General features: G+C 42.3%; 4 protein-coding genes across 4 annotated transcripts; 1 reads left to right on the plus strand and 3 right to left on the minus strand.

Annotated features, from left to right (window-relative positions):
* Positions 1-207: 207 nt before the first annotated feature.
* ch25hl3 (cholesterol 25-hydroxylase like 3) lies at positions 208-4,624 on the minus strand. Its single transcript, XM_058636946.1, has 2 exons — positions 3,869-4,624; positions 208-1,783 (listed from the first exon to the last, which is right to left on the minus strand). Exons 1-2 carry the CDS (start codon positions 4,306-4,308, stop codon positions 1,432-1,434), a joined length of 792 nt encoding a protein of 263 aa, XP_058492929.1. The 5' UTR covers positions 4,309-4,624; the 3' UTR covers positions 208-1,431.
* A 5,516-nt stretch (positions 4,625-10,140) lies between these two features.
* On the minus strand, positions 10,141-24,827 carry erlin2 (ER lipid raft associated 2). Its single transcript, XM_058636944.1, has 12 exons — positions 24,725-24,827; positions 23,626-23,733; positions 21,501-21,582; positions 19,561-19,607; positions 18,265-18,326; positions 17,918-18,043; positions 17,492-17,565; positions 15,189-15,247; positions 12,109-12,200; positions 11,924-12,013; positions 10,629-10,708; positions 10,141-10,520 (listed from the first exon to the last, which is right to left on the minus strand). The coding sequence occupies exons 2-12, from the start codon at positions 23,730-23,732 to the stop codon at positions 10,341-10,343; spliced, it is 999 nt and encodes a 332-aa protein (XP_058492927.1). The 5' UTR covers position 23,733; positions 24,725-24,827; the 3' UTR covers positions 10,141-10,340.
* Positions 24,828-40,969: 16,142 nt separating this feature from the next.
* LOC131464465 (tripartite motif-containing protein 16-like) lies at positions 40,970-42,739 on the plus strand. Its single transcript, XM_058636943.1, has one exon. It carries the CDS (start codon positions 40,970-40,972, stop codon positions 42,734-42,736), a length of 1,767 nt encoding a protein of 588 aa, XP_058492926.1. The 3' UTR covers positions 42,737-42,739.
* A 3,385-nt stretch (positions 42,740-46,124) lies between these two features.
* Positions 46,125-49,646, minus strand: znf703 (zinc finger protein 703). Its single transcript, XM_058636939.1, has 2 exons — positions 48,911-49,646; positions 46,125-48,437 (listed from the first exon to the last, which is right to left on the minus strand). The coding sequence occupies exons 1-2, from the start codon at positions 49,166-49,168 to the stop codon at positions 46,968-46,970; spliced, it is 1,728 nt and encodes a 575-aa protein (XP_058492922.1). The 5' UTR covers positions 49,169-49,646; the 3' UTR covers positions 46,125-46,967.
* Between the last annotated feature and the right edge of the window lie 22,443 nt (positions 49,647-72,089).

Genomic DNA, 72,089 nt, shown 5'->3' on the forward strand with positions numbered 1-72,089 from the left:
AACTGTAAGGTCACAAAGGTCTTTACTAGTCCAAGTCCCTGGAGATAATGTAAGTTGTGAATTTCTTTCAATAAAAATACAATTTGATTTGACTTTCATGGATTTTTACTGCTAAGATTTTGTTTAGAAAGGTTTAGAGTCACAAAAACAACTCCACATATCGATCATGAACATGCAGTGAATATTCAGAGTCTTGACGAAAGACACTCAAAATTAACAGTGAATATATTTTCATTGTAAGACGTAACATTTCATCACAAATTATACACTGATAAGCATTCACAGCTATATCTTAGCATAAAGTCGGGTTGCTAAGTTAGGCTCTTGAAAAACGACCCTACCTTTAACTTCATTTGATGTTTTATCCGTGTTGTATTTATCTTTAGGTAGGGACTGCAGATGTAATGCATCAAATGGTGACATTTATGTTTTTAATTGCACATGGTCCCTTTCAAATAAATCAAAATCAATCAATCAATCTGCATGTTCTGTAGAACAATTCCAAAAGCAATGACTGCACTCACACTCTCATTGCACTGCTAAAAGACATTAACAAGGAAATTGGCCACATGGTGGACGAGTGGCTTGCAATTTAGCGTTTTGGCAAAAAAGACCCAAGTTCAACCAAGTGCCTTTTTGTGTGAAGCTGGAATGTGTTAAAGCGGTTTAGGCAGTCGCTCGTGTCCGAGCAGTAGTTCCACATCAGGGCCTCAATTGCTGTTGTTCAGGGGGTGACGGTATCTGATGATGTGTCTGTTCAAGCCCAGAGCAGAGTGGAAGAGAAGTTAAGGCTTGTTGGTTCTGGCACGAATAGCCTTTCATGTGAGTTTGTTTACAGTGGAGCGCACGTTGCGAGCCTGAGAACCACGCACTTTGGGCACCTGCCTTCTCCAGCGGCACCATTTGGGATGGAGACGTGCTGGGTCTGGTTGGAGTGCTTGCCGTGAGCTGCCGGAAGACTTGATTTACAGTCAAGGTCTGCCTTAATATATAAGGCGCTGCTCTCATCTGCCGTTGGAGACTTGAAGGTTCCAAACCCTAGTAACCCCAGCTCAGTTTTGTGGCACCGACCGCACTCGCCAGTCACAGAGTGAGTAGTCACGGTCACCTGTGAGCTTTTATAGGTTTTCAGGTTGCACTGATCCCACGCATGACCTCCCCACTCTGCCTGGATGCAGTTTAGTGTCATACCCAGGACGTTAAAAGCACTAGACAATGAATAAATGAAAGAATGTTGAATACAGTCTTGTTTGAAGTAGTAATATAGTACAGTGTCTTCAGATACAGTCTGCAAATTGTGCCATAATATGTCTAAAAATGTTCTCTGTTAGTTGTGCGTTTGAAAAGCTGCTCCATCTGAATCCTGAATCCTTCACAGTAAATGGCTGCATGTAGCAGTGTCATCTCTCTCTCTGCTTGTGTATACAGCATTCACATGTGGTATGTGCCAAAGAGGTGGTCCCAGTGGGTGAAGTAGGGGGCGTAGTTACCCCTGTGCAGCCTGTGGTGGGCTTGGTGGAAGGGGGCTCCTCCCAGACAAGGCAGCACTCTGTGCAGAGCCCAGGGCAGATTGTAGCCGCAGTGGTCTTCCACTGCCATCCAGCTGTTGAGGAGGTGAAAGAGGACTTCGCTCAGAGGGTGACAGCCCACCAGCCACGCACTGCTCAGAGCCAGCAGCAGCAGAGACAGCAGCTCGGCCGAGCTGGCATCCTGGGCTGCCAGAGCGAAGGGCACGTGGTGCTGGTGGTGCGGCTGATGGATGTTGCGATAGAGCCAGGGAAACCTGAGAAGGCACACACACACACAAAAACTCAAGTTTATAGTCGTGTCAGCATTTATCCACAAGTCCTGCTTCTTCTACATGCACAGACATGACTTACAGATTTGTGTTTTTTTTTACCTAAATAAACATAAACTCTTGCAGATGTGAAATAGGCCTAAACACAGTAGTTTGTAAGAAAGAAAATGCCTTCGGTCTTGCAGAGATTACAACTAAAATTGAACTGTTGGTTTTTGTTACACGCTTTTAATTAAGAATTTATGCTAGGACAAAAGAGCACCACCTGGTGTTGGGAAATGAGCATGAATGAACTGGTTTCTGACATCATGACAATAAAACATGTGTTAGTTTATTGCACTTCTGTGTGTCTGGAGGTTCAGACACTTTGTCTTTTTTCTATTATCACTGGTCGAGACTCATTACTGCTGCTTTATTCTTATTTATTGCCCCGACCTTTCGGGAAATCCACTTCTAAATCAATGGATAATTCTTTTTAAAAGTGCACGTCAAACTCAATGATGATTATGCAATAAGGGAGTATATAATTACAGCAGTCTGTGAGCAACTGTTCTCTTGCCCTCTCACATGGAGATGAACAAACTCAGATCCTTTTAAGTAAAAGTTAAAACACCATCGTGGTTATTATACTCCAATTAAAGTATAAGCCCAGACAGTAAAAGTATGTTGTTTTTAACGACCTCTGAATGGATATTAAAGTTAATTACTAGCAGAATTATTCCTTCCATTTCCATTTTTAATGTCTGTTATATAACTGCATCATTGCAGATGCTCTCACGTCTGCGGGGACAATAGAGAAAATTTGTTTTGTGATTTGCTGCTGTGGTTTGAGTTTCATTAGAAGCGTTGCTCCCCCGCAGGGGGAGTAATCCTCCCGATAAAATGGAGCAAGCTAAATGGAATGCAGCCCCCGTGAATTTAATGACGCACACCTGCGATTGTACTACTGTGATCTGTCAAAGTGTTTCTCGTTAAAGAAAAGACCAATGGCTGCATAAAATATTTACAACATTCCCAAATGTAAACAATAAAATAGTATTAAAGGCCTAAAAGTAAATCCAATATACGACCCATACATGTTTGTATGAGTGTATAATCATTTAAAATAGAAAAAAATGTTTGTATATAAACATATATATATATATATATATATAAATATATATAAAAGTTTGTATATAAATATATATAAAAGTTTGTCAAACCGTGCGCGCTTTAGGGATAAGTGACATCTTAAGGCCCATTTATACTCCATTTTACATCCGTCCATCCCAAACATTTCCTCCTTCACTGCCCTACATGTGTCACTTTTCTCGAGGGAAATGTCGAGTACCATGTTGCAGACATCAACAAACATGGCGACCACTGAGGTTCTTTGTAAAGCCATTTTTAAAGGCCTGTGTACGGTGCTTCTCCATTATACCACTACCGGCACCGGGATTTTAAATTGTGGGTGGGCCTCCAGGAAACTGGATGGGCCACTTAAAATAAGCCAAAAAAACTGACAGCTGAGACTGGCGCCAGCATCATGTGTTCTCTCGCCCCTTCCATTTCCAAAATGCATCATTGAAAAGATTGCAGCCTCAATACAAACTTGCCTAATTTACATATAAAGAGGTTCATTCCAAGGCTACAAACTAATTATTTTAAAGCGATGGTACACAAATGAATTATCAACTACTTTGGGAATGGCTTCATCAGTTTGAGTCTTTATTCCAATAATTACAATAAGGTTTCTGAACACTTTCTGTTTTCAATATGACAAATACATCGTTAAACTGATTAAGTTTTGGTTTGTGGACCAAAGTGCTCAATTAATCAAGACAATAATTGACAGATTAATCGATTTTGAAAATAATCGTTGGCTCTAAACACATGTATGGATCACATATTCAATCTCTGGCAATAAAGCCTCCTAAATGTTACATGCTGGACCTTTAATGGGTCAACATTAGACTAAAGGTCATATACAGTCATATATATACAGAGCATATATATATATATATATATACATATACATATACATATGTGTATGTATATATATATATATGATAAGAGGACTTGTGTGCTCACCAGTGCAGAGAGAAGTGCCATATGAAGAAGAGCGTGTCAAAAAGCAGCAAACACGCGTAGACTTCCACGAACAGCTGCCAGCAGGATGGAGCCAGCAGCGGCAGCGTGGGGGAGCGCAGACTCTGGAAGATCGCGGTGACCGGGAGGACGACGGTCAGGTATCGGAAGAGCACACTCCAAAAGCAGCCAAACCAGCGGCTGACAGGCGGCGGCCGCTGCGAGCCTGCGGGGATCCTCCAGGAGCGGACGCGCACACAGAAGATGGACAGCGCGTCCAGCGCCAGGAAAGGTGCGCAGAAGAGAACGTGCGTCAGGAAGGCGAAGGACGCGGGCAGGTACGGAGAGAGCAGGATCTCCTCCTGTCCTGCTTTCACATGCTCCCACAGAGGCTGCAGGACACGCGTGGATGCCTCCTCTTGCTCTGTGGACGGCGCGTACATCGCGGCTTTAATTCCACCTCCTGTATCCTCTTACATCACCGCACGTGCCAGACTTTCTCTGCGCTTCTTCCAAAAAAATAGCGTCGACTTTCAACCACAACGACACAGATAAACAAATAATACAATAAATACACGTCTTCACTAAACTTGTTTGTTCTGAAAAGTTCTTCCTTGGACACTTTCTTTCTCTCTCCCGCTACACGACAGTGAAGTCTGACTTTCCTTTGCTGCTGCCTCGACTCGTAGTAATTACCCACGCTGCATGAAAGTTCCCCTCGCACTGTAATAGAGGAGGAGGAGGAGCCGCGATGAAGGTCATTTAGTACAAGGACAATTAAAAGTATTCATATCACATATCAGCCTGCAGTAAAACTCCCGCTGACGCCGCTGGGAAAGTGCGGGGAATTCTGTGAGAGCAGTGATAAAACACAGCTGAAGAGAACAAGCTAACGCTTTATATAGAAGATTTGGAATATGATGTATCTTTAATAGATTATAGCGGTCCTTATACGATACATATGTACGTGAATGTGATAACATGCATGTTAATGTATGAAGGTTGTAGGAAAGTAACCTTCAGAGAATGTTCTGGAAACCAGAAGTGAATAAATGTGCTGGAACGTTGTAGGACCCAAAAGAGAACGTTCTCTGAAGGTTGTATGCAGAAAAGTAACGTTCTGGGAACCAAACGTGCAACCAAAAACTAACGTTAGGGAAACTTTCCATCTCAACCACAGGATAACCTACAGAAGAGGAACCTTCAGGGAACGTTCCGCAGGCAAAAGCTAACGATCCCAGAAAGATTGTTAGCTGGGATCCTGCCCTACGGAACCGTCTGGTGACATGGGTGGAAAAAAAAAACGACTTGCTTAAATGCGTGGGAACGAGATCCCATTCCGTGGCCGCGACTTGTTTAATGCGTGGGAACGAGATCCCATTCCGTGGCCACGACTTGCTTAAATGCGTGGGAACGAGATCCCATTCCGTGGCCACGATTTGTTTAATGCGTGGGAACGAGATCCCATTCCGTGGCCACGATTTGTTTAATGCGTGGGAACGAGATCTTATTCCGTGGCCACGACTTGTTTAATGCGTGGGAACGAGATCCTATTCCGTGGCCACGACTTGTTTAATGCGTGGGAACGAGATCCTATTCCGTGGCCACGACTTGTTTAGTACGTGGGAACGAGATCCCATTCCGTGGCCACGACTTGTTTAATGCGTGGGAACGAGATCCTATTCCGTGGCCACGACTTGTTTAATGCGTGGCAACGAGATCCCATTCCGTGGCCACGACTTGTTTAACGCGTGGGAACGAGATCCCATTCCGTGGCCACGACTTGTTTAATGCGTGGGAACGAGATCCCATTCCGTGGCCGCGACTTGTTTAATGCGTGGGAACGAGATCCCATTCCGTGGCCACGACTTGTTTAACGCGTGGGAACGAGATCCCATTCCGTGGCCACGACTTGTTTAATGCGTGGCAACGAGATCCCATTCCGTGGCCACCCGTGGCCGCGACTTGTTTAATGCGTGGGAACGAGATCCCATTCCGTGGCCACGACTTGTTTAACACGTGGGAACGAGATCCCATTCCGTGGCCACGACTTGTTTAATGCGTGGGAACGAGATCCCATTCCGTGGCCACGACTTGTTTTATGCGTGGGAACGAGATGATTATTAGGTGGCCACGGAATTTTTTTTTTTCCACCCATGTCACCAGACGGGCTCCGTACCTGCCTGTTATTCTATATTCAGAATTATGGATCCAATCTGTGTCATTTACAATCTGTGCAATATTTCCACTGCACTTATACTTAAGTGAAATGTGTACAAAAAATCTTAATATGTTATATGTATTACTCATTTTCCTCCTCTGACACTTCTTAATCTTCCCCAGTGTGAACAATAAAATAAAATCAAATGCATCTAAATCTAATGTAATCTTAATCTAATCTAATAAATATTGACAAGCAGAAACTTCTCTACAGTTGAGTATTAGATAATCTTATTTGGTTTTTTTTTTTAAAGCCAACATGATCCTTAAGAATCTTTATTTCATTTTTCCTCACCAATAATTTCCTCCACAGTAAATATTGTTTTACATTTTAGACACAAATTATAAATATATATACTGATCAATCGGCCAGATTACATTATACGACCTGTTGTTAGTGAGAATGATGACGCGGCAGAATGCACCTGGTGTAAGAAAGACTTCTTTAATTTTTGGGGACATTCCTCAGAACCATGGATGAAATTGTATGAGGGGAAATATAAAGTGAAATATTAATCATTTTTCTTCAATAAACAATAAATCTATCCTGCAGTCAATACTTAAGGAGTCAAAATGTGGCATGAAATCAAGATCTGGAAAATATCATGATGATTATTAATAAAGTATTGCACATGGACACAAACAAGCCTGATAAAGTGCTGTAAGGAATAAAGCAGCAGAATTATAAGAACTGTTTCAACACTCAGTATTTTATTGTATTTAAAAACGCAATCATTTTCTTTCAAACATTTTTATGCAGGAGAATTAATGTCCTATAATCACAGTGCACTTTCAGTGTAAATACAAATCTATTAGGGATGCATGATATTATCAGCCCAGCATCTGTTTCGGCAGATAAACGTCTTTAAACTTAAGATTTACGGGAGCTGTCGATTAGGATTAATGACTGCAACAGGAGGCTAAATAGGCTGTAACCGCCTCGACCACATGACAATCTTGTGATTGTTGCAAAATGTTGATTTGAAATAACTTTCGCATGAAACATGCAGTGAAACTCCACACATTCCCTGTATGTGAAGCAGCAGTGAGCAGGACTGCGTGTCACATGACCACAGGTGGGTTTACGTGATCACATGACCTCTCACGAGCATCCTCCCCGCCACATATGCTAATAGGGAGGAGACATGGAGACTGCAGCCTCCACAAATAGTTGAATTACTTGCTCAGTTCAGTTAGAAGTCTATGAATTTTTACTTGAATGGACGAGTTTAAAGGAAAAAGATTTCCAGTGATATAATCTGTAATTAAAATCGAAATTTCAAACAAAATCGACTAATTATTGCTATCAGCAAATTATTAATTTATTATATGTTTTTTTTAAATGAGTATGAAAAATATGATGTTCATTTCACTACAGAAGAGACTAAATAACCTCTGCAGTTGTGCGCATGGGAAAGTCTATTTATATTGGTATCAGATATCGGCATAAAGTCCAATATCGTGCATCCCTTAAATCAACAATATATAACTTGCACATTGACAATGAAAAACAATGCAAAATCCTTAATTATTCTGAGAACTAAAAATAAAAACAGAGAAAATGTCACTGAGGATTTACTGGACCCACTTTTTGTCACAATGAGGAGTAGGTGGAACAAAGCCTCACAACTGCAATGTTTGACTGCATTTCCAGGAAAAAAAAGCCTCGATTTGAATGAAATATTTACTCAATGTGGGAATAAAAAGTTTCCCTTAATCACTGACTCAGCATAAACCAAACGTCTGCTCTCATCTTACTCAGCTCCCAAGTGAAATGCATCAGACAGAGAAGTAGATCACATCATTTAGTCACCCACTCGGCAGCTACGCGTCCGGTGCAACCACGCAGATCATTCCACAAAACTTTATCGAGTGCTGACAGAAACAACATCTTGTCAGCAGATGCAAAAACACCGCCCGTGAGGTTTTATTTTTGGTCCTAATCAACTCAAGATTTCAACAAAGTTCCCACATTCTTTTTCTCCTGTGGAACCACACAGTTACTTGCTGCTGTAGAAGTCTGGCACAGATTCTTACAGGACACACATGCAACACTTTTATCAAAGTATTCATAAAAGTAATAGCCAATGTCACATCTGGTTTGTTTATTAGCGCTGGTTTGTTTATTAGCGCTTTAAACTAATGAGCGGTCATCGAGGTTAAAATAGTTATAATAGTTTTGGGTTTTCAGTAGTTTTAGTTTTGACTTCTTGTTTTGAAAATGACTTTGTTTCAAATAGTTTTATTTTTTATTTTTTTGTAAATGCTTAGTTTGTATTAGTTTTCTGGTACATTTTCATTACAATTTTAGTTTTATTTTGACACCACAGTTATTTTTTTTATTTTAACTCTAGTTTTTATTTTTATTTCAGTATACGAAATTTTTTTTTTTTTAAATTAGCTTTATCTTTTGTCATTTCTTTAGTTTGCGTTAACTGTAATTACCTTGACACTCAAAACCACATTATTATCACCGACAAAACCAATTAATGTTACAGCAGCTTGATTAGTGCTTTGACTCAATGACTTAATGACAGTTAGCGAATCAGCTAGTTCAAGAGTAATGTTGAGCTGAAGTCTCAAAACCCAGTGATGAACTCCGCATTTCCGCGAAAGTGTCATTCGAAGTCAGAGCTTCCGTTTGATTTAACAACCACTGGAGTCAGCAGGGGGCGCTGTTGCTCAGCAAAAGTTACAGAGGCTGTTTTTCTGTGTCTCACCTGAACATGGTCGTGGATTGAAATAAAAAAAAAAACGATATAACAAACGGTGCTGCAAAAATAGTCTTCACTAAAGGTTCACTGTGAAAAACAATGTTGTTTATACACAAACAGCAGAAATGTGGTAAAAATGTGAACAATATTCCGTACGCCCTCTGTGCTGAAAAGAATTTACAAAAACAAATTCATCTCTTCACGTCAAAGTCATGAGGAGATGATGTTACATCAGATACATTCATTTCCCTGCGATTTGTCTACAGTGCCATTATCTGGCGAGGGCCAGTCTTTTTCAAAGTCTTCAGAATCATCGACCTCAGTGTGGAACACAACTGCTTCTCCTTTGAGACAAAATAACAATATTTGAATGTACTTCTTGAATTATTTTATAATCTCTGCTCTACCATTCCAAAATGTGTACGTGGTAATATAGAAGGAGTCGTCATCTGCGTATAAACAAGTCAAAAGAGCCGTGTCTTATTAAACGCCTTTTAAAATAAAAGAGCAAAAAAGGGTTAGAAATAGATCAAATTGGTTAGAATGTCAGATGATAGTAATCCTGTTTAATTTCAGGGTCTGGAGTGACCTTTAAAGTTTACCATAAAATAAATATAAAGGAGGCTGCTTTTTTGTCTAACTCTAAAATCAAGAACCCATTGTTTAGGAAAATTACTACAAATTTCTGCGTTTAAAATGTCCACCTGTGCAAGAACAGAGAGCTTTCAGTAAGAAAAGTGTAGTAAGTGTATTTTTTTCAACTTATTTGATATTTCAAAAACACAATGCTCCATTTATGCGTCATATGAATCCTATTAGGGTTTCGTAGTTATCTGAATTGTGGACTATCTGCTCGTTTTGATCGTTTAAAAATTGTGCATACACATAGAAATGGGGGAATGCAAGGCATCGCGATGCATCCACGGAATCAAGTGATAATCATGGTCAAAATCAACTAGTAACTTTGAGGGAAGAGGCTTCCGTTTAGTACAAGTGACAAGGGTTAGGGTGAGGGTTAAGGAATAAGACTGTTTACACTTAAAGCCGCCGTGTGTAACATTTAAAAATAAACAAACGTCTGCGCTTTGTTTTCCTGTCGACCGGCGACGTTACCACGCTGCGCACAGGGTGAGGCGTTTTAGGTCACGACTGATAGATAAAGGGACGGCGGCGGCTACGCTTGTACGCTAGCAGTGTTTTGTTGACAGAAGTTACACACTGGAGCTTTAAGGTAAACAGCAGAGCCAATTGTTTTTGAAGGAGCTTGGCAAATCGAAACAAACAGAGCAGAAGACCAGATATCTTTGAGCCTTCTTATCCTTCTGAGGTAGAAAAATGTGACTTCCTGTTCAAACTTTCAAGGTGATTTTTTTTCTTTTTTTTTTTTCTTAGCAGTGATTCTGAGAGGGTTGAGAAACACAGGCCCTGGTCACGGAGCTTTTCTGGGCCCAGAAGGGGGGAACCTGCCAGTCAACCGACCAAGCTATTGCCCCTTCAGACCGTAGTCCGCCACCTGTGGGTGGCCCTGTTCATCCCACAACTTAATCCATATCCATGATCTGCTCACCCACAATGTCAATGGCTGCAGAGGCCTTGATGGAACTCCCAGCAGAGCCAGAGTCTACAAACATGTGGGGTATTTCACTTCCAAAGTAGATTTTGCTGTTGGCTGCGATGGCCTTGTGCTTCATAAGCTGCAGGTACTCTGGTGTTAACTTCATCTGTGAGAGGAGCAACAGAGTTGAAATCACAGGAAAAACCAAACAAAAACAAACAAAAAAACCTGTCTCGACTTTATCGCGGGTTGTGTGCTCGTGTCATCTCTTTACCTTGTTGGCCTCGGCAAGTCTCTGTGCCGTGTAGAACTCTGCGTCTGCCCTGGCTCTCTCCCGTGCCAGGTAAGCACCATCTATAAATCGCAAACACCGTCAGTCAACAGAGGCAGCGGGACACTTTAAATGTCCACAGTGATCTACAGCTCAGAAAGCGGGGAGGTGTTACACCACCACAAGTTCTGCTTTAACAGCTGGTTCCCTTATATACTATACAGTACTGTGGCAGTGGGGCTTGGTTAGAGCGACGGCTGCTGGAGGAAAGGAGGGAGTGGCTCAGCCGGTGATCAGACAGCTGGACAGAATCAGGTAATTAGTCAGCTATATAAGCATGTTTGTAACCTGGTTCTGATCTCTTGCAGTAGGCTGGGTCCTGACGCGGACACACAGAGAGAGAGAGAGAGAGAGAGAGAGAGAGAGACGCAGAGACAGAGAGAGACACAGAGAGTGAGGGCAGCGCAGCGCAGCAGAGCGCTGACATCACAGCCAGCCACAGCTGACTGCTTTTGTTTGATTAATTGTTTTCAGTTCACAATAAACTGGTATATTTGCTCCCTCAACGCCGCCTCCTCGTCCTTCCCGAACCCCAGTGAGTGGGAAAAGCTCACAGTGGCACCTGAACAGGGACACATGGAAGGACGAGGAGGCGGCGTTGAGGGAGCAAATATACCAGTTTATTGTGAACTGAAAACAATTAATCAAACAAAAGCAGTCAGCTGTGGCTGGCTGTGATGTCAGCGCTCTGCTGCGCTGCGCTGCCCTCACTCTCTGTGTCTCTCTCTGTCTCTGCGTCTCTCTCTCTCTCTCTCTCTCTCTCTCTCTGTGTGTCCGCGTCAGGACCCAGCCTACTGCAAGAGATCAGAACCAGGTTACAAACATGCTTATATAGCTGACTAATTACCTGATTCTGTCCAGCTGTCTGATCACCGGCTGAGCCACTCCCTCCTTTCCTCCAGCAGCCGTCGCTCTAACCAAGCCCCACTGCCACAAGTACATATATATGTATATGTCTGAAGGGGCCCGTGTATGTTTGTAGGAGACTTAGTTCATACCCAGTGCAATCATTCAAGTACAACTTTCCAGAAATGGCATTTAAGTGGATTTCCTACGACCACATGAGATTGCATCACTTCCTACAGCGTATTAAAATACACACTAATGCCATGCCAGGTCTGAAGACGCATTTAGACCCGTACCTAGCGTGTGACTGGATTACTCAACACGGATGTATGCGTGTTAGGTCTGAATGGGGTTGAAACATGATCGAGAGCAACAAAAATCTGGCTACAAACCTTCAATTTCTGAAATCTTTTTCTCGGTTTCCTTCTCCATGACTTTCTGTCCATACTTGATCTGTGCAACTTGCGCCACTTTCTCAGCCTCTGCAAAGTAACGCATCACAACGCGTCTGTCAGCCAACAGCACGTTTCACAGACTGTACCCATCATTGTTTTCATTCTTTTCTCGCGCGTCTCACCGATGACAGCCTTGATCCTTTCAGTCTCCGCCTCCTTCTCCACAACCTTCTGTGTCTGTTGGGTGATCAGCAGCTTTGTCTTCTCACTCTCCCTGCAAATATCAATTCATACTTTACTGAAAGGCTCTCCACAGACGTTGGTGTTATTGTTGATTTCTCTAAATCCTCAGGACTGTGTGAACATGTACAGAACAAAGCTTGACGGGACTCCTCCCCCTTCTCCTGCTGACAAAGTGAGGGCAAGACAATGCACACTTTCTTCAGCCCATTGGCACGTTGAGTTATGTTGAGTGACATTATTCCTAATACAATATTTTATGGTAAACCTAAACCTTCAATTTAGGTCTAAATACCAGTTTGTCTTTGTTAGGTTATTAGGCACATCAAGTTGGATAAATTATTCTTAACAATGGCGCAGTGTTTGAAAACCAGGGGAATTATAGAATGAGGTTGAGATCTATTATTTGGGTTAGGGTTAATTGTGACATACAAGACGTAAGTGTGGTGTTCAGACAGGTGTGTGTGTGTGTGTGTGTGTAACAGTGGTTAGCCGTGTCATCATCAGTCAATCATCAGCCGTGTGCACACTCACCAAAATGCCTGACTGAAGATTATTGGTTGATGCGTTTGAGGTTTTCACCTAGGAATGGAACAACCGGTACGGAATGGAACAACCGGTACGGAATGGAACAACCGGTACGGAATGAAACAACCGGTACGGAATGAAACAACCGGTACGGAATGAAACAACCGGTACGGAATGAAACAACCGGTACATGGCTACGTGGTCGGTCGCTAACAGATTATTAAAAATTAAGCCAAAAAGGTCTGGAAATAAATGAAAATGAGTTGTTGGATAAAGGTTATCCTGAAAGTGTGGACTGAATGTAGACTTTCTACCTTCCAACATGGATGCTGACTTTAAGAGATGGGCTGAAAAAGGACTTATAATGATAGATAAACTTTTCGAGGGAGGAGTTCTGAAATCCTTTGACCAACTCCAAAAGGAAATTTGATCTTCACGTACATGATTTCTACAGATTAAGACATTACATAAAGATTGGGACACATTAAAGGAAGGGCCATCAAATATAGAATGTTTCTTCATATTGACGATAGAAGGCCTGATTTAAAAAGAAGATTATATCACACATTTATAAAATGTGGTATTCGTAGTAGTCACTATCAACTGACTACTTTGTGAATAATAATAAAAAGTTCAAAAAAATGAAAAATAAAATGTGCCACTTAGCCTCTGTCAAATTTAGGCTGAGTCCCATTTCAACCCTCGCCCCCATCACTCAGCCCTTAGTGTGTCTTGATACTTGTAAAAGTAGAGGGGGAGGGGGAAGTGTAAGGACTAACTAGTCCTTCTAACTGAGATTTTAATGAGATATTCTCCAGATTAACCAAATCCATGTAAATACCACCATGAAGCTGATGCTGGTTAGCTTGCAGTCTATACCATACACTGGGCCACTTGTGATCCCAGACGTTTAGGACACGTTCTGTCATAGTGGAGCTGAATCAGCAAATGGCAATGGCTGTGATGCAATAGACGTTCATTTATATGTATACTTTAAAGCTTTAAGGCTAATTTTACTTCTACTCAAGTTATAAGAAACGCCCGGAATGTTGCAGTTCAGTGATGAACCCAGGGTAACGGGGTGTTTCGGGTCTTAGATCATCAGACCAGGGTTGATCAGACCCCGGACTTGTGTCCAAGCAGCACACTACACATGTATCGCCCCTCTCGATCCACAGCCACCTTGAGGCTTTCTCTGCAGCCTCACTGATGTTTTTGAGTGTCCAGCGCAGACTGGACCTCCAACCATTCAACATACCAAGTAAAGATGCTTAAAGTAGCAATACTCTTACTTGAGTACACATACTGAAGCACTCTTTCCACAACTGCAAGCCTCAGTGAAAGACATTAAAGGGCTGTTCAACCCTCTGACAATCCTTCAGAAGACAAACACTGACTATTTCAAAGGACCATTTCTTTTACATTGTTTGGATCAAATTTCAACTGCTGGAAAGGACTGACTTCCTTTCCCGGAGGCTTGTGTAAACACAATCAATGTCCAGACTATCACACAGACTGTTAAAAACAGAAGAGAGTTCACATACACTCTGAAACCAGGGATGAGAAAACGAAACAGAAAGCTCAAATAAAGTCCACTTGACTGCTGCATGGCACAATTGTATTTGACAAGGCAGTAAATGTTTAACCAGCAGACTTCTTTATCTTATCTACTTCCCTTTGTCTTTCTGAACAGATTCAATAAAACGTGCTTTACTGTTTGCTACTTCACTGTGGCTTCAGTGTGTCTTTGTCTGGTTGTAAGTCCGTCTGCTGAATGTGCAAATATAACAGTAAAATACTGTATTTTTATATTGATGATTTATCACGTGGTCAAATATGTTTTTTGGTGATGTTGAAATAACAAATCCTATTTGCTACACTACTGCTTTTTTTTGTTATACAGCAAATTACGCCAAGTAAAGGAAGAAAGCAAAATGCAATCGTTGAATGATATAATATTTTTGGGCGGCGGTAAGTCCTGATATACTTTGATGATTCTAGAGGAGGTGACTCAAGACGGCTGCAGGTTATTCTGTACAAGTCTCAGCTCATTACTTGTCAGCGTCCTCTGCGTGGGTCATCATTAAAATTGATAATTGCTCAGTAGGAGGATGGAAGGTTTATGGGCTGCTGTTGATCGAGAAGCAATTTACTGAGGGTTTGTGCAGCAGAGTTGTCAACAATGGCAGCATCTTATGCTCAAAGTGGATTGCTTGTGTCTGTTTGTTTACTTTATTTTACACTACCCTTGATATAGCAATGGTGGGAAAGCTAGTGTTTTCCTGAAACGGACTATGATTTACTGTAAATCCCCAATTTTCTCTGTTGCTCCTCAAACACTGCTGACTAATAAAGCCAGAGATGTTCCTTCGCTGGGGATGTTGGCAGAAGGAGTTGGAAGAATATCAATTCCCTCATTTTGGAGGGAAAACAAGCACACAGTACAAGCTTCTGGGATCAGGGAACATTCTTGTCGGGTGCAGAAAAAACTCACATGAGCTCGTAGTTTCGGCGAATGCTCTCTGGGATGTTGGGTTTTGTCACACGAACCGCCTGTGGTCCAGTGAGAGAGAAACAAAGACAGACAGAACTTTGAGGTCTTCTGTCGGACATAGTTGCAATAATAAACATGACATGAAACAACCACCAAACACACACCAGAAATAGCAGCTGGAGAGGAGCCTGGGACAAAGGCTCCTGTCAAAAGACCCTCTGAACCGTTTCATTATTTGTTTTAAATGAACAGCAAGAGCAACTATTATGTCAACTGTCTATGGAGATTAAGAAGAAGCATGGTGCCAGGAAATTAAACCCCAGTGCAGCGTCTTGCACTCACAAAAAAAGAATGCCGTGGGTGTTGTGGAGCAAAAACAACACAGGATCTTTTAAGCTCTTTCTGTTCCTTATTAACTTTCACCAACTTTGAAAATAATTTATACATACACATTTTTTGTTAACCCTTAAGAGTCCCTTTAAAAAACTTCCTAATTTGTTCCTAGGGGCAGAAAATGCCACCTTGACATAAACTACTGTAAAAATATTATGTTAATATTTTCTTCCACTTTAAATGAGTCAATCTTTTAAAGCTACTTCAGCCTGAAATATACATATCAAATATTAATAATATTTTTTAAATATTAACCCTTTAAAGGCCATTTTGTTTTCACAACTCCACTGTTTTTTATTGAAATTGAAAACAAAAAATCGACAATAATTTCCATAACATACATTTCAAGGGGAATTTGATTATAATTATTATTAGGCCTTGAGATGGGTCAATGATTAGCAGAAACATTGATTTTGATGCATTGTTATTTTTTTTTGCAGTATCATATTTTTTGAAAAACTCTCTAATTTGTTCCGACTGGCAAAAAATGCCACCTTCCAAACCTGCTGTAAAAATATCATATATTAAGTGCCGAGAGGCTACTTGTTGTTTTTATTATTGAATAGGTTTATAACGCAGGGTATGGTCTTCTAAGAAAAAATTCTTATGAAGTTGAACATAAAAGACATACTCACACATTTTTTAATACATACACCATTATCCAACATCAATAGTGGAACACACTTATCATTTCAGTAGCAAGAAATGTGTGCAGAAAACAGTGAAAATGTGCTGCATGCTTTGAATGGGAAAAAGTAGCGCCACCTGGTGGACAAATATAAAAAAATTCATTTAATGCTAGTAGTCCAACATGAAATCGTAACATAAAGAAATGCATTATTTTATGTGAAGATAAATGTGGGATCAAAAATAGTATTTTCAATGGTTTTCAATGGGTTGTATTTTGGCCCTAGGAACAAATTAGGTAAGTTTGTTTTAAATCTGGCACTGCAGAAAAACCAACAATGCAACAAAATCAATGTTGCTGCCAATTATTGACCCATCTTAGGGCCTGATAATGATAATAACCAAATACTCCTTGAATTGTAATTTACGGAAATGATCCACCTTTTTCTGTTTTTTTTTTTTTAGATAGAAAAGTTGTGAGTTGTGAAAACAAACTGGCCTTTAAGGGTTACATTTTCAAAAATATTATTAATATTTGATATGTATATTTCAGGCTGAAGTAGCTTTAAAAGACTGAATCGAGGAAAAAAATATCACTATTTAATGTTTTTACAGCTGTTTCTGGGAAGGCGGAGTTTTCGGCCACTAGGAACACCTTAGGGATTTCTTAAATAGCTTAGCCATTTTAAGGTAATTTAAGAAACGGAGATGACAGTTCTAAAGTTAAACAAAAATTAATATCCTCTGGAAAATTTGAGCTATATTCATTCAACACAGCAAAAATGGCTTAACAATTAAAAAGAGAATGGCTGAAAAATGGCCTAGGAAGTCTTAAGGGTTAAAGGGTAGGATTACTATCTATAACCTCTATAGATTACTGCAGAACTCGAAGATCCAGTTTAACAGTTGTGCATCCACTGTTTTCATTTCAGAGGTGTCACAGACACAGATTTGATGTTGCAGAACTAAAGCAGTTCCCAAACTCAGAACATGTGCGGAGCCTGTCCTGACAGAGAACTTTGTCTCACGTCACTCCTGATCAAACTCTCCCCTCATTTCCTGTCATCCATCTGCTCTTACCATCAACAAAGCCAAATATAAACACAAAAACAAATAAGTCAGGTTAGACTGATAAATACTGTACATGACCAAGAGCTCTTTTAATAAAGCGCCAGGATCTTAAGTCATTAGTCAAAATTGCACTAACCACATTGTGGTGCAGCTGTCAGAGCAGTCAGATAACACTGGATTGTTTCGACTACAACCTCTCTGGGTTTCTGTACCTGTATGATGATTCCTGGTGCCATGTTCGTTAGATCTTCTTGTAGCGTCAATTTTAGGTTTTCATCAATTTGGTCTGAGGGGGAAGAGTGAAAGAAGAGAAAGAGAGACAGTTAGTTTTCGACTGACAAGTAAAAGAATCAGAATACGACTACAGACCAAAGACTGTATATAAAAATGTCTCCCAGTTTGAAAAGTGAATTGGAAGTGGCAGTTAGCCATCAGCAACTCCGCTTTTTACAACATCAGTAAACATTTTAAGGGTCTCAACTGCTAGTTTTGGCTCTTCTTCAATAGAACATGATGTAAAGTTGGTAAATTATGTTCCCATTTAGAGGAGAGCAGACAATAATAATGAGTGGACACCAGGGTTTAATCTGTGAGAATGTAATGTAAAAATGCGTCAGTCTGTTTCCAACCACACTTACCAAACAAGCCGATGTAGACCTCCTGCAGAGAGTGAACACTGCAGAACTGGTTGAGCTCATGGTGAACCTTGTTGAATATCAAAGCCTTATCGTAGTCTGCTGTGAAGTTCTTCACTATGTCGTACACTGCACAGAGGAAGTGAGAGCACAGTTAAAGCAGAAAAGAAATCAAACGGAGCGGAGAAATATTTGGTTCAAACAAAATCTAACATGTCTTGCAGCACCAATTAAGACATATTTAGACATGTTTGTCTGTCTCACAGCGTCCAAAGGCAATCTCCCATGGAGGTTTAGAACAAATACACTGTGTTTGAAGTTACTGGGCTGTTGAATAGTTTTGACTTTACCTGATGACGGAATGAGATAGTTCACCACTTCTATGCGGTCAAAGTAAATCATCACTCCTCCACTGAAACAAATACAAAACACTGATATGTGATAAAAGCATTATGTGGACATTATCCCGCGAGCATCTGAAGAAGAGTGAGTCATCAGAGGCCAAATGAAAACATTTCTTCTACGTGCACGTTAACATTTTACAGTGACAACATGAAATATGAAAGCATTTCAGTAAAAAAAAATGTGGGTTCATTGTCAAGTTTAGTTCTATCAACTAGAACAGGGTGAATTCAAAATGTGTTTTTTTTTTTAAAACAAATAGATAATAAGCAGAAACTGATAACTGTTTGGAACCAGGGATTATAATTTACGACAGGTCAGTGAATGCAACACACAGGCTATTGATGCCACCCATCATGTTCTCCTTTTAACAACTTAAAATAAACTATTTACTATTAGGCAATTTACATTATAATGTAAACAGCAGTCGGCAGTTACAATTCACAAGTGTGTGGGCTTTCTCTGGCTTCCTCCCACAGTTCAACATGCAATATGGGGATTAGATAAATTGGAAACCCTTAATTGACTGTAGGGCTTATACTGTATGTGGCCCTGTGATGGACTGGTCCAGGGTGCGACCCCGCCTATCGCCCTATGTCAGCTGAGATTGGCACAGCACCACCCGCGACCCTCACGAAGGATAAAGCGGTAGAAAATGGACGGTTACAATTAAACAAACAAAGTAAATGAAGAGGAACTAATGGCCGTTAATGGCAAGTCTGACATTTTCTTTATAAGTGCTGGTGATAACTCATAAGGTGTGACTTGTGTGTATCTGTGAGTGTGGGATGAGGAGTTGCTTCTTCCTGGATTTTGGATGCCTGTCAGGTTTGGGTCAAGTTCGGTCGCTGTTCCCTGCAGCATCGGTTGTGTTCGGGCAGAAAGATGCGGCCCTGGTTGCACTCTGGTGTGCACTTGTGAGTGAAAGATGAATAGACTGCACCACATAAAAATATGTGATAAGCTTAGCCAGTATTCCGACAGTGCATGCTGACGGTGATTTAATGCATTGCGTTGCGTTTCAGCATGTTTTCCAACCTCTTCTATTACAGTCAGTGTGTGATCTCACAACAAAAATATGAATAAAATCATAATTAATATATATTTTCTTATCAGTCAGGATTCAATCATGTACTTATGATCATCTTAATACAGATAATCGTAAGTGTAAAAGTGTGTCGGGTATAATTATGATAAATGCAACACGTGATAAAACTGAAGCCAGCGAAAATAACAAAAGGTACCTTGTGCCACATGGTACGTTCTTCACCTCATCTGTCTGCAGTGTCGTCTGGAAGCCAAGAAGACAAAGATTCATACTTAATATATTATTTTTTGGAACGCCTGGGGCACGAGCTGAGCATGTTCAAACATCAGACACGGCACTGGGGCTTACTAACATGCATATAAGTAGCATACTAGCCCTTTATTAGTAAATATTAAGCACATATTGTGCATGTAGTGTTACCGTATAATGATTTAAAACACAAACAAACAGGCAGACATTTGAACTAATATCAGTTTATTGCAGAGGTATAATGGTATCTGCGCCCCTATAGACTAACAGCATCAAGGAAATGCTGTACAGAAAAATAACTGTCACCAGAGAACACTTCCTTGTTCCTTTGTGACAAATAACAAGATCCAGATTCATCATTCAATATCAGCATTGACCTAATAAAGCCCATTACTTTCATTCTTCTGGAATCTGACATGAAATATTAATGTTCTCTGAGGTGATTTCCTGTAGATCACTTCATTAACCAGGAATTTTTATGCATAAAATGCATTAAGTCTATGTTTTTAACATGGATGGAACATCTCTCAACATAGCTTTCTCCACCGTTATCCCACTGTAAACTCCCTCTTCTTCGCCCTGGGAACTAATGCCCAAGATTCCCCTCATTCATTTGAGCAGCGCCGCCATGAGGGGACATGAAGTAGCGACACACAGTGACTTGACAGTGGCAGGGACTGTTTACTTTAGAACGCCTTAACTTGTTATTTAAAATATCCCACCTCTATAAAATAATTAGGCTAGGGATGTCCCGATCCAACTTTTTCACTTCCGATACGATAACGATATTGCAGCCTTGAGTATTGGAGGATACCGATATCGATCCGATACGATATCAGCACGAATCATACATACTTTAATTACATATTTTGTAGTGTGGAATGTTAGAATAGGCTTGATACAATAGTCAGTAACAGTAGGTATGAGAAAAACTGACCCATTTATTATTAACCAATGGGTTACATCAATTTTAACCTTCAACATTAGAATATTTGATTTTTCGCCATGTTAATTTCATACAGTCTATGGTTAATTTCATCAGGAGGAAAGCCACTCAGCTTCCAACAGTGTCAATAGACTCAAAAAAGGGGCTGGGTGATATTATGTAATAATATCTCAATATTTTAAGGCCAAGTCCCGATATACAACATATACTATGTCAATATTCTCATAGAAGTCAATAATCTTTTTAATCTGAGGTAGTTTGTGTTTCTCACAGGACAGTGACAGTACATTAAAATAAAGTAAATTAAGTAATTATAATTTCACTATTCTACCACTTCATGAGCTGCGTTACAACGGAATGACGAAAATATGGTCAAATGCAACTGGAACACAAATAATCTGATAAATGAGTTACAGTTTTATGAAGATACGTTGTATTTATAATCAACGTATATATAATTTGATGTCGTACACATTATATTTTTGACTAAATGCCTCAATATCAATACTGCATCAGCCTCTCAAACATCACAGACGCCATATTACAAAATGACGACATCCCAAAATCGATATCTTGTCTCATGTAACAAATTGATACAATATCAATATATGGATCAGAACTCATTTAAAAATCACAATTCCCATCAACCTGGGTGTAATCTAATCATTTCCTCCTTAGCCCATCCCTCCATTGCATTTGAACTTCGCTGATTACTAACAACAGTGTGCACATGCATTGTGGATATCTCAGATTTCTTATAATGAATTTTGAGTACTACATGTCCTAATCTTTTCTATTGTGACATTGCAGTGCTCGGAAACAATGTGTGCTGGTTATGTAATGGTTACCCTTGCTTTATTTCCGTTGTTAGTCATTCCGTGTTCATTCATTCTGATTCGTGCCTTTATGGGAATAAATAAAACGGGCTTATCACAACTCACCTGAACAGACTTGTACGTGGTGATGAATGGAAGCATGAGATGGAAACCAGGGCCACTGGTGCTGGTGAGCAGAGCCCCTCCTCTGGGGAACACACACACACAAATGACATGCTCATATATCAGAGATCACTGAACCTTCGGGGAAGTTTCAGATCAGAATAAACCATTTCCGGAGGGAATTTCTGCTTGTAATGAAAAACAAAACATTCCGATACTTAGAAAGAAGATTAAGAGACATAGTTTCACTCTTGTTGCCAGTAATGGCAGCCACTGCCAGTGCTACCATTGTCAGACTTTTTTTTTTTTTACAATTTCACACCTTCAGTCAACCTGTTTCTTACAGAAAGAGATGACTTATCTCACCAGATAACATTTCTTGTTATCTGATGAGATAACAATGATAGCGAATCTATGAATCATTGGCAGCACAGATGCAGATATGAGCTGATTTTGATCTCATCTGTGATGAAACTGATGGTATTTACTTCATGTTAGCACAAGTAATGAGGCTGCACCTTTCGAAGGCACTCATCTGCCACAATACAACATTTTTTTCACACAGATTGCTATAAATCTCAGATTTAATCATCAGGTTTATCTTTGCTCCCGAGTGAAAGCTGAAGTGAAACCACTTCTTTGTGGTTTTAGAAAACTTCATACATACATCTGAGGTGAAAAAAAGTATTGTAGCGTCTCAAAGTGTTTTAGCAAGGCATAAGCATATTGATAAATATTTAACATTTGATATAGTGCTACTGAATAAAACTTTATTACTTCATTCATTATTGTAACTGAATTAGCCCCACTGACAAGATGCATTTCCATTAAGAGTTTGGTGTTGCTTTTATTCCATTTATTTAAACTGCTCCATTGCTTGTACAAAGTTATGCACTGTCACACTGACTCCAAGCTCCGATCCATTACATAATATCTATTTAATATTATATCTTGTATTTATTGTGCATGAACCTTGTTTTAATGCAATATTTAATACTTTTAATATGCATCGTGAATTTTGAATAAATCTGCTGTGCAAAGTGAGCTCTGGAATTTTGTTCCTTTGTTCTTTCGTTCTGAAAATGACAAAAAGCTTTACGATTAGAGCTGCAACTAACAATTATTCATAATTTCATAATCGATTAATCTGTCGATTAGTTTTACGATTAATCGTTTGGTGTTCAGAATATCAGAAAACCTTAAAAAATGTTGATCGGTGTTCATCAAACCTGGACATGACGACAACAACGTCTTGTTTTGTCCACAAACCAAAATGATTGACTTTTAATTATTTCTTTGTTATCCTGTTTTAATCATGAAAAAAAATTCTAACCGATTATCAAAATAGTTGTCGATTAATTTAGTAATCGATTAATAATCGATTCATCGATTAATCGTTTCAGCTCTATTTACGACTACTACAGATACCGATATTAGTCTGATCCAGCTATAACTGTAACTAACTATGAAGCTGTTTACAACACATTTGTGCGGTGTCATTTTAAAGACGTAATTCTCCAGCTGTGCTAAAGTGCTTTTGCTGATTTTTATTCACATTTTTACAGTCTGTGCATAGTGAAGCATGCGTTATATAGGATTTTTTTTATCAGTATCTTATCTGTTAGACACAAGTCAAAATCAAAGGATCAGATATCAGACATGGGAAAACATACAATTCAATACGGTCAAATATGAAAAAAGAAAAGCTTCACAAAAGAAAGAACGTCAAAGAGACGAACACCAACAATACTAATCGGTTTGAATGGTTTCTCTGATTTTTCAGCGCCTTAAATGTGAATATTTTCTGGTTGTAAATAACAGAGAAATCGTTAAATCTGAATCATTTTGGTTGTGTCATCATTTCCAGGTTTAAGATACACTTATCAACATTTTCTGACGTGTTATGAACCAAACGATTACTCGATTAATTGAGAAAATAATCGACAGATTCATTGATTATGAACAGAATGGTTAGCTGCAGCTCTAAATCGGTATCGGTTTAAAGTACCATAAAGTACCTCATCCCTAGTTTTCACTTTGGCGTCTGTACATAACAATACTACTGAACACCACAGAAGCAGACACTCTTTAACTCTGTTAGTTGCAGGAAATCAAAACACCTGGTCACCTGTAATAAACTCCAGTGTGTCCCTCATCGATCTTGTGTACGGAGGCTAAAAGTGCTGCTCCTCCCAGAGCAGCGATTATGGAGAATATGGCACCCAACTGTGCCATCCTGACAAACACACAGAAGAGACAGCACGTGAAAATCAACAGATGCTTCACGAGGGTTCCCTTTGGGCTTCTCATAATCTCCCACCTCCATTACAATATATTGTTCAGACACTGTTGTAACTGTAAGTGACTGATAAACCGTCTAACCGACTGTGTATAAAACATGCCTTGCCTTCACTCACTACCTTGTGTAGTGCAGCGCAAACACGACAGTTTGGAGTTGGCTTCACGCTCACTGGTTTATCTCGTCTCAGCTCAGGCTTAGTCAGGCATCAGCGGGGACTGAGTCACCTTGCCACACTTAAAGAGGATTGAGGCTAAAGTGCAAGCCCCCATTCTTCTACACACTGTATAATAAATCTGCCACTAAAACAGCCTTTAAACAGTATCTCAACTCCTGTAAAATACAGTGTTTGAACATTGTAGGACCAAACAGCACATGTCTAATTCATTAACACACTCCCTCCTCCTCCTCCCCCCTCAATCCTTATAACGTCGAACAGTAAAACATAAACAATATCAACATGAAAACACATAACTAAGGTAATATGTGTATGCCGAATTGAAGGAGGAAGACCGCAGATGTAAACATAGTATCGAAGTACACATTTAATTGAAGCTATGTAGGATGTATTGGCAAATCAACTTAAAATACCAAAACATTTAAACGCAATTTGGTTTGAAGGTCTTCGGGGCTAGCATTAGCACGACGTAAGTTAAATGATCTCTCAAAGAAAATGCCTCCTCTGACGGCAGACGTGTTTGGATATACTATCAGTCACTTGTTTGTCACAACCTTAACTTTCAGTGTCAGTGTTAAAGCACAACACAAGGCCATATTCACATGAACCATTATTACCAAGTTAGCAACTAATCTTAGCACGTCTTCTCGCATGTCGGCGCACTTGTGTCGTATCGAACCAGAGTGGAGGTGAAAGTGACTCTGTTTAAAAAAGCGCTAACACATGTTTTCGATGCTCGGCAGCTCTTACCTATAATTTCGTTCAACAATAAAACAAGAACAGATAAAAAGCAGGTACTTCAGGAACCCGCTTCCTTCTTCCTTCTTCTTTTCTGAGGGTTAATGGCGGTTGGCAAACAACGATTTGGTGCATTACCGCCACCATCTGGTATGGAGTGTGGTTCGAAATGTTAATCCAGCTGAACTATTTCTTGGAAAAAAATAAAATAATAATAAATAAATAATAAATAATAATAATAATATATATATATATATATATACAGTATATACACTGCTAATAATTATATCCATATCTATATATATATTGCTATATATACACACTACAAAACACAAAAAAACAACCACCTATTTACATATAAATACACCTATTCATACACACATTTACACATCCTATATCCTCCCAATCAACCTTGTAGTCTTAAGAAACTGCATTAATATTTTGTAGCACTCACTCAATGTCTCTCAGCTTTCTAATCATCACTTCTCGCTCCCTTTGATATTTCTGACATTGTGTAATAACATGATGAATGGATTCCTCCTGCCCACAGTGATCACATCTGTCTGTATTGTGTTTATTGACAAGAAACAATGTGTTGTTTAATCCCGTATGGCCAAATCTGAACCTCGATATTATATTTTCCTCTTTCCTGCATCTTTCTGTGCGCCTAGCCACTCCGACTTTTCTTTGGATACTGTAAAACCATCTTCCTTTCCTCTCCTCCTCCCATTGTTTTTGCCATCTTTCCTTTAGTTTTTGTTTAATGATGCTGTGTATTTCTGTTTTGCTTAATTTTATTGCTAGATCTATATTATTATGTCCCGTTGCTGCTTTTTCCACCTTGTCTGCTATTTAATGTGTCTTGTGTTGGATGATTTTGATGATGACCCTGTAGTCTGGTCCAGTAATTCAATGAGTTCTGTATCCTTCTTAATTCTAGTGGCATTTCCCCCATTTCTACTTGGAGTGCTGATGTCGGGGTTGTTTTAAAAGCTCCTGTGCATAACCTTAGTGCCTGATACTGTAGTGTATCCAGTTCTTTGAGATGTGTGCTTGCTGCGGATCAACCCGCTTCATCCTCCTTCTTCTTCCTTTGAGTCTCTCTGCTCGGCCTCCAGTGTGACTATCGTGTAACAGAGGGGATATAATGTAGTGCAGGTTAGATAACGCGTATAACTCTGTTTGAAAGATGAGTCTTGTTCAAATTCACAAATGTTATTGACAATGATCAGATGTGCATGCAAAATAAAACACACGAGGTAAATGCAGCATGTGAGCTCTTTAGAGAGGGATATTGTGTGGCAGGTGGGAAACAGTCTGAAATATATATAGATATATAGATATATATAGAACAGGTCTTGTTGTGCATAGTTTGACAGTGACTTTCTTCATCTTTCTTCAGCAGTTCATCTTGACCATGTTTACTGACCATGTGATAAGCTGATTAGGTAGTAAAACAGGTGTACCTAATAAAGTGACCAGTGGCTTTATATACCATGTACTTCCAGTATGTGGACAGCAGATGGCAACAAAGACCACACGACACAAGCCGCTTTGCTTCCATGAGAAGCTATTGAGAGGCACTAATACTTCCGTCTATGTTGAAATTTGAGCAGGTTTTCACTGTTGTGTTACTGTGGGGTTTTTATTTCATTGTTCATTCATTTGCAGTGGATGAGGTTCGTGGTTCAGCAGATGAACAGGTTTCGCGTCCATTAAAGAAAACAGGGCTGAAATCTAAGAATCAAAAGTTGCAATCACTGCAAAAGGTAAATTCGTTTCATCCTCACTCAGCAGCAAGCCTCCGGTTGATGCACAAGCAAAAAGGTCTTGACACTAAAAAGGCTGTGCACTTTATTTTTAGACACTGGCCTCTTGAGAGATTTTCAAAGGACCACGTCTAACCCCAAGGTGCTGCAGTGGCAGCTCTGTGCCATGCATTTTAAACAGGGAGGGGTGCGGTGGTGGAGGTGGTGGAGGGAAGCGGGAACAACAGAGCAAGGGAAAAGAAGTTTGTCAGAGTTCATTAAGTATCAAGGGAACATCGCTGGAACTGGCAGCGTAAGCCGCACCGGGGCCCTAGTGCCATTAATCACGAGTGACAAGGAACCAGGGGCTGAGGGAGGGAGGGAGAGAGGGAGAGAGGGAGGGCGGCTCTGCCAGAGACTCTGGTAGTGATTATAGAACAGGGTCCAAAGAGTACAGGCCAGGAGTGCTGAAGGTAACACACACTGCGGCCAAGGCTGTGAAGTTCAGCGTCCTTCACACAGATCACACACTCACACATACATGAGACATGTGTAAGCACAAGGAGACAGAATGGACTGCTTTACAAAGGGACACAGTGTGGACGCCTCCTCTCGCTCTCCCTCATTTATATGAGCACAGCCTCTGGCTTTAATAGCATGCAGGAGGAGGAAGAGCGCGGAGGTGCGGCAGGAACAGAGCGTCGGAACCATACATCTCTGTCGCCTGGCCTTATTCCTCCTGCTGCACCGCCACAAATCCTGTGCTAGCTCGCCACACCGCTGCCACCATGGAAGAGGAAATAAATGGGAGCGAGAGCGAGGGGAGAGGGGAGAAAAGAAAGAGGAGAGCTCGTGACTTGTGAAGATGGAGGCCTCTGTTAAGTGCTGTGCTTGAAAGCCCGTCTGGCCTCATTAGCTGTCAGTTGTAACAATACTGAGCTGGCAGCAAAGACTGCTCCCAGTCTCGGTGCCATAAATCACAGCCTGACAGGGCCTGACAGGGCTGGGAACCAACACACATGCAACACTGGCTCGCTTTCTGTTTCCCTCTGCTGTTTCTCTCTCTATACTTCTTTTTCCACTGCTTATTCCTTTACCTCCAGCATCTCAAGATATAACTTCCATCATCCGCTTTTTTTTACTCCATTTCTTTCTTTCTTCCTTCACCCCCTTCTTCCTCCTCTCTCCGTCTTTCACACACACGTTCCTCAGGACACACGTGCTCAAAGCGTCACACACTCTTCATCCTGCACGTACTGTGAGTGTTTCTGACAGGCTGAGCTGGGACACGGATGAGATAATAAGTGAGTGCGAGGGAACATGTGGTTCTCGGTTCATACGGTTGTTCAGCGGCTCTGATATCACTTGGTCGCAGTTCAGGAATTGAAATGTGCTGTTTTGTGAGATGGGAAGTTGTTAGTGAGTAATAGCTTTGTAAGAGCTTTACAAAAGACACAAATGGTTCAGTTTATACAATATTTATTACCAGTATGAGCTCAAATTAAGAATAGGTCAGAAGTGACAAAGGACTGTTTGGCAGGAAAAGTATAATTTGATATGAAAACAACATCATATTTTTTTAACCTTTAAAGCTCCAGTGTGTAACTTCACTCTCCTCTCCTGTCGCACACCTGCAGACTTTGTTCTTGCCATATCTCAAATCCGTCTATTATCAAAACAAAGAAAACGCAGCAGATATAGATGGATAAAAAATAACCAGAAGAATGAACTGATCAGTAACAGCAGGAGGACAGTTGCGAGGTCGGTTACCATGGAGACAAGTGAAAACCTCTTGCCAGAACGTATCTGAAAATGATGACGATGATTTTGACGTTTTCAACCTTCTTTATTCACGAGAACTGTGAGCCGTCGTGCTTCCTTCTTGTCTCCATCATTCTGAACCTTAACAAATCATTTCCTGTGTGCAGCGAGGTAAACTACTAGTGACGAGCAAAGCAGTTCTTTTCGGTGGAACTGAGTCATTAGAATCAATTCATATAAAAGAATCGTTCAGTACTTTCCGCACGAGTTGTGACGCAGCTCACGATCGACTCCTCTGTTGAATAATGAGATTTTAGAAATGGAGATTAACGCGCGTTTAGGATTTTAAGCCTTTTTAACTGATCTACAGTTCAGCATTGATCGGTTTGATTCTTGCGTCGGACGTCGCGCTCGTGACTCTTCCGGTGACGTCACCCTCTGACCAATCAGTGGCCGGCAGTCTGTTGACATTGTAGTATCGGCTCAGCTCGCTTGGAACCAGAGCGGGTACTAAAAAAAAAAAAAAAAAAAAAAGCAGCAGGTACCAGGTACGATCCCTAATGGAAAAGCAAAAAGAGTCGAGCCGGGCCGAGTCGTGCTAGAACTGTATAATGGAAAAGCTCCACGTAAGACCTAAGGAACAAAATCTTTTCTTGCAGGAAATACCACAATAATCCATACATTTCCTAAAATGTCAAGCTGACACTTGCTTCTACTTTCTTTATCTAAATGAAATCCTTCTCACCTTTAACAAGAATAATAGTGGAAAAAAGAACAGCTGACCCAGTTGCTGCTGTGACATTATGGTGCTACTGACATGCAAACTCCTCCCCAGCAGCTTTACGTGTAAATGTGTGAACGCATTTGCGCGCGGACGACGTCACGGTCCGTTTGTATCAATGAGGCCGAGCAGGTGCTGCAGCAGCCGTCAGCCAGCCTCTGTTACGGTGCCGTACAGTACGATGATGCATGCGTGATGACTGGAGGGGGAAGGAAGTGGGAGAAAGCCGAGCTGTGAGGTCATTAATCATGTGTTTGGTAACATGCATATGGATAGATGCTCCGTAGACATAATGTACAGTAGCTGTGAAGGGGAAACAGCTGCAGACGGAATAAACTGTGTACATTAAGTAGTGTATGTGTGTAAGTGTTTAGCCAAAATCTAATTAGCACAAACTTGTAGTGACTCAAACAGTCGTAATGTGCAACTGTACGTGACTGTTATTTGTCTTTGCAACTAAACAGTTTATTATGTTTATAGGTGTTTGGTATTTAAGTCAATGTCAGCGTTTTGGCTGCTTTGAAAAACTAGATTGTAATGAAGCTCATTTATAGACACTTACATACAAAACAACCCATGACAGAAAAAGAGTCATAAGTGGCCCGGTTATCTTGTCTGGAATCACTAAAATGACTTCACCGTCGTCTCGGTAATTTCCCTCGGTGTGTGCAGCGGTATTTTTAAACTTCTCTGTAATCTGGACTCAAACATGCGAGGCTAATGTGGACGACAGGCGTATCCCGAGCAACGACTACGTACTGTAAAGTCGTGAAAGGAATAGTTGGAGGGCGCTTGAACACTCACCACAAACAGTTCAATCAGAGAACACGCTCATTTAAATGTGAATTATCTCTGTGGCTTAGTCATGATCAATCTGGAATTTGACATTTCTAACCACTACCCACTTTATTCGGTACATCTTGCCAGGGTTGGACTTCAGCATTCATCATGGCATAGATTTAACACGTTTCTGGAAACACTCTTTAGAGATTTTGCTCCATAATTACGGGATAGCATCACACTATTTGCTTCAGATAACAGCTGCACTTCCATGATGTGAAACTCCTGTTCCATCCTATTCTGTAGAATTGAGGTCATGTTGTGTCACGTTCTCTTGCTGGAAGTAGCCATCAAAAGACGGTAGGTACACAGAAGGGGGTCCAACCCATTACTAGCATGGTGTACCTAATAAAATGACTGCTTTTGTTGTCTATGTTGAAGCCACTTTTCAACTTTTCTTCCACTTTTCCTCTTTTCTTTTCTTATTTCCCACTCGTATTTGAGGGTTTGGGATGTCGTGTCGTGCCGAGTCCCAAAAGAGGTCCAAGCTCAAAGTTACACAACTGGCTTTTCTCTGCGGCACAAAATTAGTCTTCCTCCAGTTGCAGAAATCTCTTTTTAACATCTTCCTCATGGCTTTTGCTTTGTGGTCAAATTTTATCGTCCGTCCGTCCGCATGTGTGTGTGTGTGTGTGATTATGTGCATGCATGCCTGTGCGTGTATGCATGTGTGGGTGGACAGGGTAATTGGTCCTGTGAATGTGCTTAGGGTCTGCTCAGGCCAAGTGATACTGCAGTGTACGTACAGTGTGGTACTATACGCCGAGCTGTGGGGGTGTGGGAAAGCGATCACAGCGGACTTCAGAGGGAACTGAAGAAGAATGAGGAAATTGCAGACAGATAGGCCTAATGGTTGTGCTGAGGGAAGAGGTTGTAGGGCCAACAGCTGCTAGCCATCCATCTGGACCGGCCTAGAGAGCTGGACTGGATCGCCCCGCAGTGACGTACTCACCTTCAGTGGACGAGAGCACTGGGACTTTCCGTCGGAGCAGGGTCAGTAAGTATCCGCCATAAATTCATGTTCAGTTTCTTTTAGAATCCCAGTTTGTTCTGATACAAGAAGATAAAATGCCATAACTGGAAAATCTGGTTTGCTGCAGCAGCAACAAAAAACAACAACTTATCGAAACTTTATATACAAAACTACAGAAATGAGAGATATTTCACAGAAATGTTATATCTGCAAGGGACTATATGCAAGTTTTGACTCTTGCTTCATATGCCCATAGGCTGTCATTACCACATTTACACAGAGCTAACATATGAATTAGCCTTAGCATGCTAATGAGCTAGCCACTCTCCCCTCACTTTCCAGTGGTCAGTCACTATAACATCCACTGAGCCTTTTGGAAGTAACGCTGCTCCGAGAATCTATTACAATTACTGCTGTCAGTTAAACGCGTTATTAACGGCGTTAACGCAAACCCATTTTAACGGCGTCCATTTTTTTACTGCGATATTAACGTTCTTTTTGGCCTAGCAAACTTTGTAGGTTTTCTAACTGGTAACGTTAGAAAAACTACAAGTTACTAGTTAGTTTTTCTAACTAGTAACATTAGAAAAACTACAGGTTACTAGTTAGTTTTTCTAACTAGTAACGTTAGAAAAACTACAACACCACACCTGATCTAGCTAGAGAGTGGTAGGCTAACATTACGCGAGGAGACCTCCGAAGACCGCTAGCTCCTTTAGCTCAGATTAGCTCGTTACGGCAGATCAACTTTTCTATGTTGATAAGAGCATTAAAATGAGAAGAAATAATGGGACGAAAAGAAATCAAGGGACATTTAGAATAGATAAAAATGTTAACTATGACATTAATGCAATTAATTAAAAATAAGCTTGAATTAGGGGTGAAAGTTGGACTGGATTAAATTGCTTTTGAATAACTGGGAATCCTCACAAAGCTTTCTTTGTCAAATAATTATTCACAGCTAGAAGGTCACCGATTTAGATGCTATACTTTCACATGGGTCTTTATGCTACGCAAGGCTAAAGGGCGCTTTTCCATTATACAGTTCTAGCACAGCTCGACTCGACTTGACACGACTCAAGTACCCCGAGTAATGAGAGAATCAAACGGAACAATGCTGAACTGTAGATCAGTTAAAGATACTTAAAAATCCTGAAAACATGCGTTAATCTTCAACATATAAACATATAGTCTGGTGTCTTTAGCGACAGCACTGCTGAAAGTGAGCGTGTCAGACTGTGCTCATGCAGGAAGTACTGAATTCAATTCACTGATTCTAATGATTCAACTACACCCAAAACAACTGCTTTGCTGGTCACTTGTTTTCTTGTGTTTGTGTTGCATATAAAACAAATGTCACCAGTTTCACGCCCGTGTTGAGGAGGTATTATGAAGTAATGGAAAACAACATGGCCGAGTAGAGCTGAGTAGTGCGAGAAGTGTATCATGACAAAGCGCCATAAGTTAACCTGGATGCTGGCTCTAGGTTGGCATTTATCACACAGATGCACCATGGGAAACGTATCAGTGTCAGCAACAAAAGCAAAAGACTTGTTTTTCTGAGCCCATTTTAAAAAACATGTCATGACACTTCGCTTGTTTCTTAACTCCTGACTGAGTGTTGCCTTGCCCTGCGAAGAGATAAAGTTAGGTAATAATGTTATCTACAACTCGGGCTAGATAAACATCACTTGCCGTTGAGCAATAGGAGAAATATTGTTTTATTCTGTTGCAATCTCATGTGTGAGGAGGGATTATTGGCAAGTGACAGATGAAAGCCTAAGTAGTTCTGGACAGCTGTTTGATTCACTCTGGCTGTAACATCGATCCTGTTGTTGATGTTCAATCCCAGGCTCAGCTCAGCTCTGGTTTGTGTAGCTGATTTGTCAGAACAGAAGGTGAATTTACTCACTGCTTGCCTCTGTGCTCTGATCCCTGCTAAACTGGGCTGGTCACACACACACACACACACACTAACTCCCAGTTTAATATAAGCACACACATGGACACACAAACACGCACACACATCCTGTAACCTCACTATGGTCTCACACAGCAGGCCTGCCATAAATCAATGGGTAGGATCGTGTCTGCCAGTTAGACTAAACAAGAGCATTTGTGAGGATTTGCTCTGGCCCATTAATCATCTTGACAGCTTGAAAAACACATTTCCCCTTTAATGACTGTATTTGGATAATCAGCTCTGTTTCCCTTCCCGCCCTCTCCCTGGCTCTCTCTGGTTCTCCCTGGCTCTCCGTGGCTCTCTCCCTTCTCTCCTGCGCTCTGTTTTTCCTTCTTTTTTTTGCCCCAAGCACCATCACAGGCATGTGGGCGGAGAGCAGAAGGTGAAGGAGGGATTGTAAAAAGCGAGGGAGGGGTCTTTCAAAGTCCAAAAGGGTTCTCCGAAAAAGTAAAAATAATCACGCCGCCTGTGGAAAAAAAAAAAGACGAAAAAAAAAATATTCACCCCACTCTAACCGCAGAAACTCTGGTAACACAAACGTTGTGTGCACACACACATCCACTGACACAGTCGCGCTAAATCAAACACAGAAAAACCCGTGGATGATGTCGAGACGCTAACATGGACCATAAAAGTCTGAATGTGTAAAGTTTGACAGGAATTTTCGTGAAAATAAACTAACTGTGGATGAAAAAAGGAAGCGTGTGTGTGACTCCAGATAGATTTAAACGTCCACTGTGTCTCATTGAGGGGGGATTATTGGCAGTTTGGTAAGATGTACATTTACTTTCACAGAAACAAAAGAGTGGGCTTTTGTTATGCATGCGTACTCCATCCCAACTTTCCATTTTAGCAGCAATGACCCCCTGTCTTCTGTATATCCTCGTTTACTCTGAGCGCTGAGTTGCACACGTGTGGGTACCAGAGGGCCTTCCTCGTGAAACCTCTACCCAAGTTGGCGTCTTCATCGTCTTACATGTGGATGTGGAAACCATGACCAAGGCCTAAGAAAGAAAGGGGGAGGAGTCCCCCGTTTGTTGCCCTCTGCAGTCTAACCATTAGATGTCACTAATTCTTACACACTGGACCTTATAAAAAGAGAATTGAATATTACAATGCACCTTAACCCTTTAACACTTAAGCCTCAATGCTTATTTTAACCATAAAAGGGTCCTGTAACTAAGTGCTTTTGGCCTTTTTTCCAGAACTACTAACTTTCAATATCTGGCAGTTATTTACAATTTACTGCATGTTAAAATAGTGTATTAACACTTTAAAATGAAGTAAAAACAAAAAGTTTGTATGTTAAATTTGAATAGTTTAAGAAAAAAAAAAATTAATAGCATAATAACGTATAGAGAAGTTTTAGATTTAATGAAGTATCTTTTTTACAAAACAAAACTATCAACAAACCTCACATTTCTTGAGTATAAATACAACTACATACAACTACAAAGGCACAAAATATTTACTCACAGGTATCTCACACTGATAAATATAGCATTTCATAGAAAGTTTAATTAAAAAAATCATCATGCGGGCCGGATTGGACCCCCTGGTGGGCCGGTTCTGGCCCACGGGCCGTACGTTTGACACCCCTGGTTTAAAACCTATTTAAAATAACATTTGTTTGTCTCAATGTGCAAAAACAGGCCAAATGTGTACAGGCGTTTTTTTCCAACTCTCTCCTCTCTGATTTGCCGGCTTCCTGCTTGTGCGAACGCGACGTATTCACAGTTCCCTATCTGCCAGCATCTGTGCGAGAGATGACACATGAACTAAAAGTATTTTACAGATGAAATGTGATCATGGAGTGTGATTAGGTGCTGGGACTCAACAGGAAAAGACTGTAATTGAAGCCAAGTAGCCTGAGGAGCAGCCAGGTGACTCCCCTGGAGACCAGAGACTCTCAGATAATGGTGGTTGACGACTTGCTGAGACTCATAAAGGATGAAGAATGGTGGAGCTGATGAATCTGCAGAGACTGGGCAGTGATGGGGAGGCGGAGCCGGTGCATTACTGCCGTGTTCATGCGTACGCGAGGAGCGAAAGGTGAGATGAAACATAAACCCAATTTTTATACTCTTTCTTGGTCTGTATGAACTCTCAGGGGAAATATCTGCCGCTTTAATTTACTCTGTGGACTTTGGTGTGGGAGAGTGAGCAGCTCTCTCTCTTCAATGGGCAGAGGCCACAAACCTGTGACTTCATATCAAGTTATAATGGAAACAGGTCATGACCTCCTCTACCTGGATTATAGACAGAATATAATCCTAAATGTGAATGGGTGTGAATGGGTAAATGGCAAAAAACTGTAGTGTAAAGCAGCTTTGAGTGGTCATTAAGAGAAAAGTGTCATTTATCAATTTACCATTAATTATACATTACGTAATATACATCAAACTTTGAAATGTATGTAAAATGATATATATGAACTTCTTTCATGTTTTTATTACAGTTGTCCATATGTTATTACTAACACATAAGCAATGTAAATGGTAATTATTGTAAAAAAAATGTACGCGACCCGATCAGAACAAGGGTCTTTGTGCATGTGTGGGGGTTTTCACCGGGTACTCCAGTTTCCTCCCACAGCCCAAAAACATGCAGATTAACAGGGATTAAGCAAATTGGACGCTCTAAATTGACTGTAGGTGTGAATGGTTGTTTGTCTCGATGTGATGGACTGCCCCGCCTTTGGCCCCCATGTCAGCTGGGATTGGCACCAGTGATCCTCATGTGGAGGATAAAGCGGCAGCAGATGAATGAATGAATGAATGAATGAATGAATGTGATGACACGTCATGTCACAGCAGCAAAGATACAGGTCGGTACAAAGACTCAGGAAGTAAAACAGTAAAGACACGTCAGTAACTAAACAAACACAGAGCATTTTGGCTGCTTTTTCCATTACTACAGTATGTTAAAATGTACAGTATATACAGAGGCTATAAGAATATATGATATAATATATATACTGCAATATTGAGTGACTTAAAAATCATATTCACCAACTGTATAAAAACACCTGAAAATCTTTAAAATCGGATTAAATTTGGCTCGTTTTTATGAACAAAAACAAAAACAAAAAACGGTCTGATTTTGTAACTTCTGCACAATTATTGCTACTTTCTATCACGACTAAAAATGTGATATAAAATGGATCATAACTTTGACTTAACAACACATAAGAAGATGAAAATAAACTGTGAAAGTCATTTAAGGCTCCAAAAGGAAAATCATTTTTTATGTAAAAGCATTCATACTATCTATGTGTTACAAAGTGGACCTTTAATACATCCCATATACCCAGTTATTCATATCTTTAATAGATCACTGTTTGTGAATGCAGGACACACACTTCCGTGAGTGAACGTGTAATGTGTGTGTGTGCGTGGGAGATGAGCTCTTACAGAGTTGACACGTGGAACAATGTCACTGTTTGTACAGTTGTGAGACACGTCTGTGTGACTGTCTCACAGCAGAGCAGAGTGATGAGACAGCAACACAGCTGAAGTCACTCTCTCTGCTGTCGGTGAACAAACATCTGACGAAAGATCCGTGACATCTCACAGGGTTTTTCAGTGTTTGGCCAAAACACTTAAAGCCGCAGTGACTCTGTTTGACATTATTTGGGTCAAGCAGTACTATCAGACCTGACTGGGAGTGTTCAGGGGCATAACACTATAATCATTTGCTGTGCCCCCCTAGTGGGCCGCGACGGTACTGCAGAAGGGCCGTGAAAGGTTGTTAAATAAAAATAAATTATTCTTTTTTTTTTTTCTTCTTGTTTAATTTATGTCTAATTTTTCTTTTATGTGACCTAGTAAAGCAGGTAATATTAGTAAAGCAGGTTATATATACATAGTACCTGAGTATTAGGGCCACATGTAAGAAAAATAGAAAAAATAAATAAATAAATAAAAAAATAAAAAAACAACATGAATTCTGAGAAAAAAATATTTAATAATTATTAATCTCAGAGTTTTTCCTCAGAATTCTGACTTTAATCCCAGAATTCATGCTGATTGTGGCCCTAATACTGTTCCGTATACATACAGAAACATATAAATCAACATACAGGCCTAATATTTCAGTATTTGCACTCAATGTTAACATGAATTGTTATTTATCTTAATGGATAATTACATATTTTAAGAGTCAAGCACATTGTGAAGCCAAACCTTTAAAATATAAGTCGACAGATTATTAATCTGAATTTTTGTACGCCTTTTTATGTGAAAGCAATATGGGAATTATTGATCTTAGTCTCATGTGTTGATCGGAGCTGTGATTAAAGTTTTTGGTATGGAGGTTTTTCCGATTTTCAAATCTTAAATTTAGCTTTAAATCGACATTATTGTTACATATAGTAAAGTTTTAAGTGACATATTCCACTTCATTGAATCATCATGTCCATGCTTGTTTCTTCCCGATCTTTCCTAGATCGCTGCATTTCATCCCAAATGTCCATCATCTTTCCGGTTTCTCCTTATTGTTCATGATCCCGGACATATGAATAAAATGATTATAAATGAAAGGGGCACCGTGCCATCAGTGCGGCGGCAGTAATGTGAAAGAATTCAAGCATCTTTGAATGAAGTGGATACAAACTGTGATTCCTGGCCTGCAGTGCAGCGGTTAAGATGAGTGCAACCATCACGATGTCAGCCTCCAAGTCTGGATGCCAAATCCAAGAGGAGACATAAAACAGACGTAAAGCCGATGATACTTAAAGTGAGTACATTATGACCGCAGGCTGTCCCCAAGTGGAAGGAGAAAAAAAAACAAGATGTCACTCAGAGCATGAATCATGACCGTCAGCAGTCCACGCTCGCTCCTCGCCAAGGCACGTTCCTTTCCAAAAGCTCGTGACATCCTTGCCACGAACTCCCGGCAAGGCAACAAATGGAATCCAGCTGGTTGCACGGTCCAGGCGCTATTAGCAGGGCAATGCACTGTAATTGAAACGTTCGTTTCTCCTCTGGTGGTTAGGGAGGGTACGTCTATTAACGGTGCATGCTCACACCACTGGAACGCTTGGAGAGGCCACAGCAGCTCTGGGCAGTTTTCCACGTTGAGGCCAAGTGAGGTTTGCCAAGGTCAGCACTGGCTGAAACGTGAATTAAAAGCACTATTTCTTTATCTGAATCCACCGCTGAGCTGACAGCCCTATAAATTAGTCAACGGATTTCATAATACCACCAGAAAGTTGCATTATATGAAGCATTACATTTTTTTAAATCGCTCCGAATCTGTATCTTCTGACTCAGCGTTAAATAAATCGCAAATATCGGTTGGATTTGTAAAAGTTAGCGCGTGCCAAGAGCTTCCTTAAGGCCTTGTTAAAGAGAGAGGGATGGAAAAGTGTGCGACATTAAAGGAATGCCTTTCAGGATTGTCATTGTAGAACGTGTCAGCGTAATTTGCAGCCTCTTTTAATAATCACAGAGCTTTCCACAGAGTTACTGACAAGAGCAGGAATCAAATGTACAACAGTTTAGCGTGAGATGACTGAAAATACAAGAAGAAATGTTCTCTTCCATTAATGGAATGTGTTATTATAATGATTTCAGGCAGTGGTGGTGGTGGCGACGTCTGACATGTACCATGTTACTGTAAGGTACAATAAACCCACAACAACAAAGTCAGACTTTGTCTCGCTCACATTTATGAGAAAGGGAACCAAAAATAACCTCAATTTATGCTTAATTTAAAACGCTGCATTATTTCTTTGCGTGAAGACAAAAATATTATTATTATATTATTTATTTATCCTCTTGGGACGTAAAGTAACCCTGTACATAATAATAATAACAAAAAAAAGAATATGAATAAAATGACATAAAGTATGTACAAACTATTATAGTATACACACATAGTACGATAATATGTAAACAGTTAAAAAAATAACATGGGAGTGATGATAATTACATAGTGATAATAATATACTATTGATATACCCAGAAGTAAAAACATTTATTTATCTATTCATTTATTTATTAAATTAAACTAAAAAATTAATAAAATTAACCTTTTTTTTTATTTGTCTGTTTTATTTTATCTTCATATTTTATTTGTAAAGCGACCCCGAGTGTTAGAAAGGTGCTTACAAATAAAATGTATTATTATTATTATTATTATATACATATATGGTCACTCACAATTTAAACTAAAACCAGACGGTTAATTAACTTTGTGTCACTTGTCGCCAGTGGAAACTCTGGATATTTATCACATCGTCTTTTAGGAGTTCACTCCGAGGGATTCGACATGGACTAAAATAAAAAATAAAAAAAATGTTTCAATGAGAACAACAGAGCACTCTGAGCACGGACATCATGCGTGTAAATCGTTGGCTGACAGCTTAGCAGAAATAGTTGGGCCGGCTCATTTAAAACCAGGAAGTGACTGCGCATAAAGTCCCTTTTTAAACCCCACTCGTTAAATTCCACGTTTCAACAATCAAACAGTGACTCGTTTGGACACAGACCTGCTGAACGACCTGCAGGACGATAACGTGGAGTCTATAATGTGGCTGTTGTTGTTTTTCGCAGCGAGCGCTGCCGCATGCCTGACTGCGGACGTGGATGAGTGTGTAAAAGAGTCAGTCACAGGGTTTATGGGGAGAAATAAAGCAGAGGTCTGTGTGACAGCCCCTGATGAAGGATGTGTTTCACGCCATCTGGGTTGCTTTAACACTGCGGTCACTGCTGGATGCCGAGGGCTCTGTATTGTGTCCTGATGTTAAACACAGAGGTGGTAGCCATGGAGTTGAGGTTAATGTTTTGTTCTGGAGACACAGAGAGAGAGAGAGAGGGAGAGAGGGGGAGAGAAACAGAAAGACACTCAGCTCTCTCTCTCTCTGTCCTAACTGTCGACAGTGACGGTGAGCCAGCGTAGAGCTGGCGTCTAATTGAGGAGCAGCTCCACACCCTGTCGTCATTAATCACCCAGGCTGTCAGCCGCTGCTCAGGACCCCACAGTGGGGCCGATCACAGTGGACCTGCCTCTCTGCACTCGTGCTCAGAGGAGAGAAATATTAGTCCCCTCCATCACCGTCACCACCTCCACTGATACTACGACTTTGATCACCGCCATCATTCCAGTAATGTTCTACTGTTACGTTTGAAAATCTCTTTGATTCTCCCCGCACTTCAACATTTACTGCTTCCTCGTAAAAATACTTTGCCATTTAGGGAAAGATGTTAACTTACTTATTTATATATATTGTGGTGACTTGTTATGGCGCTTTTCCATAATACAGTTCTAGCACGACTTGGCTGGAACTCTTGACTCCACTAGCGACAGTACCTGGTACTTTTTTTAGTACCTGCTCTGGCGATGTTCCACGCGAGCTGAGCCGACACTAAAATATGACGTCAACAGCTTGTCGACCACTGATAGGTCAGAGTGTCACGAGCGCGACGTCCGACACAAGAATCGAACCGAACAACGGCGAAACTGCAGATCAGTTAAAAAGACTTCCTGATCCTGAAACACAACATCATAACATCAACAAAAAAAACACACCGAAAGTTACGCACTGCAGCTTTAATGGACATTCATGAGAAGGCGTATGAATAGCCTCATGTAATAACATTAAGATATGTACACAATAGCCAACTGACACTCTGCTTCTTTAATGGAGATACAAATGACTTCAAAATAAATTAAATGTGGCTATTAAATGTTTATATTTATTCCAATAAAATCCTTCAGAAAATGATGAAACAACATCAGAAAATGTACTGATATAAACAACATAATTTGTATTTGTTTAAAAAAACAGGACATTTATAGGAGGTGTGTGGGGGGTTGGTGTTTGGTAGGGTTGTAAATAAATTAATAACAATTGAATTATTTATCTGGGGAATATCGCAAAATACTGGGATCACATTGAAAAAAGAATTCAGTCTCACATGAATACACACACACACACACACACACACACACATATAGTGTCACTATAACCACAGAGGTTACTCCATGTCAGAGTGGAAGTGGTTCCTGGTTCCCTCCCCCTCACACCTGCAGTTTGACAATGGGAGGAGGAGCCAACAGGTGGAGAAGAGTCAGAGCTGACAGGCTCCGCCCACTGCTGCGTCACATGTTGTTGAGATCAGCGCTCAAACCTGTTAGAATTCTGAGGAAGAGAAACTCAGACATTCGTGGTTGACAGAGCGGTGAAATGGCACGAGTTCAGCAACAGGGAGAAACCTTGTCTTGTTCGATCTGTTTGGATCTTCTGAAGGATCCGGTGACTCTTAACTGTGGACACAGCTTCTGTAAGAACTGTATTAAGGACCACTGGGACACGGAGGAGCAGAGGAGGAGCTACAGCTGCCCTCAGTGTAGAAAGATCTTCACACCGAGGCCTTCACTGAAGAAAAACGTCATGTTAGCAGATTTAGTGGAGGAGCGGAAGAAGACTGGACTGAAGGCTGCTCCTGCTCATCACTGCTATGCTGGAGCTGAAGATGTGGCCTGTGACGTCTGCAGGAAGAGGAAGCTAAAAGCTCTCAAGTCCTGTTTGGTTTGTTTGGTCTCTTACTGTGAGGAACATCTCGATTCTCATTATCAATCACCTGCATTTAAGAAACACAAGCTGGTGGAGCCCTACAAGAACCTCCAGGAGAACATCTGCCCTCGTCATGATAAGATGATGGACTTGTTTTGCCGCACTGATCAGCAGTGTATCTGTTCTCTCTGCTCTGTGGACGAACATAAAGGCCACGACACAGTCTCAGCTGCAGCAGAGAGGACGGACAAGCAGAGAGAGCTGGAGCTGAGTCTAGAAGAAGTCCAGCAGAGACTCCAGGACAGAGACAGAGACGTGAAAGTGCTTCAACAGGAGAGAAAGACTCTCACTCTCTCTGCTGATAAAGCCGTGAAGGACACAGACGAGGTCATCAACATGATTCATCTCCTGCTGAGGAGAAGCTCTGACGTGAAGCAGCAGATCAGATCCAAGCTGGAAACTGAGGTGAGTCGAGTCAGAGACGCCGAGGAGAAGCTTCAGCAGGAGATCACTGAGCTGAAGAAGAGAGAAGCTGAACAGAAGCTGCTCTCACTCACACACGACCACAACCAGTTTCTCCTCAACTACCGCTCACTGTCAGCACTCAGTCCATCGACACACTCGTCCACCATCCACGTCCGTCCTCTGAGACACTTTGAGGACGTGGCGGCAGCTGTGGCAAAGGTCAGTGGTCAACTGCAGGAGGTCCTGACCAAGACGTGGACAGACATCTCACTGGCTGTGGGTGAAGTAGATGTTTTACTGGCAGAACCAGAACCAAAGACCAGAGGTGAATTCATCAGATATTCACAGGAAATCACACTGGACCAAAACACAGCAAACAAATATCTGTTATTATCTGAGGGAAACATAAAAGTGACATTTATGAAGAAAGCTCAGTCTTATCCTCGTCACACAGACAGATTCACTGATTATCGTCAGGTCCTGAGTAAAGAGAGTCTGACTGGACGTTGTTACTGGGAGGTAGAGTGGAGAGGAAGAGGAGTTTATGTAGCAGTGACGTACGAGAACATCAGCAGATCAGGGAGATCACATGAATGTTTATTTGGATACAATGACAAATCTTGGGCTTTAGATTGTGACCAAAACAGATGTCATTTTATTCACAACAGTATCAGGACTGTCGTCTCAGATGTTAAGGTCTCCAGAGTGGGAGTTTACTTGGACCACAGAGCAGGTCTTCTGTCCTTCTACAGGGTCTCTAAAACCATGACTCTGCTCCACAGAGTCCAGACCGTGTTCACTCAGCCTCTCTGTGCTGGAGTCTGGCTTTATCCTTCACCTGGAGTCACAGCAGAGTTCTGTAAACTAACCTCTCCATGGTCGGCGACTTTCCACTGCACAGCAAGTGCACGAGCCGAAGAGTGCACGAGTCGAAGTGTGGTTGATTCATGGTTAAGTGTATTTGATTCATAGTTAAGTGTAATTGATTCCTGGTTAAGTATATTTTATTCATGGTTAAGTGTATTTTATTCATAGTTAATTGTGTTTGATTCATAGTTAAGTGTTTTTGATTCATAGTTAAGTGTAATTGATTCATGGTTAAGTATATTTTATTCATAGTTAATTGTGGTTGATTCATGGTTAAGTGTATTTGATTCATAGTTAAGTGTAATTGATTCCTGGTTAAGTATATTTTATTCATGGTTAAGTGTATTTTATTCATAGTTAATTGTGTTTGATTCATAGTTAAGTGTTTTTGATTCATAGTTAAGTGTAATTGATTCATGGTTAAGTATATTTTATTCATAGTTAATTGTGTTTGATTCATAGTTAAGTGTCTTTGATTCATGGTTAAGTGTATTTGATTCATAGTTATGTGTAATTGAATTATGGTTAAGTATATTTGATTCATGGTTAAGTATATTTGTTTCATGGTTAAGTGTATTTGATTCATGGTTAAGTGTATTTGATTCATGGTTAAGTGTATTTGATTCATAGTTAAGTATAATTGACTTATGATATATATATATATATATATATATATACATATATATATAGAGAGAGAGAGAGAGAGAGACAGAGACAGAGAACATAGAATTAGATTTGTGTCAATATTTTCAAACAACACTTTTCACAACACTTAAGAAGCAAATGCTTTATGAATTGAGCAAACAAAAATAAACCACTCACTCAAAATACACAAATTGTAAATAAAATATTGTATTTTATGTTTGAAAAGACACTTTTTGTTTTTGATAGGAATTTTGCTGCTCCGACTCTTCTGTGTTTGTGCTCCCTCACTTCCTCTTTGTGCCCCCCGATGTGCGCCCCTGAACAATAAATGCCTCACAGACCATCCATGCTAACATTAAACATCGCCTGAATACAGGGATGCAGACTGTGGAGGTCAGAGGTTATTGTCCTCACACTGCAGCAGGTTTACCACCTGGGGTGTTTGGTCAGTGAGGGCAGTATAAATCATATCTAACGTTTATAATCCGACAAACGTTAGATACTTACAATTATTTTGTGTGATGTCTATGGGGAAAACCTGGGGTATAGTTGTCACTCCAGAACTCAGTTGGAGATTGTTGGAGATTAACCCACATTTGTAGGATTGGTAAGTCTTTTTAACTGATCTACAATTCGGCATTGTTTGGCTTGATCTCTGACCATTCAGTGGCAGTCTAACAACCTCACGCATAGTATCGCCTCAGCGCGCTTGGAACCTCGCCAGAGCAGGTACTAAAATGCTATGCTAGTGGAAACGCAACTTAACCGATTATATATATATATATGCATATATTATATATATTATTTATTATATATCCATTATCTATATATATTATTTATATATCCAGATGGATATATTTTGTCTTTTCACAAAAACACAGGCAAAATCATAACAGCAACAAAAAAAAACACCGAACATTACACACTGCAGCTTTAATGGACATTCATGAGAAGGCGTATTAATAACATTAAGATATGTACAGAATAGCAAACTTTGTTTGCACTCTGCTTCTTTGATGGAGATACGAATTACTTCTAAATAAATTAAATGTGGCTATTAAATGTTAATATTTATTCCAATAAAATCCTTAAAAAAAATAATGACAAAACATCAGAAAATATACCGATATAAACAAAATAATTTGTATTTGTTTAAAAAAACAGGACATTTTAATAACAATTGAATTATTTATCTGGGGAATATCGCAAAATACTGGGATCACATTGAAAGAAGAAAAACTATTTGTGTCCACACAGAATTCAGTCTCACATGTGTCCCAACACGGACAAAAGACTGGGACTGAATACACACACACACACACACACACACACTGGCGACGTAAACTGAGTGTTTGGGTGTTGACTCAGCTGCATGACTGTGTGTGTGTGTGTGTGTGTGTGTGTGTGGGTGTGTGGGGGGGGGAGATTGATGAGCATGGGGTTAGGGAGAATAGTGAGGCATTTGATGAACGAGTGCAAACTGGCAGCAGTGGAATTAATTCCACCTCCCCGACAAGATTGAAAGTTCTCCCCTCTGCGTGACCTCCAGTGTAAATCATTTCAAGATTGGAGCCAGTGTGCCCTTTCATCTATTGTCCGACATCATTTCAACATTCACATTCATACTTAGATAACGCTGTGTATTTACATTTACCAGCGTGGGAGGGAAAAAGTACCTGCTGTCTTTGCCGATTTCACCTGTACTTCACCAACACATCTTTAGGGGGCAACGCAATCCACTCTATCTCTGTGTGACTTACAAAATATACGTTGCACTGAATTCACACAGTATTTGCAGCGTAAGATTAGAACACAGACCGTCTTTGACCCAATTTGTCAACACTGTTTTATGAACTTCATCCGAAAAAAGCAACGTTTAATCTCCCCCAGAGAAGTGCCTGCATTGCAGCCGTTTCTTAAGAAGTACTATAATATCTGCGTTCCTCAGAGCTAAGCAGAGGCGTGACCGGGACGCTGTGACCTTGCCGGTGTGGCATGGACTGGATGTGGTTTGGGAGGGTCATCCATTTTGTTAATGGTCCTGTCAAGTGACACCTGTGCTCGCCTTTCCCCTGTCTGGAGTGCTAATGAACCGCGAGGAGTCTGGGAGTCGGGGTCAATAGCTGCCTCTGAGACTACAGCTTCTTCGCTCTGTGCCACCACCACCACCACCGCCGCCCTGTCAGCCAAATAGAGAGGAGACGTGGACACATTATCAAGGCCAAAACACTCTTAATGGCACTGGTGTGGCTTTCGCATAGACCCACTCTTTTCCTTTAACAGCTCTGGGTCGAGTACACTGAATTCACTCAACTAAGGAGAGCAGAAGGAGAGGAGAAAAAGGCTCTTGGCCTCCATGTTTGTGGTTCCTGTGAGAGAGCCCACTCTCCTCAGGGGAGGTGTCAGGACTTTGATGAATATTTCTCTATTAACCGCCTCCAATTGTCAGTTCTGGCCTTTGTGTTGCAGGCCAATCCGTCAGACCGTGAGGATATCCTGGGTCGACATCTCCCTCAGGTCATTATTGGAGTCCCAGTGACCCAGCAGCCACTCCACTCTGCTGAGGAGGCTCTTTTCAGGTCCCACAAACAGGAATCAGCAATTAAAAGCTGCACTTGCAACAGCAAAAACAATGTGGGTGATGGAGAGAGGCGGTGGAGAGATGAAAGTCTTTGGAGACCAGCTAACAGGACTTCTATGACCCGGCCTGCCCCCTGCGGGACAGGACTGTCAGCTCATATGAGCCATGAAATATTACACATACATAGCTACATATAGCGTGGCTGTAACAGCCTTTATGATTGATTGGCCTAAAAGTGCAGCAGTAACCAACACAGAAAAAAACAAGTGAAAATCATGTATCATTTATTTAACAAAATATGACCTTTTCTTGTTGTTTGGATAGCACAGCCATCAATAATCCTTTTTATTTATGACATTTGATCTCGTCTTTGTACCATTTGCATCAGTGACCCAAACTTGCCGACCCCCACCCAAGTAAGAATGAAAAAATATTACATCTGCATATTTACAAATAAAAATAATGCCATTGTTCAAGATGATTTTCGCAGACATGCAGTTCTTAAGAGTGTGAATGTACAGTAGAGTATTAAGGGGAAAAAAAAAAAAAAAACAGCACAGAGGAAAAGAGATTATTTTAAAACAGATTCCCAGAATAAAGCCTCATAGTCCGTCTTCATCATGGTGAAAGGTTTTTATTTTTAGAGTGTATGATAAGCATAATAGTAATATACTTAAATCGTTCTTTTTTTTTCACTTAGAATACTTAAGAACAGTTTATTTGGACAGCAAGAATTCCCCCCTAAGTTTAATTCCAAGCGCTTGAGTGAAAAATAAATACAGACTTTAATTTCTGAGACAGATATAGAGAACAAAACTAACAACCAAATCAAAGCTGCTGAAAAAAGCCCCCAATTTCACCATTTTCAAAGCTCTGCTTCCCACCATCTTTAATTACTAAAGTTTGTTGGTTCTGTGCTGCAGACAATCCATCAACTGGTCTAATGCCTTTGGAGCGCCAGTCACAATCCTGAGGCTAACAGGTGCTAGTCCTGGCAGGCGTGACGCCCTGTACTGGCCATGACCCCAGTCTCAAGACCCAGGTTCATGGCTGCTCTGAATAGTCCAAGCTGGTGCCTGAAATCTGTGGGTGTCAACACCATTTCAGACATCACTGGTATCCGAGGGCTGAGGCTGAGCCCAGTCTCTGACTGTAAAGGGCATACGGGGAGTAATAGGCTGAGGAGGACGTGAGGGACGGCATAGGAAGTCCCGGGGCTCCGGGCAGGTGGGATTTGCTGTACGGATGGTACCGAGCCAGGCCCAAACCCGGGGAGCCTCGGAGGGAGAAGGAGCTGGGCAGAGTACCTGGACTGCTGTGTGGGGGCAGGTGAAGGTGGCAGGAGGCTGACGATGAAACTGACGACGGGTAGGCTGACAACAGCTTACTGTCCACCATCCCTGGCAGAGACGTGTGGGTACGCAAGTGGGCTAGTAGCTCCTCCGATGTGGAAAAACGTTTGTCGCACGGACCCCCGACAGACACCCAGTTGCAGGCGTGTGGCATTGGTTCGTTGGGCAGCATGAATCCATATGTATAGAGGGGGTGAGACAGGGAGGGGGTGGTGCTGGAGGACAGGGAGCTGGGGTGTAAGGAGTGGAGGTGATGAGAGGGATACACCAGGGGGAAACCAGACTTGAGGCTTGAGGGGTCATGAACACACGTGGAACAGTTACTTCCTCCTAGGTGGTGAGCATTGGGGTAAGTCAGACAGTATGGGTCCCGACATAAGCCCTGCATCAGTGATGGAGGTGAGGCTCCAGTCAGTGGGCTGGAGCTCGGGTGCTTCCCTGGAAGACCGTGCACAAACTGGGAGGGGTAGCCAGCATAGGCCCCCACAATGGAACCATGATAGCCCATGGTGGCGGGAGGCATGGGGAAGACAGAATGTCCTGGCTTAAAAGGGGAGACAGGGGCGATGTGTCCAGAGCTCAGGCCAGATTGTGAAGAGGACTGCGGGTCAGACTTGCTCTCCGGCCTCGGGCTGGCAGCAGAGCTAGCGTTGCTGGAGTTGGCACTGGCCCGTATGTGGCTGGAGTTGGCTAATTGAGCCCCGTCCATCACCGATTTAGCTGAATCTGAGTCTTTTTTCCCGGCACTATTGTTGTTTGTGTCTGAGCTGGCCTGCTCAGAGCTCCCCTGTTTGTTGTCCATGTGTGAAGCTTGGGAGTGTGACGGGGGCTGCGTGGAGGGGGAATGGCTTTGTCTGTGGGACTGGCTCTGGGTGTGCAGTGGAGGAGAGTTGGAGCTGGGTGACTGGGAATGGGGAGGAAAAGAAGGACAAGATGCACTGCCACCACTGGAGCTTCCATTTGGCACCCGGAAAGCTGCTTTATCTGAAGACCCCTTTGTCCCTTGAACGTCCTTGCGACCGTCTCCTGATGACTTGTAAGGCTTGAAGCTTGATTTGTCGTCCTGGGACTGGTGCTCTCCAGACTTAGATGACCGGCTGGAGGACTCCTTGTCTCCCAGGCTGCCTGAGGAGACGGAGGCCAACTTGGAAGAAGAGGGGGGGTCAGGTTTGCCAATCTGAGAGCAAGTCTGGGCCAGCAGAGCCAACGGACTCTTCTTGGCATCCAGCTGAGGAGGAAAATGAAGAGCAGGACCATGAACAAACTGTTTTCCATTTAATTAAATTCAAACACCACATGACAAACAAACACGTTTATTTCCTGGACAGACCCTGAAGTTTATCATCAACAATCCTTAATGTCCTCATATCATGAGCAGTAAAAAATATTTTTAAATGAAGCCTAATTTATGAAAGAAAAATAAGTAAGACATAAAGCTATCATCTTACTTTATAATGTGAATAAAGGGAACCTTTATTAGAACTGCTCATTATAAATCAGGACATTTTCCACAGTTGTTGTTCATTTCTAAACTGGACAAGAAATCAGTGCGCGTAAAATGGCGCATTAGGTTATATTACAGTCAGTGTAATAATAAGAGTAAACAGCATCCATGAGTAAAAACAACGAAAGAAAATGAGTTAGATAATAAAAACACATGTTTACTTTTTACATTTATAATACTTCATGTTTTAAACTTACTTCGATGCTGACTGGTGCGGATGTGAGGGGCTGGAGATACTCTGGGTGCAGCAAGTGGCCGCTGTGCGCCGTCAACATCTTTACGATCCGGATGGGAAGTCTTTTAGCCTGACGCGAGGGATCCGAAGGACAAACCGTGGGTGTGGGAACGGACGGTCTCTCCGCTCCGATCCGGGGTGTGAAGCCGTCGGCGACGGCGCTGCGCTCCGGGGACTGGTTGCGTAAAAGCGGTTCAGGTCCACCGGGGGGATCTCTCATCTGGATCGGGTTACGAGGAAGGACGACGGCTTATAACGAGTGGACGCTCGGTTTAAATTCATTGATCGGCACGTTTCACAGCGACAGATTCAACACAAGCGAGTGCGGTAAATCCAAACGGGAACGAGTGCGCAGTGCGCGTCCTCCGCGTCCGACCCAAAGTGTCTCTAAAGAAGAACAAATAGCAGAAATGTCATCCTTTCTCGACCTCGTCAATGTCAGCCACTATTTACTCCTAAATATTCCTTCATGCGCCGACGAACGAAAAGAGAAGTTGAGCCAAAAATAGAAGCAAAACACCAAAAGTAGTCACTGCTCATCAAAACCACGGAGTGAGTGAAGGAATATCCCCGCAGAGGATGTGAGCGTGTGTGTCCTTCTCTCTGTGAGTGAGTGAGTGAGCGTGAGTCAGTCCTCTGCTGTGTGCGCGCGTGTGTGTGTGTGTGTGTGAGAGTCTCTGCAGCAGCAGCTTCTCAGGATCTCACTTCGTCCACGGACTAGAGACGCGAGGGGAGGGACTTCAAAGCGGCGAGCCGCCGACCAATCACAAGTGTTCGCAGTCATCCACGGGGCGCGGTCAACTCGGAGGGGCGTGGTCTTCATCCTGGCCTCACCCTGAGAGCAAGGGTGTCTGGTGATGTGTGTGTGTGTGTGTGTGTGTGTGTCACTGACCTCCATCAGGAAACTACTCCTAAAACATGGAAATGATGTAACAAGGTTCAGCGACATCAACATTAAAGAGCGAGGGAAGAACCTGTGAGAGGAAAGGTGACGGTTTACGTTACATTCATAACTCCTCATCTTGTCCTCACGTGGTTTATTTAAAACAATGTCGTTGTTAATGTTTTCAACATGTTGCTACACTGATTCCCCTAAACATATCTCGCCTCAGGTTGAAACCATGTGTTTATTTACTTTTCCATTATTGTCTTGTAAACTGTTCTGTTTTCTGCTTTTGTGATTGTATTTTTTTTTTTTAATCAGCAGAAGAAACGGGTCGATGGAAGGTTGCGGGTTTGATCCCCGGCTCCTGCCCAAGGCGAAACATACTGACGATGCGTTGGATGAATGGATGAATGACCACACTGTACAGTAGTGGAAAGCAAGCTTTGACTGGTCATCAACACGAGGAAAGTGTGGCGTTTAGCCCAATAAAATAAGATTATGAAACACTGACATAGTCTTGTCATTAACAAAACGATAAAATGTTATTGTTAGACCACTTATTGAAGCGGGAGATCAGAAATGGAAGGTGTCACAGTGACTTTTCATTTCGTTTTCAATAATACAACACAGGCCTTTTGTGTCATACAGTAAATGGAGTAGCTGCACACACCTCTTCCAAGTGGCAAAAAGAAAAAAAAACACAGTAAAACAAAGGCTTATAATGGGATCACTATAAAGTGGATGGTGTTGTTTTTACCGCCGTTACACTGTCAGTCAGTTTTAACATCACAATGACAAGGGTAAACCAAGTTGTCTCTTTCAGTTTGAAGTAGTAAATTACACCCTGGTGCTATTGCGTCTGCAGTCACACGCTCCCAAATCATTCCAAAGTTATGTTTTATTTTTCATTTGCATCCTGTCCTACTTTAAAAGTGTTCCCCGACAAAGTGCATGATCATAAATCACAACAAACATAAAAGACAATGGAGCTCCTCCTTGCTCCCCCACATTACTAAGCCCAGTAACTTCATTTCATTTTGCCATAAAAAAAAAAAACAACTAAACAAAATAAAAGAAAGCTGTGCTGTGAGGGGATTTCCATCTTGGCTGGAATGTCTCTCCAACTAATCTGATCACTTGGCTCAACGCTGCCAACCTATAATCCAAGATATTACAACACCAGTGTGTTCGCCCGTTTAAATTAGTGTCAGAAATTATTGATTAGTTGCTAATAACAACCAGAACAAGGCGTTCTTCTGGGGTTTAATGGGTAAACTAGTTTGACCTTTAACAACACTGTACCGCCATCAGCGCGCTCCTCCACGTGATGGCGTCACTTCAGCCTCACTCAGCAGAGTCACTGTTTGACCTGTCATCATTAGGCTTAGCCGTCACTCATCACCCACACGCTGCCACTCACGCTCCGCCTGCCTGCAGAGATCCTCACAATACGAGAGCACGGACGCGCACAAGCCGAAGCCGAAGTGTTGTACAATCTGCTTTTCAATCCGCCTGTTTGTTTAAAAGTGTCTGTCGTCACCTCGGGGCCCGAGACATAAACAGGTGACGCATAGCAACTGCGAGATTTAAAAGTAATGCTGACTGAGAGCTTAAAGGGGATGCCGGTCTATTCTTCTTCTTCTTCTTTTTCTTTTTTTTGTTTTACAACACGGAGCGTTGTAAAAACAGTCGCCCTCTTGTTAGGAAGGACGAGTGGGTAAGTCACTGCAGTGTGTGGGTGGGGTCGCATAAAGCAGGGGAGCGTTTAAAAGGAGTCCAAAGAGGAGGGCACTGGGAGAAGCCAGACAAAGGCAGGGAGAGAAAGAAACAAGGGAGGGCTCAAACAACAGGGAGCAGCGCCTTTCATGTGTCCCCTTGATGTCGGCTGGTAACAGCTGTTTTGGCGTGTTGATGACTGATGGCTGTTTCCTGTTGTGGATATTTGAAGGGGACAGCTTTGCTGTTAAAGAGGCTTCCCAGCATGTCCAGGTCCCCGCAATGGCCCTCGGGGGGCATTTCCATGCCGTTCCATGGTAGTATCAAAGCAGCGTGCTCGACTGGAACAGCAGCCAAACAAAACCCCCAGGATGAGGCTGATAGGGTCTGAGGAGGAGTGAGGAGGAGCAGACCCCACATGCCCCTGTGATCCAGTGATTTATAGAGCCGCTGAGGCCTGTAATGGACGCCACAGCTCTGTGGCGGGGGCCTAATTCATCCCTGTGTTGAAAAGCTGCTGTTTGACTGACTCCAGAGTAAATATATAACGCTGACATTAGGCAGCCGAATACTTCAAACCTGGCTCAAGCAAATCCTCATCTGCTCGTTTGTCTTTTCCCTCCGCGTTTGGGAGTGTTGAGGCATTTTGTGGCGCATTACTGCCGTGCGGAGATGCTCTGTGTGATTGTTTAATGAGGGGCTGACATTGACGTGAGCCGTATTCCATTTCACTTTTCAATTTCTTATAATTCAACAGGCCTTTTACTGATGTCGGCCAGACTTTGACGAGGTCTGGCCGCGTACAGTACTGTACAAAGAGTAAGAGAGAAGGATGATAAAAGGGCCAGAGAAGGCAGAGGAGGGAATACGAGTGTAAATAACTCCTATTTAATTATCTGTGACTGACTTATGGGGTGTGTGGAATGGGAATAGAGGCCTGAGGCTGGGGCTCTGCTCTACCCCTAGTGTGTTCTCCAGCAGTAATAAAACCAAAAGGAGGAAAAAAAAGTGGATTAAGACAGTTTCATGGGGTGTAGCAGACATGGCATTTAGACCCAGACACTTAAAAAGAGCCTCGCAGGCAACATTCCAGCCAGGACACAATGTTGAAATAAGGATTTACTTGAGCTGAAAGGTCCACAAACAATATCCACGCAGTGTACCCAATGCCCTTCCGCGTTTGTCTTCGCGCGGTGGCTCCTCCGTCCGTCTCGTACGCTCACACGCACACAGACAGACGGGCCACAGACCGGGTGCCAGATACCCGTCGTAAACGTCAGTGGGTTTACATGACCTTTGGAGAAAACAGGTCATTATTGTGACCGGACTTGTAAGATATACATGTTTATCTGAGTGAATCTGTGCACCAACACGTCCAGATAAAGCAGTTGGGAGTTGAATGACCGTTGCATGGATACACTCAACTGCACCCAAATGTTCCACAGTTCCCTCCCAAGTGACAACCACTAATGATGTCACCCATGCGAATTTAAACTCCCATTATGAAACCTCAAACTATGCGATTTGATATTGAGGTTTTCCAACCAGAACTTCAGGCTTCGGCTGTACCAATCTGTTTTGATTTAAAACAGATAAAAAAAAGAAGAAAGAAAACAATCTGCAACCAGTTCAGTTTCAGGAATAGTATGCATCCATACTGACACTGAAAACTGACATCATGTGACCTTTCAGGTACAATGCTGATGCATGAGCTGGTGTAAACAGGAAGTGGATTCTCTTTTCTGTTTTTAGGGCTCTAAACTGTTGGAGTAATATATATGTCAGCTGTATCTGGAGCAGAATTTAAGTAGTGTAGATGTAGCCAGTCGTCCTATGGCTTTCCATACATTTCCTGTTTGGCCTCAACAAAGACTAAGAACAATTTCTTTTATAGATGGTTATGTTCCTACCACTGGGCTTTGGCCCAGAATAATAGAATAATCGAAGGAGACAGCACACACATGAAGACAACAGTGAGAAAAACATGACAAAATCCAGATCCAGTGCACTTCAAGAGATCAAGTATAAGCTCTAATAGATGGTAGAAAGACATAGGAAAGGCACTTGACATGGTAGCCTCCAGCTGAAGTTGTTTCCGTCTGCGATGTAAAAGAGTGCCAGACGTTCACGTGACTCCGCCGTGTGGGCAGGAGAAGGTTCTGGTGCCAGACTGAATAGAACTGGCCCTTTGAATGGCCCCCAGGTGCTTTTCACCAGTTTGAAAACAGCGTGCAGAGTGGACGGTTAGCTCCACACCTTCAACTTCAATTTCTCTGGAGGACGCTTATATATCTCAATAAAAAACATGTCAAATAAACAAGAAATAAAGTGGAATCGCAAGTGGAATCGAGTGCTTGTGGATTCCTATCGCTGTGTCTCCTGATTGTTTGTCTGAAGAGATTGAGTTGTTTTACATATTTGCCGCCAGTTCCATACTTACTGTATCTCCTCAGCGAGGCTTCCTGCCAAAATGGTGTTGTTTGGATTTCGAGTGTCACATGATGGGATTGTGTTGACATCAGCCACCGGAGCTGGAAGAGACCATATCACCAAGAGTAGGGGGGAGGCGGATTCCCCACTCGTGCTTGTATAATAGGACAAGGACACTTAAGTGTGTGTGGAGACTGAGGGAGTTCTTGTTGTTCATATTCAGGCTCATCTATCTGACTTCCTGCACACTGTATCTGTGTTAGTGTGTGTTTGAGTCGGAGCTGCGGCTGACAACCTTATCTCCTCAGTTTAGGAGGGAGATTGTCTCTCTTGTCGGCTCATCGTGTCTCACAAGCGAACACTCTTATCCACTCTGCCTACCTGTGGTCTATCTGTCGGCAGTATAATCGCACCGGGACTGTTTTTTTTGCAGATTGGCACTTTTTATTTCCCAGCCATGCGCCGCGAAAAGGGTTCCGCCTCTCGCTGCTGTGGAAATGCGCTCTCAGACAGGCACGTAGGAGGCACGCCGCCCACACCCGTGCAACCTCAAGTCCTCTCCACACTGGGGAAACAAAAGCTGCCATTGTCCTAACACACTCAGAAGTTATCAAGAGCATGGAGAGAGAGAGGGAGAAGGAGGCGGAGGAGATGAGGGATGAACGGGCCAGCACGGCCAGACAGCGTCTGACTCGAATCAGATCGTCCTGCATTGTTGTGTGAAATTTCAGATGACATCAAAAGATGTTTTATTTTCCATTGGCCTGAAAGCGGATTGGGGGGGGGGGGTCATTTAAAAGGAGGCACAATCAAGGTATTCACAAGATGGGCCCATGACAAGTCTGGCTGAGGGAACAACAACAGGGCCGTGCAAAGAAAATTTCCCCAGCACATTCCTCACGCTTGTTAAAGACAGTGTTGCTTCCTCCACTCATGGTCAGAGTCAGAGCCTCTGCGTCTTCATCAGCTCTTCTTTGTTACGAGGACGCCGCTGGGAACATGGAACCACTCCCACTCCGACACAAACACGGTTTCTCAGCGTGCACAACTTGCGTTCGTGACCTGACAGACAACAGACAGTTACTGCAGGTTCCTGCCAAACATGACGGGGAAATAAGATCGATGACGAGGGGCGGGGCCGATGAGTCTCAGCAGAACGTGTCAATCACCAGAAACCGCAGCGAGGCCTTGTCTTGCCAGCTGCCATGGCTTTTGTGTGACAAGGGATGGCATTGCTCAATTAAAAGCATATCAGTGTGTCAATAAATCAACTCCTTTCAGGCCTGACACATCAAAAGCAAACATCAAACTGCTATTTCAGAGCCCAACCCTTGTCATTAATCTCTCTGCATGTGCTCGCTAACCCTGGGTCACCACAGGAGCCGGGAGGAAACCCTGCATTCAACACAGGCCGTGCAACAAAGTCAGTTTACAAAAGTCCTAATGGAAACAACACATGTGGGGTGTGTTAATGTAAACTAAACATGATGTAAAAGGAAGTTGTGGATTCTTCTTCTTTTTTTTTTTAGATTGAAAAACAAAGTTGTTTGAGAACAGACAGTAAAGGAAAAGATATTCCAGTCACAGACTTGAATATTGGTCACAACCGGGTCCTCGCGGCGACAAAGCACCTGTCTCGTCGCCGACGTAACTCACCGGCTCAGATGTATACAAGTGAAGCGTCGCCATAAATCACTCCCCTCCATCATGTGGGTCACGTGAGCCGCGTAAAGCCACGCGCGGCTTGTTTGTTAGGCGACGACGCAGCATTACAGACTCTGCGCTGAAGGCTGCGGGCCAAGCTGACACTTATGAAATATTTCCCTTGCTGACCTTAGCTACTGCCTCAGCTCGAGAGATTAATTCCCTCCCGGCAGATTCTGGAAGAAGACTGCATATGCACACACACACACACACACACACACACAGAAACAAATGTTAGCATTAAGCTTTTCAGATATGACAGCTTTCTAGATTACAGATTACAGATGGCCGCACAGTCTGGTTCTGGTAGGTAAAATATTAGTTTTAGGTGGTTACACATTGAATTTGTAAAAGAATACTTTATTCAAACTTTAAAACTGAGGTCTACAATTGTAAGTGTTCCTCGTTTATGAAGCCCTAAAAGTCCATAACAATCAGTTCAGCCACTGCTGAGAGCGCATGGTTTGATTGTTTTCCTGAGCTCTATGAAGCGGCACAACACTTCCGTTGACTCGTTACGTCACTGGCGAATTTCACCACTCCTCTAAACAGCAGCGCCTCCTAGTCCGGGCACATCCAGTGACTTACTTTCAACCGTAGAAGAAGAACTACTCTCGTTGTAGCTGCTGCACTCTGTACAACCGATACGCTCAGCAGCTACAAGGAGAGTAGTTCTTCTTCTTCTTCTACGGTTGAAAGTAGCAATATAAAGCAGGACACAGCACCAAACTTCACCTAAAGGAAGGAGCAGTGCCAACAATACGTATATAACTGTCTTTGTGTGCTTGTTTTGTCCTTTAGCATTAGCGATAGCCGGCTACAGGCTAAGCTACACGCTATTTATCATCTAAATTTATCATCTCGGTAACCACAACGTTATCCAAGCTACAGGCGTCCTGCAGCAGTCTTTCACGTCACAGTGTCTTCTGACTCTGGCTCAGACTCCGGATCAAAAGCGTAAGGGATTACGGCATTACTCAATGTTTTGGTCATTGCTAGCGGTGCATCCGCCTTTCCAGAGGGGGAGCTGCGGGTCTGAGAGCTGACGCGCCAATTACGTCACTTCCAGGTAACTGGCCAATCACAAGACAGTCCGTGTTCTGTGGGTGTGGTTTTGGTCTGAAACAGCGCGGCTGACGAGAGCGTCACTGATGAGACATTTACATCGGCTCGTTTGTAGCGACTAGGATGTTTTAAACCATAGAAACGACTTCATGTTTGTAAGTACACCTCCATATTTCACATATAAGTGAGATAGGACCATGCTATGACCTCTTTAAGTGACAGGCGACAAATCTTCCGACTTTCTGTCATAAACCTAAATACGAGAATGCGCAATTCTGCCGCACGAGTGAAATCCATCTAACTGTATTTACTGCGGGCGGAGAGTCGGGAACACACACACAGAAGCGCTGAGCGCAGCGCACACACACGCATAAACCACACAAACAGTCCCAGACGAGAAAGAGCTGTGTGTGGAACAATCACTGATCTGTTTTGTTGATTCAATATAATCTAGCGTCTTTTCAGGCTGACTTTACTTACTTTGTCCAACAATCTCCAAACACAAGACAATGAATGACAGAGCTGGGAATATGACATCATCGTTTTCCTACAGTATCGTATTCTCTGTCTACACGGTAACACAAGGCCAGCGTAATGAGATTTTGCCGGTCTGGGAGGCGCTTTCAAAAAAATACCGCTTCAGGTCCCCTAAAACGCCGTCTCCGTGTAAAAATATGCGTATTCACCTTAACCTGTTTCCGTGTGGATGGCCCCTAATGTCTGACTCCAACAACCTCAAGTCCTACAGGGAAGTTCATGCAAAACAAGCTGCAAATCTGTAAAAAGTCAAGCTAATACATTCGATTTACATTCGTGTAACGGTTCCATCATTACGTTCTGTAATTTCACCATCATTCTGAAGTTGGGGAAACATCTGTTGACCTAAGTGAAAACACACCACATGCTTACAGGCATCGTGGTGCCGGTCACAAAAGCACGGCTCTCCTCCAGCTTCACAAAAACTGGAAACTTTCTTGTATTTTGTTTGATTTATTAACTTATAAGTTTACATAGTTGTCCACACAAAATTTAACGGTGCTGAGTTTTTAAAAAAAAATGCATTTCTTTTCTTTTGCAGTATGTTGGGATGGTGTCAGATGTCATTGAATGCCTGATTTCCTCCAGAGTCTGAGATTCATGGACCTTATTTGTTGCAAAACCCAAAGAGAAACTGCTTAGAAATGAAGGATTGAATTTAAAATGACTGGATGATCAATCAGGTTGACGTCAGCTGATTGATGAGCTGAAGAAAGCAATCAGAGAGTGCAGACATCTACCAAGGTCATTCGCTTTCCTGCCTCGCAAGGTTAACAATTAAAAAAAAAAAAAGCCTGAATCCAGATCCACATCCGACAAACTCTGGTTCGCACAACAGACAAACTAACAAACACGGCCAAAAACAGAACCCCCTTGCTGATGATTGGAATATCACATGTTCACTGCTCATGATTCCTGTAAACAAAGAGTAGATTGTCGACTCGACGGTCGCTCGTCCAAATGAGAAACAGCAAAAGGCAAAAGGTAAAATCAAGGAATTCTGTTGCTGACAGTAGGGATTACTAACTCTTGAATTTCATTATCCATGTTGTGTTTACCATTGGTTGTCAAGCCATTACTAATGAGACTCAAAGAGAAAGGGGAACATGTGTGTCTGTGTCATTGTTGGACGAAAACCCAACCACAGAATTTTTCACCTAACACAAAGCCAGCAGCGTTTCCAAGCGGCTCAGTTTTCAGGGCCTTAAAAACACCAGAGGAGGACATGGGGCCACACCGCGTCGCCTGCGTCATGGAATATCTAGCTCTCCATTTCGGCACACATGTTAACAGGTTAGAGCGTCCACTTTATCCGCATTAGAGGCACGCGTCATGACCATCTGACGCGAGGAACAGGTCTCGCCTGCAGTGGTGGTGACAATGATTGTTCATCAGAGCTTCAATCATCTCTTTCACATTAGGATTATGAGTCAGAGGAAGAAAACAACAACACAGTGGAGCTCGGTGACAACGTTAGAGCTGTTACTACTTTGTGTTTGACTGAAGAAACAAAGTAAAACTTACAAAGTCAAGTAGAGTAGATGAGATTATCGCGCTGGCCCGGCCGCGCAATCGACGCGTCTATCGCGGCAACTTCGGCGAGGAATCGCGCTGACGTGATGGTTAATCCCCGCTGAGATTTACCGGATGACGTCAAGTACTCGCCAGCAGCCAGACTCAGTGTCACAATCGCTGGAACTGGCAAGGGAGAAGCCAAAAGCACGACAACAAGGAAGGCAAGTTTGTCGAGGAAAAACCAGGAAATCAGTCAATAAACAGGCAAACAAATCCGACAAGGGGCAGGCAGGAATCCGAATTCTAAGAATGGCAAACAGGGTCAGAACAAGAAGGCAAACTAGAAAACTGCAATAATCGCAGGTAATCGCACATTTTTATCTATTCTAAATGTCCCTTGATTTCTTTTTTTCCCATTCTTTTTTTCTTATATCTGGGGGTGAAGTGGCTCAGTGGTTAAGACTGGTACCCTGTGTGCGAAAGACATCATGGTCGCAATGGTCGCAAGTTCGACTCCACCCCATTGTAAGTCGCTTTGGATAAAAGCGGTGGATCGGCTTGCTTTGTTGCCGTGATGAGCTAGCGGTCTTCGGTGGTCTCCTTACTACGGTTCGGGGGTCTGCCAGCTTGGATGGTAACACTGCATACGTCATTACTTGGATGTGGGGAGTGCGTCGAGAAGTGATCCAGGCTGCTCGCCACAGCGCTCGCCATCCACTCAAAAAGTAACATTAGCCTAAGTGCTATCTAGTGCTAACGTTACTAGTTGTTGCAACAACATGTGAAAAAAACTACAACGTTTGCTAGGCCAAAAAGAACGTTAATCTTGCGATAAAAAATGGACGCTGCTAAAATGGGTTTGCGCTAACGCCGCTAATAACGCGTTTCACTGACAGCACTAATTCATACCCACGAAAACGACTAGAACTGCTGTAGTACATATGCCAGGCCTGCATGTGGTGCTGCCACAGAAATACAGAGAAGAGGACGTGGAGACAGAATGAACCAAGTCAGTAAAGAAAGTAAAAGTCAACCAAACACAGGTCAAAGACAAGAAGAGGAAGATGACAATGATGTAAAGCAACAGTGAATGCAAGAGCATGAGACTTTTTTTTTTTACCAAAGTTGTGCATTGGTATGAAATGAAAATGGCGTTTTGAGATGTTTTAAAACCTCTTGCATTGTATTGCAGAGTCATTTGACCTCGGAGTGAATGCTGCTAAGTCTTGACCATGAAAATGGGGCAAATGTATAAATCAGTGTGAAATATTTGCAGGATTGATGGATGCACTGCCCCTAGTCCTTTAGTTGGGTAAGCGCTTTAAAAATCTCTGTTTACAGCAGTTTTCAAAGGCAAACCACATGTAAAACACAGCAGCAGCAGCAGCAGCAGCTCTGCAGCAGACAACATGAGGTGTCCAGGTCGCAGCAGATCATGCGGCGCACACGCATCCGCTGTGGTCCCATCATAGCATGGACGCCAGACGTCGGCGCGGCTACATGGCCTGAATCTCACATCTTGACATAATGTGAGCGTTGTGTAAATTTCAAAAGGAGGTCAAATATGTCAAGTTCAACGTAAAGTGTGATAAATTATTTATAAAAGTCTAGTCATTATGGACTTTTCATTCCTCGGGGCCATAATGTGGAGGAAGACTAATGTTCAAGATGCAAACCAGCCATCGAGATGCCACATTTATCCCCCTCTGCTGCTGCAGTCTCCGTCCAGCTCCAGTCTAATATGCAGGAGTGGTTGACTTGGCCAAGTTTGGTCTTTTATAAAAGGTTATTTGGTTGCCAGGAGAGAGGGAGACGGAGAGAGAGAGAGAGAGCATGCTGCTTTCGAAGCTCCTGCCAGAAGGTTGCTCTACCAGTGTATCGTAAATTACTCAAGACAGCGTACAAGAACAGGGAGGGGGGGGGGGAGTGTGAGGGTGAGGAGGGGAGGAAAAATGGGGTGAGGAAGGAGAGGGTTGAAAGAGTAAGTGCAGTTTTCTTTTTGGTCCATGGTGATGAATGAGTTTCTGAACAAGGCAGAAAATACATCATATCACCTTTAATGGGTACACATTTCTGCAGCCATAACTCAGTGTTTAAAAATAAGGAGGGGAGGGTGAAATACGACATCATATATTCCTCCCAACGACACTTTTACGAGCCCTCCCTGCAGTATAAAGGCATTGATTGCTATTTCAAAGCTCTATGTTAGAGTCAGTGTGCTGAGTACCTCCAGCTGCCGGCGACGAGGACAAGGAGAGACAGAGAAACTCCTTCAACACATGAAGCCAAAAAAACCTTAGTGGGTTTTTGTGCGAGTTGAGCTGAGGTTCACGCGTAGGTTTTTCTACATTCTGGAGTGAGAACATGTGAGATTCAGGGACAGCGACAAGAAGAACACTGTGAACTGTGACTGCACAGAAAAACGATGAATTTAAAGCTACATCCACACGACTGCGTCTGTATCAGAAGTTATCGTCTGCGTACCAACTGGTTTTCTCTCTCGGCTAAAACACACACTCTTCTTGACGCAAACCCTCCCATTTATCTGGGCTTGGGACCAGCACTAGGAGAACAATGGATGTGGCCCCCGATGGCTGGGGTTGATTTAGAAACGTCCAAATAACCCAATCAATGGGGAGCAACGGGTATCGGGTGGTATCCGAGTTCTTGACCTGTCGGGATTTGACTCTGTGTCTAAACCAACACGTAAAATGTATATAACATGACTAGAGCTGCAACTAATCTGTCGATTTTTTTTTTGATTAATCGATTAATCGTTTGGTCCATAAAATATCAGAAAACCTTAAAAAATTTTGATCGGTGTTCGTCAAACCTGGACATGATGATGTTCTCAAATGTCTTGTTTTGTCCACAAACCAAAATGACTGACTTTTAATGATTTCTTTGTTATCCAGAGCAGAGAAATGAAGAAAATATTCATATTTAAGAAGCTTAAACAATCAGAACTCTTCGATTATTAATCGTTTCAGCTCTAAACATGACCATTTAGGTGCACTTGGCATGTGTGTGCTGATGTATGGAGGACGTTGTTTGTTTGGGTTCAGTATTACGAGGAAACTAAGAGATAGAGCAATGATTCCTCTGTTGGACTGATGAGATAAAACAGAAACTAAGAGTTACTAAGAGTTACTATTGTCAGGGCTCAAATAAGCCGTGATAAGTCAAAAATGTAGTTGATGCAGTGGTTGTTTCACATGTTTGTCACTAGCCCATTAGCTAAAAGCTGCAGTACATAATAACTTATGGTGATTCTGTCTCTGTTTTGTCTTCAGATACAGAGACGATGTAACATTCGTAGGCCGCGTCAATCCGTGTATCATTCCTTTTTCAAAATAAAACCAGAAATAGAAAAAACGACTTGTTTTCTCAATATTCGTTTACAAAATCAAAATGGAAATTGGAAAAACGAGTCGTTATCCGTTTTTTGATAACGACTCGTTTTTCCAATTTCCGATTTTGTACTGAAATGGAAAATGGAAAAACGGATAACGAGCGTTTCCCGTTTAATCCAATTTTGAGAAATGCAAGTTACGTGACCCGGAAGTGACCTGTGAACGGACAAGACAAGAAGAAGAAGAAGAAGACTACCTGTGATTGGGAAGGGACGCATAAGCTAGTGTTGGGACAACGAAAATTTTTTACATTTATGTTCTTTTTAATGGGACTAAGAGGGTTACTCTGAATCCACTCTGAATTAAACGGGAAACGCCTGTTTTTCCATTTTTCATTTCTGCATAAAATCGGAAATTGGAAAATCGAGTCGTTACCCATTTTTTTCATTTTGATTTTGTAAACGGATACTGAGAAAACAAGTCATTTTTTTATTTCTGGTTTTATTTTGAAAAACGAATGAACGAATGATACGCGGATTTGCGTCATTAAATCTGCAAACAGACCTGACCGAGGGAGCGTTTGTGTGAATACAGCGGTAGCACAGGGTCAGATGGGGGACAAGCATTTATTGACAGCGTTATTTATGAGCAGTAGAATTCATTGCTGAAACTTTACATTTTTAGTTTTTAGTCTCGCACATCAACCCGTTTGCAGGCGTCTCACATTACTAGCAAAATGTTGCAGTTGCGTCAATCTGTGTTGACATAATAACAAAAAAAATCACTTCCTGTGTGCAGAGTGAGATCTAAACACTCAGTTGACAACGGTTTGATGGTCCAAATGCAACAGCCCTGCCGTCATGGGCACGGAGAGCTGAGATGGTTCTTTTTGTTTGTCTCAAGCTGTTTTTATTTAAACTTTCATAAGGAGACAAAATAAACACCCCTCCGAGTTCCAGCTAAGCGTGTCTACGAACCACTTTTTCGTAACCATATTTAGTAATGTTAAGCACATGAGGGCCGCGTGAACAAGCTCAATAAGTTCCAGATCAGTCAGGTATGGATGGCCAGATGCAGCCTGAAAAGGTTTTGTGAGCCAGAAAAGAAAGCAAGAGAGACAGAGAGTCACTGACCCACTGAGGGAGCGTGAAAGAACAGGATGGAGACACGGTTAAAGTGAGAGACTGCTGACTGGACTTATGGCTTTGGCAAATTTGAAGTTCTTTTCAGCGAGCGGTTCCCAGCTGTAAATTTACAGTGTTTGTGCGAGCTGCTATTAAAACCAAAATCCATGGCCGGGCCAAGGCCGTTCATTTCACAAGTCCTGCAGGGGAGGAATTCTTCCTCTGACAGATTGCCTGCTCTTTCAGCTCAGGGGGGAAGTGACGGACAAGAAAAGAACTAATGCCTGTTCATATGTTTCCAGAAACTAAGGTTTGTATGTAATGTATGGGTAATTATTTGTCCAACTGAAACGGGACTTGGAGGATAAATGCAAGAATGTGAGTCCAACATTGTGCGTTTATGTGCACGTTTGACTTGGAAATAATAGAAGACGCTGGTTCACAGACGAAGACAACGACAAAATCCAGAGCGGTGCATTTGTGGACCGTTATTTCAGCCTTCGATATTTTGGAGTTAAAGGAAGACGGAATGACGTTGGCTGCACCGCCAACTCCATCGTCAAATATCTGAGCAAAGGAATGCAGAGAGTACATTTTTGAATCGCCTGCTTCATTCGTCACAGGTGAAGGGCAATCTCTGGAAAATGTGCGCACCTGATATTAAATGTCTGCAAATGGCTTTGCAGCGTTGGTGCCAATATGTCGTGTCTCATCAAACTGCAATTTTTACGTGATCGGACTTTGAGGGGCGCTAATGTTTGTCAGCAGTCTCGACCTCATAGGGCTCTGTGCGCGCTCTGTTTTCAGTGACATCATCATCCGATAACAGAGCTGTAAAAAGAAAAGTGTGTGTGTCAGCGAGTGTGCGCACTGCACGCACACACACACCTGCAGAGCAGCAACAATCACATCACTGCTTATGACACAAAACATAATGAGAAACACTGACCTCATTCCCTCTCACACACACACACACACACGCACACAGAAATCATTTCCTCTGGAAATCATTTAAGCCATTTTTTTTTTGCAAACTCCTTCTCTTTCAGAAACAAGGCCTCACATTGTGTTTCCTATTCCGCGGTAATGAGTCGCTGTACTGCGTCTGTTTATCTGCGGTGAGTTGGGAGAATCTGCCCTTCAACGGGAGGATCCAAGGTCAGCAAACATACGCTCCTACTGAGGAGCCCTGGAGCAAAGGCATGGAGTCTCACTCAGCTTCCGGGCTGGAGCTCCGTGTCTGAACACGACCTCTGACCTTCTCAACACTGGGGGCAGGCGAATAGAAAAGAAACACATTTTTCTTTTCGGTGACCAGCTGTTTCTTTGTTCTAAGTTAGGTTTTCTTGCTCCACGTTGTATTTCGAAGTTAAAGCTGCAGTGCGTACATTTTGGTGATTTTTGTGGGTGTTGCTGTTATTGTTTGAGCCTTTATCAGATTCTCCTCATAGATATAAAAAAAAACAACACAGACATATTCATTGATTTTCAAATAAATTCACCCTCAGAGAAACACACAGATCATTTAGAGGACTTGTGTTGACATGAAGTAACATCCCAGCTTTGTAAAGCGGTGATAAAAAAAAAACATCTGCAGAAATGTCAAGTGAAGCTGCAGCTTCTCTCTCTCTCTCTCTCCCTCTCTTGTCTCCGCCTCCTTGTCTGTGTCCAACCTCAGCCAGTCTATTAAAACCTATTCTGGACACGCGCCACAGACGCATCATTTATTTAAGCTGTGAGGCCAAGCAAAATTATTGTTGTGTACAATCCCAATTCCTCTTAGAGGATCAAAGTTCCACAACATAAATCATGTTTTCCTGCAAATCCAATACGACCAGCACACACTATTTGTCTCCGACACACACCCACATGAACGCATACAGCACACACACACACAGGGGAAGGTTCTTATACTCACAATGCCGCATAAATCAAACAAAGGTACACAAATGTTCCTTTAAATGTGTTTTTTTGGAGGTAAAAACTAATTGTTCTCAACAGAAATTGTTTCCTTATGGACAAAAATAATAAATATCACCATGATATTTAAGAAAATTATATCACAATATACTGTTGTTGAATTACTGTTGACTCACACATGCATTTCAGTGGTTCGGACGGATGCTAATGTTGCTACATTGATGGTGATGTAATACACCATCTCTCCCTCACTGCCAACATTGCTGCAACAGCTCGATCTTGCAGAACATCAGAAGGATACGGCCTCTTCTAACCCAGAAGGCGGCACAGGTTCTGGTCCAGGTTCTTGTCATCCCATGCTTGGACTACTGCAACTCCCTCCTGGCTGGTCTCCCTGCATGTGCCATACGACCTCTGCAGCTCATCCAGAATGCAGCAGCTCGACTGGTCTTCAACTTCCCAAAGTTCTCTCACACTACACCGCTCCTGCACTCCCTTCACTGGCTTCCTGTAACTGCTCGCATCCCCTTCAAGACTCTAGTGCTTGCGTTCCATGCTACAAACGGATCCGGTCCAGCCTACATCCAGGACCTGATCAAAACCTACACCCCAGCCCGCCCACTTGCTGCCCTCTCACTCGAACTCACAACCTGTCCTGGCTCCCAAATGGTGGAACCCGCTCCCCATCGACATCCGGACAGCAGAAAGCCTCCACATCTTCCGGCGCCGACTAAAAACACATCTCTTTGGACTCTACCTCAGTATTCAATTCAGGTTTTTCAATTAGGCTTTGGTCCAGGCCTCTTATCTCCAATGAAGGACAATCTTAAAGCGTTAGCAAACCAAGACAAGGCTATGCGTCCAACTTTGTGGCAACAGTTTAAGGAAGGCGCTTTTCTGTTCCAACATGACTGTGTCCCAGTGCACAAAGCAAGGACTATAAAGACCTGGTTTGGTGAGTTTGGTGTGGAAGAACTCGACTGATCTGACCTCAAACCCCATCGAGCACCTTTGGGATGAACTGGAACAGAGATAGTGAGCCATGCCTGACCTCATCAATGCTCTACAGAATGAAAAAATTGACAGAAATTGCCACTTCAGGAACCGACTCCATATTAAAGAACTGTGCGTGACATCATTACAGTCCCTGTTGTAATGGTCAGACATCCAAATACTTCAGTCCATATAGTGTATCTTCCATGTTTGCCATAGTTAGGTTCACTTTGCCTGACAAAAAAACAACTGGGAGAACAGCCATGATTTGATTGGTTAGCGCCTGTTGCTATATTAGCATAACAGACCCACAATGCAGTCCAACATCCATTTGCTCCTCATTCACCTCGGTCACAGAGGCTACATGTGAAGGCCCTGGTGTGTGTCGCATATCACGGACCCTGGTATATTCGCGCGTCAGGGTCCTGTATGATCCCACTTCACCATCAGGTGGCGGGACAAGTCTGGACGCAGGGAATAGGACGCATTCCTACCAAAGAAGAAGAGAACGATGCTACAGCTCCCTCAGACATGTCTGGTTCAAGCAGCTCACAGCTGAAAGATCCGTCAGACGGGAAAGTCGGGGTGTCAACCGGATTGAGGGTCACCAGGTCGAGGATCGGATGATTATCATTTGGCGACTACTTCTTCTGTTGTCGAAATGTTTTTTCTGCTTGGTGAGCGGGGCTTACACTCCACCTACTGGTAGGACGGAAGTTCAGTTCACACAAGCACTGTCCATGCACACCCAATGCAGATCCAAAATCTGCGTCAGCCTCTGCAAGGATGGATTTAATTTGCATCATGCACACGGTGTTTGTAGGGTCCGCTGTAGGGTGTGCTGTGTGCGGAAGTATACTCAAGGGCCTTGAGTTGGCCATTATTGCCCAGCACTAGAATGTCTTCAGATTACTCATTACAATATTACTCCACTTAAGTATTCAGACCCCTCTCGCGACGCTTTATCAAAAAAAAGCGACCAGCTACAAATCGAACAACGTTTTCTGGCTTTATTGGAGACTCTGACGTGAGATCGTTTTACTTCTCAACAAACGACGGGTGCTGCCGTGGGGCCCCTCCCCCCGTCCCAAAGCACCCACAGGGCAGCCGAGTCCTCTCCTCGAGCAGCAGGCCCTCCCAGCTGGGTTACTTTTTTGGGTCACTTTGGATAAAGGGGAAGGGTTGGAATTGCGACATCAAAATACAAAACAAGAATGGACAGGAGAAACAAAACCGCTTCACTCCTCCACCCTCTTCATTGATCCTCTCTGCACTTCCCTTTTTGCCACACTTTTCCTGTTCTGTGCTTTTTGATACCCTCCTCCCCCATCCCAGGTGACATGGTGTTTTCTTTATAAGTATAGAAGTGCATCGTACCATGAGACTGAACATTTGCAGAGGGATTTACTGCCTGTTTGACCAGAAGGGAGAAAGGTGTAGACGTTAGGTTAGTGAGTGCAGGTGTACCAACGATTCCTCAGCCTCACCCTCCTTTATATTGAGTCCCTGACTAAAGGCCTGGCAGGATTTACCCCTTCATCAGATGAAGATTTTAACATTACAGGGTAAATGCTCTATACAATGACGAGGTATTGGAGTTCTCTACTGTCTTTATGTCTCATTCTTTCTCTCTCTCTCTCTGTGCTGGATCAGAGTCATCCCTCAGGCCACCCCGTTGTTGACGGCAGAGCTTTCCGGTGTAAATCATCTGCTTAATTCCTCGCCTTACTTTCTCACCGCACGTATTTGTCATCAGTGTCGCGTTGAGGCGCTGCTCCCTTTGATGAGGCAGCGCGGCCGGCTTGTTGTGAGTCTGACAATAACAAGATGTGATCAGTTATTATGTAGATATGGCACAAAACATTTTTAATAGTGATAATTGATTTGCGGCAGGTAAATTATAGGCGCAGTTCACATGCTGTCATTGCTGTCAGCGCCTGTTTGAGGCTGTTTGGCAGCCGTCACAGAAGCGTCTATTGTGTCTTTTCAACACCCGCTTTTAACAAGTCTCTAAATCATTCGTTTGGATGCGTTGTATGTTATTTGTGCTTTTCTTTGAGTACTGCCAGTGGGTGGGGAAAACCTACTGTTTTCAGTTGCTAGGAAATTAATCTATTATTTGATCGCCTGATGTACAGCAAACATTTGTGGCCGTAAACATTATCACATGCATGCGACTTCACACGTGTGAGCGGGTGTAAATCAGCTGGCTTTTATAGGGATGCTGTCAGTGATGGTACACGTCTGTGCTGCATGCGGTTGTCAGGACAGAATGATGATCACAAAGACCCTGTTCTGATCTGGTCCTTATCTGGAAAATATCTATTTTCCACAGCACTTTGTTCAAGTATGAACCCTGAATTCTGAATGCATCCTCAGATCTGATCACAAAATCCACATTCAGAGGCAGTTTCAAGAAACACATGCAGTTTTACAGTATTTCTTACACTATGGTTGCCTGTGTGTTGATTAATTTGTAGCCACTGCCACAAAATGAACATAACCTATATCATGTTACGGTAACGTGAGTAGAGTTTTGATTCACTGAGTTCCACCCAACTGTTTGTAATTCGCCTTTGCCACGTAGGTCATCTCGTATAGCTCTGTCACTCGAGCAGTAGCAGAGTTGGAGTTCCATTCGGTGAAAGACCATGTTGCGTGTGACCCCCTCGTCGCCCAACAACTTGGAAAATGGTGTAACAACTCAACAAGTGGGTCCAGGTCTTTGTATTAGACCTATACAGTTTGCAAGATCGGCACAATGACAAGAGCTGCTGTTAAAATAACTTGTAGAACTGGTATTTTGTTTTTGGAGTTAGTGCTTACGTCACAAAAACGATGACAACCACAACCAATTTTCCCAGTAATTCTAGACAATGTTGCAAACCTGTTAGCTTAAAGTTCTCAAAGGGAAATCAAAACAAAAAAATCAGTTGTCCTACTAAATAAAAGGCAGACAGTTACATCACGGCGGCTACAGGTGAAAACCAACATAAGACAACAATGTACGGTCTTGTTATTATTGCACCGTGTAAGAATTAAAAAGGAATTCCAGCTTAAACTGAAAAACAAATCTAGCATGTAATCAATGGTTGATGATGTAATCAAAATGACATCATCGCCATCAGTTATGTAACCTTTGTTCAGTTATGGTCGCACAGATTCAACGTGATACATCTCAGACGTGTCAATCTATTAATGTTTAATTCAAGTAGGAGGCAAAGTGGAAACATGAAGAAAACCAGGGCTCCTTTTAAATGAAAAAACAAGGAATATTACTGTGATAAATGTGCTGCTCTGGAGGCGAGCTCCCTCCTCTGATATGCCACTGCTGGCACCGGTTGGCAGATTGTATCAGTAAACACGGCAGCTGTACGTACTGCACATGCTGCGAGACAAAATAAGAAGAAGAGGGTTTAGTGATAAAACTGTGAAGGATTATCTGTCATTTGGCAGGCCTGTGGTGATTTGCCATTAAAACGGATTTTGAGGGGAAAGAGGGATGACAGGAACGGAAAGATGATGGAAAGGGATGGAGTGGAGGAGGAGAAGTGGTGCAGGGTGGGGGGGGAGTTGTCATGCAGGGAGGATTTTGTTTTCTGTTTAATTTCTTGCCTCTCTCCCTCCGTTCTTGACACCCCCTCTATCCAATGAGCTCGGTGTCAGTCAAATTTTGAACTTGCCAAGCAAACACAGTAGAATGATTGGAGCTGTCAGTCAAAGTAATGTGTTGTTTGGAGGAACTGGGAGAAAGCTAGAGGCAGGGAGAAGGGGGGGAGAAAAAAAAGAGTTTTAAGAGAGGAGAATGTATAATGCTTTTTAGATACTCATTTCACATTCATGCCTAAAATCATCTTCTTTGCTGATGGCAAGTGCAAGTCTCACAAACTGATCGAAAACACTGCTTCATCTCGGGTGTTTACCCATATGCCATAATATACTGTTTAATTAATGGGTAAAGTAAAAGGACATCAGTAGCAGTTAGCCACCAAAAACAACAACATATACTGAATAGACACCAGGGGTGGGAAAAAAACCCTCTATATGATAGATAGAAAAATATAAATGTATGGCAGGATTGCTGGTTTCAGGTCTTCAATAGCACATTATGTAAATGTTAAATTACGTTCCCTTTAGAGGGAAAATAGCCAATACAGTGAAACACTTGAGTGGACACATTGGTTGGTGACATCATAGGCTTCAGGTTTCAGGTGAACTTCCACTTGCAAATGTTGGGGGTTTAAAATGGGAGTTCATTTTACGTCCAGTTTCCCCCCCCCCCCCCCCCTCAATGCTTGACTTTAGGAAACTTCGAAATAACAAAAAAAAAAGAGCTCTTACTGATAACTTGGCTTTTCCAAAAGTAAAAAAAACCTCAACTGTAAACATCCAGTCGGACCTGTGGACACCGTGTGCGGTTTCACACCCCAAATTGTTTCGTTAAGTGAGGACATTAACATGCTTTGAACCCACAGAAAACAAGTCTGCCTCGGCTCTATTCCCCCGGTAAAGTTAACCAGCATGAGCCTAATAGCATACGACTGGTTCGCTCCAACCCTTTGACTCGCCCCAATATATCCAATCCAGCCAAACACCCCTATTGTGCAAAACTTGACACCCTGCTGACAGGCTAATATCCTCATTCCTGGGATCTGAGTGGTCGTCTGTTGAAGTTTTGAAGGGAGGTGCGAGCTGAGGCGCCTTCGCTCATCAAAGACAGCGCAATCGCCTCCTAAGCCGTGACACTCAGCACTGAAGGTTACTCGGTGCTCGAGGTGATTTTATAGCACACAGCTGGCAGCCTGTTCCACGGCAGTGACAGAGGGGATCCAGGAGGTGAGGAAGCATCGCGGACGCTGGAGTGAGCCTTCGTGGAGAATGAAAATGAACCTGCAAATACCACTAATGTGTCAACAGTTTTCTATCCATGCGAGCAATTTCAGATTGATTTAAAATTCACTGAAAATGTACATTAAATTGACATGTGAGGAGGAGAGACGTATCATCTCTGTGTGTTCACACCCGGAGCTGTACGACAATAAAAGGTTTTATCTACAGAGACCATTTAAAAATAGCTACAGCAAAAACACCAGAGATGTAACGTTATCATGAAAGGAAAAAACTCCAAACACAAGAAGACAATAAAGATAGAGGATGCTAGAGCAAGAGAGGGGTGGGGCTATGAAATCATCGTCTAAACACAAAAATTCATGGTGGCATTTTGAGATTTCTTCTCACTCTGGAACCCATTTTTTTCCAAAAATAGCATTTTATTGCTACCAAAGAAGCCAGCTCCATGTGGAGAAAATGCCCAAACCTTCACAGATTTTCCTAAACTCTAAACAAACATCTGGACGCAAAGTGTTTTTATTTGAAAATTCTCAAATGACTTAGAGGTGTGTCTTTCTGAAGAGGTTAGACAATGTTTTACTGATTTCCTATTTGTCAACATCACAGGTGACAGATTTTAAATTTAGCTACATTAATGGAGGTGTGGTCACAACAGAAGTAGGAGGAGTGTATTTGATCAAAAGGCTTGTTCAGGAATTCTTAACCACAGACAAATGTGAGCTGCTGAGTGTCACCATTAAATATTTGCTGCTGGCGTCCTGTGGTAATATGACACTGTCAGAAGCCGAAGCGAAAATAGTTCAGGGAAAATATCGGAGCAATTCCCGTGCTTGCCCATAACTGCCTTTTACAAGAGAGGGTGAAGTTATTCACCTATTTGGAGTTGAACTGCCCCAGTGCTGCCAAAATGAAGACAGACAGGCAGAGACAGTGATGATGGGTGGGGGTGGGAAAAGGTGTAATTAATGTTTCACAAACTCAATCCTTCCCCTCAAGGCGAAGTCTCGCCTCATCATCTCCCTCGCTCTGAAAATTAAATAATACTCC

The sequence above is a fragment of the Solea solea genome, chromosome 8, assembly GCF_958295425.1.
Source record: "Solea solea chromosome 8, fSolSol10.1, whole genome shotgun sequence".
In the NCBI taxonomy this organism is placed as follows: Eukaryota; Metazoa; Chordata; class Actinopteri; order Pleuronectiformes; family Soleidae; genus Solea; species Solea solea.

Excerpts from the sequence above, each read along its gene's own strand:
- ch25hl3 (XM_058636946.1), bottom strand. The coding sequence starts at position 4,308 with ATGTACGCGCCGTCCACAGAGCAAGAGGAGGCATCCACGCGTGTCCTG. Across the intron at positions 1,784-3,868 it reads TGGCACTTCTCTCTGCACTG|GTTTCCCTGGCTCTATCGCA; the intron begins GTGAGCACACAA and ends GTGCCTTCTCAG.
- erlin2 (XM_058636944.1), bottom strand. The coding sequence starts at position 23,732 with ATGGCACAGTTGGGTGCCATATTCTCCATAATCGCTGCTCTGGGAGGA. Across the intron at positions 19,608-21,500 it reads CCACGTACAAGTCTGTTCAG|ACGACACTGCAGACAGATGA; the intron begins GTGAGTTGTGAT and ends CTTGGCTTCCAG. Across the intron at positions 18,044-18,264 it reads CTATCTCATTCCGTCATCAG|TGTACGACATAGTGAAGAAC; the intron begins GTAAAGTCAAAA and ends TCCTCTGTGCAG.
- LOC131464465 (XM_058636943.1), top strand. The coding sequence starts at position 40,970 with ATGGCACGAGTTCAGCAACAGGGAGAAACCTTGTCTTGTTCGATCTGT.
- znf703 (XM_058636939.1), bottom strand. The coding sequence starts at position 49,168 with ATGAGAGATCCCCCCGGTGGACCTGAACCGCTTTTACGCAACCAGTCC. Across the intron at positions 48,438-48,910 it reads CCGCACCAGTCAGCATCGAA|CTGGATGCCAAGAAGAGTCC; the intron begins GTAAGTTTAAAA and ends TTTCCTCCTCAG.